The following is a 72,089-nucleotide window of genomic DNA, read 5'->3' as shown; positions in this document are numbered from 1 at the left end:
TAGGCATCCCTGATGGCTAGACAGAACACCGGGGCCGGCCTCCTAGGTCCGTGACCCCCGGCGCTCCCGCCGGCGCAAGCTTTCACCTCACTGGCTCCTCTCCATGGACAAGCATTCGACACCAACCCACCGCTGATTCCCGGCTATGGCGGCGCTCCACCTTGGGACTGCACCGCGCTGATGGCCGCCCTCAACAACGCCGCCACCCCCTCGACTGTTCGCGAGTGGGTCATGGATTCCGGAGCCACCGCACACATGGCCTCCGACCCCAGTATGCTCCACCACCTAGCTCCTTCTAATTCTTCTTCTATTGTTACCGTGGGCAATGGCTCCACCTTGCCCATATCACACATTGGTCACACGTCCATACCCACTTCGGCTCGCACACTCTTGCTTAGCAATGTCCTACTTGTTCCTCACATTGTTAAAAAATTACTCTTTGTTCATCGTTTCACTATTGAAAATCTTTGTTCCATTGAATTTGACCCATTCGGATTTTCTGTGAAGGATCTTCGCACCAGGGTCGTGATCCTTCGCTGCAATAGCCAAGGAGATCTCTACATCTTCCCATCATCCGTCGTCCATCACCACGCCCATGGACTCCTCGCCACCACCTCCACCGAGCTTTGGCATCGCCGCTTAGGACATCCAGGACGTGACGCCATGTCCCAACTTCATCAACAGTCTTTTATTTCTTGTAATAAGGCAGCTTCATGTGTTTGTCATGCTTGTCAACTCGGCAAGCACGTGCGCTTGCCCTTCACTAGGTCATCTTCAATAAGCGTCGAACCTTTCACATTGATACATTGTGATCTATGGACCTCTCCAGTTTTGAGTAATTCGGGCTTTAAATATTATCTCATTATTGTTGAAGATTTTTCACATTTTATGTGGACTTTCCCTCTACGTCAAAAGTCTGAAACCGCTGAAATTCTCCTGAACTTTGTCGCGTATGTTCGGACACAATTTTCTCGTCCCCTCGTTGCCATGCAGGCCGGCACTGAGTTTATCAACTCAACAGTTACCACCTTCTTCTCCTCTAATGGCATTCGCCTTCGCCTCTCGTGCCCCTACACTTCTGCCCAAAACGGCAAGTCCGAACGCGCCATTCGTACAATCAATGACGTCGTCTGGAGCCTTATGTTTCAGTCATCCATGCCGCCGTCCTATTGGGCGGAGGCCCTTGCAACCGCTACCCATCTCGTCAACATACGTCCTTCCCAAGCCATAGACTTTGCCATACCCTATATTCGCTTATACGACTCTCCACCTGATTATGCAACTCTTCATGTTTTGGTTGTCTATGCTATCCCAATCAATCCGCCACCGCCAAGAACAAACTCTCTCCTCGATCTGTCGCGTGTGTGTTTCTCGGCTATCCTAGTCAACACAAAGGCTATCGCGGTCTCAATCTTGCCACCTGGCGAGTTATTATTTCTCGCCACGTCACTTTCGACGAACATGTTTTTTCCTTTCAGTCATATCCATGATCACGCACCCACTCAACTAGCCGATCTAGATTTCCTACTCCATCTAGCGGCTACACACCATGCACCAACCCAGACCCAACCCGTTATGCATGCATATCCGTCACCCGCCATGCATGTTGCTCCACCCGGCCCTACGTCGGCCTGTGCCAACTCTCCTCCATCCACCACACATGCAACCCCATCTCCAGCTACCCCGCATGCAGCCCCGTCTCCAGCCATGCACAATGGCTCTCTGCCTCCCATGGCGTCACCACCTCCCATCAGCCCGCCTTTGCACTCGCCCAGCCCTCCACCTGGCTGGACGGCCTCCTCTCCTTCCTCCGTGTCTCCTGACTTGTCGCCGCCCGTCATCATTCACCGGCCGCCGTTGCCGAGTAACATGCACACGATGCTCACACGTGCTAAACGTGGGCTCTTCCAACCCACCGATTGTCTAAACCTCACGGCATCACACTCCACTCCCTCTCCCACTCCATCTCCCATTCCAAAACATACCGGGGTGCTCTCCATGACCCTCACTGGCGTCGTGCCATGCTCAAGGAATTTGGTGCTCTTGTTGCTAACGGAACTTGGTCACTTGTTCCTCGACCTTCTCGTGCTCATGTTGTTTCAGGAAAATGGATCTTCAAGCATAAGTTTCATTCTGACGGAAGCCTTGCTCGTTACAAGGCTCGGTGGATGGTCCGTGGCTACTCTCAACAGCCGGGCATCGATTTTGATGAGACATTCAGCCCCATGGTCAAGCCGTCCACGATACGCATCGTCCTAGCCTTGCCGTTTCACGGGCGTGGCCGGTTCACCAGCTCGACGTCAAGAACGCCTTTCTTCATGGCAATCTTGACGAGGAGGTTTACTATCAGCAACCTCCCGGCTTCGTCCATGCTCGCTGCCCGAACTATGTATGTCGTCTCCACAAATCGCTCTACGGTCTCAAGCAAGCTCCGCGTGCTTGGTACCAAAGCTTTGCTCATTTTGCACACCGGTTGGGATTTGTCGCATCCAAGTTGGATGTCTCTCTGTTCATCTACAAGAGTGGTCATGACCTCGCCTACATTCTTCTATATGTAGATGACATTGTGATCACCGCCTCCACAGATCAGCTACTTCGTCGCCTTACTCAGCAGCTCCACTCCGAGTTTGCCATGACGGATCTTGGCGCCTTATCATTCTTCCTCGGCATTGCTGTCACTCGAACAGCGTCTGGTATGGTGCTCTCACAGCGACAGTATGCATTGGATCTCCTCCAGCGTGCCGGCATGGTAGATTGTAATCCGTCGGCTACTCCCATTGACGCCAAGTGCAAGCTCTCGGCGCAAGATGGTCCTCTTCTCACTGATCCCACCGAGTACCGTAGCTATGCTGGAGCTCTACAGTACTTGACACTCACGCGACCCGACGTCGCGCACGCTGTTCAACAGGCTTGTCTCTATATGCATGCACCTCGCGAGCCGCATCTGCACCTGGTCAAGCGTATACTCCGGTATATCAAGGGCACCCTTGACCTCAGCTTACACATCTCCCGCTCTTCGACGACCTCTCTCACAGCTTACTCTGACGCTGACTGGGCAGGCTGCCCCGACACCAGACGTTCGACCTCTGGATATTGTGTCTATCTAGGTGATACTTTGGTCTCTTGGTCGTCCAAACGCCAGACCACGGTATCTCGTTCCAGTGCTGAGGTAGAGTACCGTGTTGTTGCTCATGTCATAGCCGAGTGTTGTTGGATCCGGCAGCTTCTCGGTGAGCTTCATCATCCCCTATCGACTGCCACCATTAATTGTCTTCTGTGATAATGTTAGCACCATCTACATGGCATCCAACCCAGTCCAGCAACGTTGTACCAAACACATCGAGATCGACATTCATTTTGTTCGTGAGAAGGTGTCCCTTGGCGAGGTGCGGGTTCTACATGTGCCATCTTCACATCAGTACACCGACATTATGATAAAAGGGCTCTTGTCGCAGCTCTTCTCTGAGTTTCGGTCCAGTTTGTGCCTCTTGCCATACGACGCACAAATTGAGGGGGGATGTTAACACATTCCTTTTGTATACATAGTTTTGTATAGGCATATGATCACCTACCAGATATGTACTGGTTCGGTCAGGGATCTTCTTGATCTTCCTTGATGATCAAGCATTGTAATCTATATAAGTGGATATACAGCCGCCCCATGAGAGGTGTGCATAACACAAACATACAAGTTTACTGTAAGGAACTGCCATCCAGTTCTGCTTTAGATTCACCCTCTGTTATGAGTAAACTTGCAACACCACCACATGCTATCAATTCTAATATGTCGCAAGTTATTGATGATGCTACTTCTGATATGAATGATGCTTATGATGATGCTAGTACCTTGCTTGATGATGATGCTAGTACCTTGCTTGATGATGATGATGTGCCACTTGGTGAATTTCTTGATGAACAAATTGCTAGAGTAATACAACATGATGTTGTTGAATCTGATGATGAGCTTGAAACTGAAACACCTGCTAGAACTAGCCTTCCTAGATATGAATTTCCTAAGGTACCGGAAGGTTATGTTATGAATGAAGAGACAACTAGAGATATTCTTGCTTGTAAGGATAGAGATGATCTAGAGAAATTACTATGCAAGTATAAGGAAAAATCTCTGAATTCTAGAATGAAATGTGATCCTAAATTTGCTACTTCACCTATCTTTATTGATGATAAGGATTATGAATTCTCTGTCGACCCAGAGTTAATTACTTTGGTTGAATCTGATCCTTTCCATGGTTATGAAACTGAAACTGTTGTGGCACATCTTACTAAGTTGAATGATATAGCCACCCTTTTTATTCATGATGAGAAAACTCGCTATTACTTTATTCTCAAATTATTTCCTTTCTCATTAAAGGGTGATGCTAAAGCTTGGTACAATACTCTTGCTCCTGGTTGTGTGCGTAGTCCCCAGGATATGATTTATTACTTCTCTGAAAAATATTTTCCTGCTCATAAGAAACAAGCCGCCTTATAGGAAATATTTAACTTTGTTCAAACTAAAGAAGAGAGTCTCCCACAAGTTTGGGGGAGGCTTTGCCAATTACTTAATGCTTTGCCTGATCATCCTCTTAAGAAAAATGAAATACTTGATATCTTCTATAATGGACTAATCGATGCTTCTAGGGACTTCCTAGATAGTTGTGTTGGTTGTGTTTTCAGGGAAATGGACTATTGCTCAAGTTGAAGAATTATTGAATAACATATTGAAAAATTATGATGATTGGACTCTTCCTGAACCACTGCCTAAACCCACTCCGAAGAAGAGGGGTATATTATATCTCAGTCCTGAAGATATGCAAGAGGCAAAGAAATCTATGAATGAAAAAGGTATTAAAGCTGGGGATGTTAAAAACTTACCTCCTATTGAAGAAATACATGGGCTTAATACACCACCACTGCCTAAGGTGGTAGAGGTAAATTCTCTTATGAAGTTCAATGAAATGACAATCCTCACAATATGCATCCTAGCCAATGCCTTTATGAGTTTGAAAACTACATTAGAAAACAAGACCACTTCAATGCAAATGTTATGAAACAATTAAAATATAATTCTGATATGATTGCTCGCTTGAGTGACTTGTTATTTAGAATTTCAAATGATGTTAGAGGTGTTGGAAAACATGCTTCTATGGTTCAAACCCTGCTAGAACAAGTTGCTAAATCTCAAAGAGAATTACTTGATGAAATGAATAATAATATGCATGATTTTGCTGTTATAGTTGCAACTACAGGAGGTAAAATGACCCAGGAACCACTTTATCCTGAGGGACACCCAAAAAGAATTGAACAAGACTCACAAAGAAACAACACTAATGCACCTAGTCCTCCTAAAAAGAATAAGAAGAAGAAAAATGATAGGACTTTGCACACTTCTAGTGAACCTGAAATAGAAAAACCTCTTGATAATGAAAATGAAACTTCTATCTCAGATGTTGAAACTCAATCTGGCAATGAACATCCATCTAGTGATAATGAAAAGGATAATGATGAGGTTCATGAAGACACTCAACCAAATGAAAAGGAACCAGATAATGATGTTGAAATAGAACCACCTGTTGATCTTGATAACCCACAACCTAAGAATAAAAGATATGATAAAAGAGACTTCATTGCTAGAAAACACGGTAAAGAAAGAGAACCGTGGGTTCAAAAACCTATGCCTTTTCCACCCAAGTCAACTAAAAAGAATGATGATGAAGAATTTGAACGCTTTGCTGAAATGCTGAGGCCAGTCTTTTTGCGTACTCGCTTGACTGATATCTTGAAAATGCCTCCTTATGCAAAGTATATGAAAGACATCATCACAAATAAGAGAAAAATACTGGAAGCTGAAATCTCGACTATGCTTGCTAATTATACTTTCAAAGATGGAATACCTAAAAAACTTGGAGATCTGGGAATACCAACTATACCTTGCTCTATCAAAAAGAATTATGTGAAAACTGCTTTGTGTGATTTAGGAGCTGGTGTTAGTGTTATGCCTTTCTCTTTATATAAAAGACTTGACTTGAATAAACTCACTCCTACTGAAATATCTTTGCAAATGGCTGACAAGTCCACTGCCATACCTATCGGTATCTGTGAGGATGTGCCCGTTGTTGTTGCTAATGTTACTATTCTGACTGACTTTGTTATACTTGAGATGCTCGAGGACGACAACATGTCGATTATCCTTGGTAGACCCTTCTTGAACACTGCAGGGCTGTTATTGATTGCAATAAAAGCAAGGTCACTTTTCATATTAATGGTAATGAGCATACGGTGCACTTTCCGAAGAAACAATTCCAAGTGAATAGTATTAATGTTATTGAAAAATCTCCGACAATCACTATTGGACGTTTTCAAATACCTCTACCTACTATCAAAAATAAATATGAAATGCTTATTGTTGGGGAGATGCAAATACCCATTGAGGTAACTTAGTGATTTACGAAAGTTCTTCAGCTTCATGCTAATCGAAAGTGGTTGTTAATAAGACCTGATCAACCTTATTAATGTATCATTTTTGAGCTGTATGAAGTTGATGAATTTAGTAATCACTACCTTCTGTCCCTACCTTTTGTTTTCTATTTTTATTAGTTAAATAAAATAAAATGCCATGATTTGTCTGTTTTCTGAATTTCCCGTGCAATAAAAAAATAACCCAAAAATAAAAGTTCTTAGAATGCCCTGAAAATTTTATACGATTTTTTCCTGAATATTTCTGAATTTTTGGTGCAAATAATACCAAAGGGAGGTGCACTAGGTGGGCACAACCCACCTGGGCGCGCAAGGACCCCTAGGCGTGCCCTGGTGGGTTGTGGTCCCCATGTGGGCCCCCTCACTTATCTCTTTAGCCCACATCATCACTTACCTCTAGAAAAAATCCCCATTGTTCTCTCTCCCGTGTTCTTGAGCTCAAACCTGTGGATTTCGATCTCTTTGCTCGAAGCTCCGTTTCTGAAACTGTTTCGGGGGATTGTTGCTTGGTATGTGACTCCACCATTTGTCCAATTAGTTTTTGCTTTAGTGGTTTATACTTTGAATAATTAGCTACTCTTGGTGCTATTGTAGATGAGCTTGCATGTTGAATTCTTAGTGTTCTAAGTAGTTTGAATGCTTGCTATGGCCTCTATGTATCCCTATGAGTAGTTGCTATCAATTTTATAAAGTTTTGTTGACAAATTTTTGTCACCCCAAAATTTTTATTTTCAGAAAATTGTACGCGGACGTGATGAGCCTATTTGGAAGGAGTTCTTCGAGGAGACGATCCTCGGGGGCATCTTCTAGTGACAGTTCTGCTCGCCGGTCTTATGTTGAACCAAGTGAAAGTTCCACGCGAGATGCCGCCACCAAAACATGCTTATGGCCTTGCGATGAATATATGGTGCGGATGGACATCAAGGAGGAATTTGAGCAATATGTTCACAATGCCGGTCTCGGTCCCTACCTTTCAGATAAGTGTGAACAACACCAACTTCTCACTGAATCTTTTGTTAAAGAATTTAAATGTTTTCCACGTGAGTCTAGGGTGTCGTTTAGGCTTTATGATAATCCATTTACTATTCCACTGGAGAACTTTTCTTACCATTGCAAACTTCCATTTTGGGGTTCGCTTGATGAGCCGCCAAAGGCTGAGTTCGAGTCTTTCTTGACTAGCGTTTGTTACGGTGAAAATAGAGGAGTGAGACAAGGAAGAATAGAGAGCATTCACTTTCCCGCAATTCAGTACTTTGCATTATTTAATGGGAAATGCATAGTAGGCAAGCAAGACTGTAGCATACTTTGTGCGCCGGACTTGAGCCTCATTCACACCGCTCTCACTGGTGAAAGGAATTATAACCTTGGAGCGATTGTTGCATGTAGACTTCAGCATAACGCCAAAAGTGGCTGGTTCTATGGTGGAATTTATGCCACACGTCTAGCACGAGGACTGGGTGTTTCACCTTTGCCCTTTGATCCTATCCTACCCACTCGGTATTTAGATTTTGATGCCTTAAAAGAGCATAAGATTCTCAAGGGAAGGGCTGATAACTTCACTTATAATTTGTTGTTTAACCAATCACATGTTGTGGACACATATTTGCCTACGCCTGCTCTCTTTGATTATCACAGCAAGGGAAGATATTTTGTTCTTAAGAGCGAGGCCCGAGCTCATAATGCAACAGTGATGGCGGCACGGCGTGCTGAGGCATCCGCACCAAGAGCCTCTGTGAGCTACCACGCCGACTACTACCCTCCAGGCTACTGATCGATTACCAAGTTAGGCCAAAAGCCTAAGCTTGGGGGAGTACGTGTTTCTCACCGACATTATATTCATGTTCACATACCATTCTATTTGTCGGTGTTCACACTTTTTCATTGTATCATCCATGCCTAGATTTATTTTCTTGCTTTCTTCTTGTGTGTTCGAAAAACTTTAGAAAAACCAAAATTGTAGTAATTTACTTTCTATGCATGCTTAGTAGTAGTACTAAAAAGAAAACCCAAAAAGATTTCCTTGTTCTTCTTTTGCTTGTTGGGAGCTTTCCCGTGTAAATAGTTTTTCTCGTTTTTGCTTTTCCCTTTTATTTACTTGTTCAAGAAAACCAAAAAATCCAAAAATATTTCGGTGTGTTTCTCTGAATTTCTTTTCTTTTTATTCGAGTCTTACCGAGGAGAAGACCACGATGAAAATGTTGAGTGGCTCTCTTATGAATAATTGTTGAACTAATAAAGAGCACATTTTACCTTGTCTTCTCCTATTGAATAAAATGTTTTGCAGATTCCAGCTTAGTCCATGGCATTCTTGCACTATTATTATTTCCATATCATTCGGTCGTGCAAATGAAAGGCAATAATGACGATATTCGATGAACTGGACGTGGCAAAGAGAAACTGGTATGAACTCGACTTGTTCTGTTTGTGTAAATATGTTTAACCTAGTATCCATGATGCAGCCCATTATGATTAAACATGTTTGCAATGACAATTAGAGATTATAGTTTCTCATGCCATGCATAAGTAGCTAGGAGTGGATAATGATTTATCTTGGATATCAACATAGCGTTAAAATGATTGTGATGTAGTATGATGATATGGTATCCTCCTCTGAATGTTCGAGTGGCTTGACTTGGTACATGTTCATGCATGTAGTTGAATCAAAACCAACATAACCTTTATGATATTTATGTTCATGGTGTTCGTATCCTACTCATGCTAGTGTCCAATGTTACTTATGCATAATGCCTGGTTATGATCGTTGTTGCTCTCTAGCTGGCCGCTTCTCAATCTTAATTGCTAGCCTTCGCCTGTACTAAGTGGGAATTCTGCTTGTACATCAAAAACCTTGAACTCAAAGTTATTCCAGATGAGTCCACCATACCTACCTATATGCGGTATTACCCTGCCGTCCTAAGTAAATTTGCATGTGCCACCTCTAAAAACTTCTAAAAATTTATCCTTTTTGTGTGCCTGGATCGTTCATGGAACGACAGGAGGTGGTCGATATCTTCCATGCTAAGCGGGTTATTCTCAGGTCGAGTGTTCATTCACTCGCCATCGCATGAGAAAATGGGCGGTAATAGGGATTCCCAGTCCCGAACTAAAAAATGCAAATAATTAAACAAAACTCCCCTGGGACTGATGTTGGTATGGACGGCACCCATTGTTTCGGACAAGCCGTGGAGTGTGATTGATGGTGGAGGGGGAGTAAAACTTTACTTTTATCGCTTGGGAACCACCACTAGCGTGCTTAGCATGGAAGATGTTGATAACTGATGGTCGTGAAGTGAATAAGAAGGGTGCATGTCTCAAAATATCATTTATCTCTGTTTTAAAAATTGAGCTCTGGCACCTCTGCAAATCACTGCTTCCCTCTGCGAAGGGACTTTCTATCTACTTTTATGTTGTGTCATCACCTTCTAAAACAAACGCTAGAAACTGAGAGAGCACAGCTGTCATGATTTATGCATTGTGTGTAGCTAATGTTGGGTGCATCATGACTGGATCTTTTCTACCATGAATTACAATGTTTAGTCGCTACTTGAACTTTGGAGGTGCTCTACATTTATGCTTTGCGGTCTCAGAAAGGGCTAGCGAGATATCACTATTGTCATATTATATCATGGTTGTTTTGACAATGTGTTGCTGTTTGAGATCTCTTATTATCGCTCGCTAGCTGATTATGTCATTGATATGAGTTAATATAATCTTTAAGTGTTATTGTCGACATGGTTAGTTATAATGTTGGATGAAAACCTGGGTGCTGTTTAAGCTTATTTATGCAAACAAGAGCAAAAGGGATCGTAAAAGTTTTTCTTTCTCACTTTTAGTTTATCAAATGAATTGCTTGAGGACAAGCAAAGGTTTAAGCTTGGGGGAGTTGATACGTCTCCAACGTATCTACTTTTTCTCACGCTTTTCCTCTTGTTTTGGACAATAATTTGCATGATTTGAATGAAACTAACCCCGGACTGACGCTGTTTTCAGTAGAACTACCATGGTGTTGTTTTTGTGCAGAAATAAAAGTTCTCGGAATGGAAAGAAACTTTGCGAGGTTTTTTTATATCAATAATAAGAATTTCTGGAGCCAAGACCTGCCGGAGAGGGGCACCTGGGTGGGCACAACCCACCAGGGCGCGCCCCTCTCCTGGCGCGCCCAGGTGGGTTGTACCCACCTGGTGGCCCCGCAGACGATCCCCCTGATACTATAAAATCACATTATTCCAGTAAAAAATTAGGGAGAAAGAATTATCGCGTTCCACGAGACGGAGCCGCCGCCAAGCCCTGTTCTTCCTCGGGAGGGAAGATCTGGAGTTCGTCCGGGGCTCCGGAGAGGGGGGTCTTTGTTCTTCGTCATCACCAACCTATCTCCATCGCCAATTCCATGATGCTCCCCACCGGGAGTGAGTAATTCCTTCGTAGGCTCGCTGGTCGGTGAGGAGTTGGATGAGATTCATCATGTAATCGAGTTAGTTTTGTTAGGTCCTGATCCCTAGTATCCACTATGTTCTTAGATTGATGTTGCTATGACTTTCTATGCTTAATGCTTGTCACTTTGGGCCCAGGTGCCATGAACTCAGATATGAACCGTTTGTGAATTCATAATTATATCCATGTTTTCGATCCGATCTTGCAAGTTATAGTCACCTACTACGTGTTATGACCCGGCAACCCCGGAGTGACAACAACCGGGCCCACTCCCGGTGATGACCGTAGTTTGAGGAGTTCATGCATTCACTATGTGTTAATGCTTTGTTCCGGTTCTCTATTAAAAGGAGGCCTTAATATCCCTTAGTTTCCAATATGGACCCCGCTGCCACGGGAGGGTAGGACAAAAGATGTCATGCAAGTTCTTTTAATAAAGCATGTATGACTATTTACGGAATACATGCCTACATTATATCGATGAACTGGAGCTAGTGCCGTATCGCCCTAGGTTATAACTGTCACATGATGAATATCATCCAACAAGTCACCGATCCGATGCCTACGAATTTATTTATATTGATTTTGTTGCGTTACTATTGCTATCATCACTATTACACTTGCTACAAAATTACTGCTATCACTGTTACTGTTGCCGTTGCTGCTATCACTACTATCAAAACTATCAAACTACTTTGCTACAGATAATTAATCTCCAGGTGTGGTTGAATTGACAACTCAGCTGCTAATACCTTCAAATATTCTTTGGCTCCCCTTGTGTCGAATCTATAAATTTGGGTTGAATACTCTACCCTCGAAAACTGTTGCGATCCCCTATACTTGTGGGTTATCACACGCCTCTCGGTCAGCCTGCGCACCGGACTGCGCTCGCACGCCTCCTGTTCAGTCGAGATCAAGCACTTGTCCGCACGACACCTCCTACAACCATTAAAACCAAGACACATGGCGTCACGTGAATGGTTAAGAGAACGCACACGGTTTAAATTGTACAAACATTTGAGATATTAACGTGGCAGCTATTCTTTCAAAATGCCTTTGTTGGCTGTCATTATTCGAGTGTGCCTTCTCTCAAAATGGACACGAAAAATACCACAGCATGTCAAGTGCCATTCCATTATAGCATGCCAAGTTTCATGAATTTCAGACGAGTTTTGGATTTACTAGAATTTGAAAATAAAGTATCTCAACGTTTTGCCAGCACTCAACACTGCCCTGGTGTTTGAAATTCATTCCCATTTCTTGCATGGGACCTAAGCATGCACCCAAGGACACAGATTTGATTTTTCAACCAATTTATATGCACTGGAGCATGTGCATGTAGTTCAAATTTGAATTATGCACATAAATGCATTGAAAACTCAGTTAATGCATAAAAATGTCCAAACGAACCCCGAAAAATCACAAAAATTGACACAACACTCCTGTTGTTCTATGTTGACACGAGAAATTTTTTGTGAGAAGCTCTGGTTTGTGAGAAGCATATCCCCAAACCTGCCCCAAATGGGACAAAAAATTTACCACGACATGTTGATGCCGCTCCATGACAGCATGCCAAGTTTCCTGAATTACAGACGAGCTTTGGATTTACTAGAATTTAAAAATAAAGTATCTCAACATTTTGCCAGCACTCAATAGTGCCCTGGTGTTTGAAATTCATTCCCATTTCTTGCATGGACCTAAGCATGCACCCAAGGACACATATTTGATTTTTTCAACCAGTTTATATGCACTGGAGCATGTGCATGTAGTTCAAATTTGAATTATGCACATAAATGCATTGAAAACTCTGTTAATGCATAAAAATGTCCAAACGAACCCCAAAAAATCACAACAATTGACACAACACTCCTGTTGTTCTATGTTGACACGAGAATTTTTTTGAAAGCAATGAGGCAATGGATATTGTTTCGTCCCCAAAGGTGGGACGTTCCCTACCGAAACCATCATGCTTGTTGTGAGAAGCTCTGGTTTGTGAGAAGCTTTGGTTTGTGAGAAGCATATGCCCAAACCTGCCCCAAATGGGACAAAAAATTTACCACGGCATGTTGATGCCGCTCCATGATAGCATGCCAAGTTTCATGAATTTCAGACGAGTTTTGGATTTACTAGAATTTAAAAACCAGCTATCTCAATGTTTGCGGCCTAGTGACGGTGGCAGGGTGTTTGACATTCATTCCCATTTCCTGCATGGGACCTAAGCATGCAACCAAGAACACATATTTGAATTTTTCAACCAATTTATATGCATTAGAGCATGTGCATGTAGTTCAAATTTGAATTATGCACATGAATGCATTGAAAACTCAGTTAACGCATAAAAATGTCCAAACGAACCCCGAAAATCAAAAAAATTGACACAACACTCCTGTTGTTCTATGTTGACACGAGAAATTTTTTGAAAGCAATAAGAGGCAATGGATATCGTTTCATCCCCAAATGTGGGGCGTTCCCTATCGAAACCATCATGCTTGTTGTGAGAAGCTCTGGTTTGTGAGAAGCATATACCCAAACCTGCCCCAAATGGCACAAAAAATTTACCACGGCATGTTGATGCCGCTCCATGATAGCATGCCAAGTTTCATGGATTTCAAACGAGTTTTGGATTTACTGTAATTTAAAAACCAGGTATCTCAATGTTTGCGGCCGAGTGACGGTGGCAGGGTGTTTGACATTCATTCCCATTTCTTGCATGGGACCTAAGCATGCAACCAAGGACACAGATTTAAATTTTCAACCAATTTATATGCATTAGAGCATGTGCATGTAGTTCAAATTTGAATTATGCACATAAATGCATTGAAAACTTAATTAATGCATAAAAATGTCCAGACAAACCCCGAAAAATCCCAAATATTGACACAACACTCCTGTTGTTCTATGTTGACACTAGGAAAAAAATTGAAATCGAGAAGAGGCAATGGATATCGTTTCGTCGAGAAAGGTGAAACATTCCCTACCGAAACCATCGGGCTTGTTGTGAGAAGCTCTGGTTTGTGAGAAGCATATCCCCAAACCTGCCCCAAATGGGACCAAAAATTTACCACGACATGTTGATGCCGCTCCATGACAGCATGCCAAGTTTCCTGAATTACAGACGAGCTTTGGATTTACTAGAATTTAAAAATAAAGTATCTCAACATTTTGCCGGTAATCAACGGTGCCCTGGTGTTTGAAATTCATTCCCATTTCTTGCATGGACCTAAGCATGCACCCAAGGACACAGATTTGATTTTTTTCAACCAGTTTATATGCACTGGAGCATGTGCATGTAGTTCAAATTTGAATTATGCACATAAATGCATTGAAAACTCTATTAATGCATAAAAATGTCCAAACGAACCCCAAAAAATCACAACAATTGACACAACACTCCTGTTGTTCTATGTTGACACGAGAATTTTTTTGAAAGCAATGAGGCAATGGATATTGTTTCGTCCCCAAAGGTGGGACGTTCCCTACCGAAACCATCATGCTTGTTGTGAGAAGCTCTGGTTTGTGAGAAGCTTTGGTTTGTGAGAAGCATATGCCCAAACCTGCCCCAAATGGGACAAAAAATTTACCACGGCATGTTGATGCCGCTCCATGATAGCATGCCAAGTTTCATGAATTTCAGACGAGTTTTGGATTTACTAGAATTTAAAAACCAGCTATCTCAATGTTTGCGGCCTAGTGACGGTGGCAGGGTGTTTGACATTCATTCCCATTTCCTGCATGGGACCTAAGCATGCAACCAAGAACACATATTTGAATTTTTCAACCAATTTATATGCATTAGAGCATGTGCATGTAGTTCAAATTTGAATTATGCACATGAATGCATTGAAAACTCAGTTAACGCATAAAAATGTCCAAACGAACCCCGAAAATCAAAAAAATTGACACAACACTCCTGTTGTTCTATGTTGACACGAGAAATTTTTTGAAAGCAATAAGAGGCAATGGATATCGTTTCATCCCCAAATGTGGGGCGTTCCCTATCGAAACCATCATGCTTGTTGTGAGAAGCTCTGGTTTGTGAGAAGCATATACCCAAACCTGCCCCAAATGGCACAAAAAATTTACCACGGCATGTTGATGCCGCTCCATGATAGCATGCCAAGTTTCATGGATTTCAAACGAGTTTTGGATTTACTGTAATTTAAAAACCAGGTATCTCAATGTTTGCGGCCGAGTGACGGTGGCAGGGTGTTTGACATTCATTCCCATTTCTTGCATGGGACCTAAGCATGCAACCAAGGACACAGATTTAAATTTTCAACCAATTTATATGCATTAGAGCATGTGCATGTAGTTCAAATTTGAATTATGCACATAAATGCATTGAAAACTTAATTAATGCATAAAAATGTCCAGACAAACCCCGAAAAATCCCAAATATTGACACAACACTCCTGTTGTTCTATGTTGACACTAGGAAAAAAATTGAAATCGAGAAGAGGCAATGGATATCGTTTCGTCGAGAAAGGTGAAACATTCCCTACCGAAACCATCGGGCTTGTTGTGAGAAGCTCTGGTTTGTGAGAAGCATATCCCCAAACCTGCCCCAAATGGGACCAAAAATTTACCACGACATGTTGATGCCGCTCCATGACAGCATGCCAAGTTTCCTGAATTACAGACGAGCTTTGGATTTACTAGAATTTAAAAATAAAGTATCTCAACATTTTGCCGGTAATCAACGGTGCCCTGGTGTTTGAAATTCATTCCCATTTCTTGCATGGACCTAAGCATGCACCCAAGGACACATATTTGATTTTTTCAACCAGTTTATATGCACTGGAGCATGTGCATGTAGTTCAAATTTGAATTATGCACATAAATGCATTGAAAACTCTATTAATGCATAAAAATGTCCAAACGAACCCCAAAAAATCACAACAATTGACACAACACTCCTGTTGTTCTATGTTGACACGAGAATTTTTTTGAAAGCAATAAGAGGCAATGGATATCGTTTCGTCCCCAAAGGTGGGACGTTCCCTACCGAAACCATCATGCTTGTTGTGAGAAGCTCTGGTTTGTGAGAAGCTTTGGTTTGTGAGAAGCTTTGGTTTGTGAGAAGCATATGCCCAAACCTGCCCCAAATGGGACAAAAAATTTACCACGGCATGTTGATGCCGCTCCATGATAGCATGCCAAGTTTCATGAATTTCAGACGAGTTTTGGATTTACTAGAATTTAAAAACCAGCTATCTCAATGTTTGCGGCCTAGTGACGGTGGCAGGGTGTTTGACATTCATTCCCATTTCTTGCATGGGACCTAAGCATGCAACCAAGAACACATATTTGAATTTTCAACCAATTTATATGCATTAGAGCATGTGCATGTAGTTCAAATTTGAATTATGCACATGAATGCATTGAAAACTCAGTTAACGCATAAAAATGTCCAAACGAACCCCGAAAATCACAAAAATTGACACAACACTCCTGTTGTTCTATGTTGACACGAGAAATTTTTTGAAAGCAATAAGAGGCAATGGATATCGTTTCATCCCCAAATGTGGGGCGTTCCCTATCGAAACCATCATGCTTGTTGTGAGAAGCTCTGGTTTGTGAGAAGCATATACCCAAACCTGCCCCAAATGGCACAAAAAATTTACCACGGCATGTTGATGCCGCTCCATGATAGCATGCCAAGTTTCATGGATTTCAAACGAGTTTTGGATTTACTGTAATTTAAAAACCAGGTATCTCAATGTTTGCGGCCGAGTGACGGTGGCAGGGTGTTTGACATTCATTCCCATTTCTTGCATGGGACCTAAGCATGCAACCAAGGACACAGATTTAAATTTTCAACCAATTTATATGCATTAGAGCATGTGCATGTAGTTCAAATTTGAATTATGCACATAAATGCATTGAAAACTTAATTAATGCATAAAAATGTCCAGACAAACCCCGAAAAATCCCAAATATTGACACAACACTCCTGTTGTTCTATGTTGACACTAGGAAAAAAATTGAAATCGAGAAGAGGCAATGGATATCGTTTCGTCGAGAAAGGTGAAACATTCCCTACCGAAACCATCGGGCTTGTTGTGAGAAGCTCTGGTTTGTGAGAAGCATATCCCCAAACCTGCCCCAAATGGGACCAAAAATTTACCACGACATGTTGATGCCGCTCCATGACAGCATGCCAAGTTTCCTGAATTACAGACGAGCTTTGGATTTACAAGAATTTAAAAATAAAGTATCTCAACATTTTGCCGGTAATCAACGGTGCCCTGGTGTTTGAAATTCATTCCCATTTCTTGCATGGACCTAAGCATGCACCCAAGGACACAGATTTGATTTTTTTCAACCAGTTTATATGCACTGGAGCATGTGCATGTAGTTCAAATTTGAATTATGCACATAAATGCATTGAAAACTCTATTAATGCATAAAAATGTCCAAACGAACCCCAAAAAATCACAACAATTGACACAACACTCCTGTTGTTCTATGTTGACACGAGAATTTTTTTTGAAGCAATAAGAGGCAATGGATATCGTTTCGTCCCCAAAGGTGGGACGTTCCCTACCGAAACCATCATGCTTGTTGTGAGAAGCTCTGGTTTGTGAGAAGCTTTGGTTTGTGAGAAGCATATGCCCAAACCTGCCCCAAATGGGACAAAAAATTTACCACGGCATGTTGATGCCGCTCCATGATAGCATGCCAAGTTTCATGAATTTCAGACGAGTTTTGGATTTACTAGAATTTAAAAACCAGGTACCTCAATGTTTGCGGCCTAGTGACGGTGGCAGGGTGTTTGACATTCATTCCCATTTCTTGCATGGGACCTAAGCATGCAACCAAGAACACATATTTGAATTTTCAACCAATTTATATGCATTAGAGCATGTGCATGTAGTTCAAATTTGAATTATGCACATGAATGCATTGAAAACTCAGTTAACGCATAAAAATGTCCAAACGAACCCCGAAAATCACAAAAATTGACACAACACTCCTGTTGTTCTATGTTGACACGAGAAATTTTTTGAAAGCAATAAGAGGCAATGGATATCGTTTCATCCCCAAATGTGGGACGTTCCCTATCAAAACCATCATGCTTGTTGTGAGAAGCCCTGGTTTGTGAGAAGCATATACCCAAACCTGCCCCAAATGGGACAAAAAATTTACCACGACATGTTGATGCCGCTCCATGATAGCATGCCAAGTTTCATGAATTTTGGACTTATTTTGGATTTACTAGAATTACAAAAGCAAGTACGTCGACGTTTGCCGGAGAGCCACGGTGCCGTGGTGTTCGAATTTCATCCCCATTTCTTGCATGGGACATAAGCATAAACCCATGGACACATATATGATTTTACAACCCATGTTGGTGCACCGGAGCATGTGCATGTAGTTTAATTTTGAATTGTGCACCTAAAATGGCTAGAAAACCAATTTAATGTATAAAATGTTTAAATGAACCCTGAATAATTCCAATTCTTTTACGACACACATATAGTTGCATGTTCATTGCAGATAAAAGGTCTAGCAATTCAAACACCGTCCATTGCCGTTGTGACCCCATTATGTAATTCAAATCAAGATGAAAAATCAAGTAGATCCCACACAGTTTATTATCACCAAACGTGTGAGATGCAACACAAAATATCCTGGAGCACAGTCGGTGTATAGTACGCCTATGGCTTACGCGAGAAGGTGCGTCGGCTACAGTCCACAGCCGGCGTCTCAAGCACACTAGCTCGCTCCCCAAATATCATTTCACTGTTCAATCATCGTCGGTGAAAGATGGGCACGTGGACCCGCGTCATGAGGGCAACTTCGGTGGCCCACTCGCGGCGGCAGCCGCCATGCACGTGCTAACAAGGTGCATGAGCGCGGCCGCAATCTGCGACAGGGCGGCCAAGGCAGCCCAAACGGCCGTTGTTGCTTCTCAGGTGGCGGCAGCAACATCTGCCTCGGGGATAGCAACTGGCGAGAGCGGCAGAGCAGCTGTACGTTCCGTAGCGGCGGCCTTAGCCCTGATGGAGGCCGCCCACGACCATGTCGAGGCCGCCCACGCCCAGCTCATGGCGGTCACTGCACAAATCAAATGAAGCTTCTCTGACAACAGTCGGCAACCTACGGCCGAAGAGTTGGCAATTGCCGAGAGCCTTCGAGCAGCCGTCCGTTCCTCCGCCACATACCTTGCAACGACGGAGCCCGTCCAAGCCCAGATCGCGGCCGCCCACCCCCAGCTCGTGGCGGCCTTTTCCAAAGAGATGGCGGACGCGGATGGTGCGATGGATGCCATGGAGCCCCTTCCCCAGGAGACCGTCGGGCGCGAGCTAGACATGGAGGCGGCGGCAGAGATCGATGAGCACCAGCCGTAGTAGTACTCTTTGTTTTGTTTAATTAAGAGCGCCGGTCTTTAATTTGTTAGAGTAATGTTTAGGTCAGCTAGCTCTGTTTAATTGCTGAACTTGCTCGATTAAGAAGTGTGGGTGTGCTGTAGTCTCCTTTGTGTACCCAAATTATGCAATGACGTGGATGACCACTGTAACCAGGGAAATTCGAACCAAAATTTTTGACGTTCAAACTCATCACACACGGGTTAAGCTATCTGAATCGTTTGTGATGTTCACATATCGTACACAGTTCTGAATAAGGGACCATGTCTGATGACACTTTGCATGCCAGTTTTTTCGCTGAAGCGATTCCAAATTTTCGGCTTCCTCGGAAATATCTACCTCCCCGCCCCTCCCCCTTACCAAAAGCCACATTTCCCCTGTTTCCGCCTTCCTTTCCAAGTTGAAACCTTCACTCCTTGTTTGCAACGCCGCCTCCTGGCCGGCAACCCTCCTTCACGCTGCTCGGCCTCGTCTATCCAAGCAGGTAATCCACACCTGACCCCCATCCTCCTCCTCCTTCCACATCCCACATGCCCCAACCGCCGGCGCGAGCGCGACACCTCCACCCAAATCACCAACCCCTCCACCAAATAAGCGCCGCCCTAAGCCATGGTGCACGCAGTATAGCCAGGATCTCAAGGAGCATTTGGCAGCGCGGATGAGGTCGCGATGGCTGCCATTCGTGCCGACCCCCAGATCTTGGATGAGCACCTCGCCATTTGCTAGCTACGCCGGTTAAGCATGCTCGGTTTACCCGTTGCGTGTGCTGCTCCTGCCTTTCCTTCACAAATTCTAGTGAATTGTGCTATCTAATTTTACCATGAAATCTATTGCTCTAGTGTATATGTTCTATATGTCATGCAGTGTGGTGCTCACTTATTAACTGTTTTGTTAATTAGTTGTCGTCTTCAATTAACTATTTGGTTCAATTCTGCAAATGCGATGTTCAATTCTTCAGGCTGCAATTTTGTATTGTCTTCCATGTGAGAAATAAATCGAATTTGTCTTTACAAAATACATGAGAAACAAATACAATTGCTATATTTCCAAGTTGTCAAGCATGCTTGGTTTGGTTATACATTGTGCACTGTAGTGCTAAGTTAACGTTTGGTTCATTTGTGTTGTGGTGTTTAGTTAACTGTTTGGTTCAATTCTGCAATGCGATGTTCAATAGTTGTGGGTGCATTCTGTTATTGTATACCATGTGAGGAATAAATTGAATTTGGTTGTAGTAAATACATGAGAAACAAATACAATTGCTATATTTCCAAGTTGTTAAGCATGCTTGGTTTGGTTAACTTTCTAATCTTCTATTAGGAGTATGTTATATTGTGCAATGTGGTGCTCAGTTAATGTTTGGTTCATTTGTTGTGGTGTATAGTTAACTGCTTGGTTCAATTATGCAATACGATGTCCAATTGTCGTGGGCAGAATTTTGTATTGTTGTGCATGTGAGGAATAAATCGAATTTGGCTGCACTTAATACATGAGAAACATATACAAGTGCTATATTTCCTAGTCTTAATCATGCTTGGTTTGGATAAATGGGTTTTCCATGTGGCTTGAATTAATCTGATGAATATGCAATGTGCTTTTTTTCATCAACATATTTTACTGATAACATGCGAGCCCTTACTTAACCTGATGACTAACTACCTTATATGTGTTGCAGGGAAACAATGGGAAGCACTGAGGTTTACAATCGAGGTTAGCACATGCATGGTCCGTTGTCTAATAGCACATTATTGTGCAATTGCAGGAACCATTCTAATATTTAGGTTCTTAACAATTTGGTCTTGCACATGTAGGTCCTACTGTCAGAGGTTTTGACCCACAGTTCGACCCTTTTTGCATATGGGGAAATGAGTTGTCCATGAATGTCAATCAAATCAAGAAACCCAGAAAGATTGTTAGGATAAAGAAATTAGCGACAAAAACAACAAGATCTTTGCCTGCACAATGAACAAGACATCAGTTCACTACAAGATGGTACTAACTATTATACCTTGCCTTTTTTTTATTCCTTTGCCCCATTTCCAATATAGAGAAGATATTTATGCACATCCTTGTTTTCAGGCCTTTCCAAAGCAGTTCATTGATGATTACCTCTCAAACCACCTCTATGGTCAGGAGGCGAGGAAGGTTTTCATACAACACCCACCGTTCAATATTGAAGTGTTCCTGAAGAGGATGAAGGACGGATGGTCAATCATCCACAGGCACTGGCCTAAAGTTGCAAAGACCTTCAACATGAATGAAGGCTCAATATTCACCTTCCGCTTCAGTAGTTTTCCAGATGAGATGCATCTGTCTATATACCTTCTATGGTGCTAATTTCGAAATGTTCTAGATGTTGCATGTGAAACTTGGTGCTGGTGCAGTTGTGTAATGGGGTAGCTGAGTGCTGAAGCTATATCATGTTGCACTCTGATGTATTTCGATTATGAAATTCTCCTTACTTAATATGGAAATGAAATATATTATGTACTCAATATGAATGTCAATTAGATTAATAAATGAATTATTAATAATAGGGCAATTAGCCTACTAATGATGAATTAGCCTGCTAATTGGGTTTTGCTATTGCAAACGGTTATTGAGAAAATACCGTGGGCGATGACCTCAGACAACGCACACAGTTTCTAGGAATAAACCGTGTTGGATCAATGAACAATCACACACGACTTTCTCTTGAAAACTGTTTGCGTTAGGCCACCTTGCGCAAACGTTTACCACATAAAAACTGTGTGTGATGGATAACCTTTTCCACACAGTTTCTTCTACGGACCGTGTGTGATGCATTCAATAACGCAAATGATAAAATTGTTAGTGTGCAATGGCAACGCTATCACAAACGATTTAACGGGAAAAATTGTGTGTGATGTACCTGTGAACGGAAAAGTTTTCCTTGGAGTGACTGTGTGGGATGTACATACGAACGGAAACGTTTAGCGGGGACTGACTGTGTGGGATGTACTTGCGACCGAAAACAATTTCGCCTGTATAATTGTATTTTTTAGCTCTACTGTACGTATTTCCGTATTTGAGCGCTCGCCGGTCGCACACGACCTCATTTTGCCGAGCGTGTGTGCCAGGAGGGCATATCCCCGACGGTTTCTGGGTCGTGTGGGAAGGACCCCCCTATCGCTGTCACTCACTAGGCGATGATTCCAAATGTCGTCGCGGAAAGGGGTTAAAAACCGTTTGTATAGCACCGACGCGTACTACTATACTCTGTTATGCTTGCATCTGAGTACTTATTGCGCTACTAAGTAGTTTGTTGCTTAGGAATTTCCTCACCCTGAAATTCCTCATTGACGAATTTGTAAAAATCGCATATTCACCCCCCCTCTAGTCGATATAACGCACTTTCATTACAAAAGGATATTCCATTTGTTTTTTATGATGATTGTGTAGAAGCCTTTGAAACACTTAAGAAAGCCTTAACTTCTCCACATATTGTCCAACCACCTGATTGAACTTGCCTTTTGAAATAATGTGTGATGGTAGTGATTATGTTGTTGGTGCTGTTCTAGGACAAAGAGTTGATAAAAAATTAAATGTTATCCATTATGCTAGCAAAACTCTAGACAGTGCCCAGAGAAATTATGCTACTACTGAAAACGAATTTTTAGCAGTTGTGTTTGCTTGTGATAAATTTAGATCTTACATTGTTGATTCCAAAGTAATTATTCACACTGATCATGCTGCTGCTACTTCTTGAGCTTGCATTGATTTTTCCCTTGAAGAGGAATGGGTGATGCAGCAAAGTAGAGATAAGTATTTCCCTCAGTTAAGAACCAAGGTATCAATCCAGTAGGAGGCACAAGCAAGTCCCCAATATATGCACCTGCACAAACTAACAAACACTTGCACACAACGCGAAAAACGGGTTGTCAATCCCTTCACGATCACGAACAAGAGTGAGATCTAATAGAGATAGGTATAAAAGATAAATAAAAGAACTAACTAAAGTAAATATAAATAAATTGCAGCAAGGTATTTTTGGATTTCTTTGGTTTATAGATCTAAAAATATATGATGGAAAATATACTCGGGGGCCATAGGTTTCACTAGAGGCTTCTCTCTTGAAAGAAAACACACGGGGGTAAACAAATTACTGTCGAGCAATTGATAGAAAAGCGCATAGTTATGATGATATCTAAGGCAATGATCATGAATATAGGCATCACGTCCATGACAAGTAGACCGACTCCTTCCTGCATCTACTACTATTACTCCACACATCGACTGCTATCCAGCATGCATCTAGAGTATTAAGTTCATAAGAACGGAGTAACGCTTTAAGTAAGATGACATGATGTAGAGGGATAAACTCAAGCAAAATGATATAAACCCCATCTTTTTATCCTTGATGGCAACAATTCAATACGTGCCTCGCTACCCCTTCTGTCACTGGGTGAGGACACCGCAAGATTGAACCCAAAACTAAGCACCTCTCCCATTGCAAGAAAAACCAATCTAGTTGGCCAAACCAAATCGATAGTTCGAAGAGAAATACAAAGATATCTGAATCATGAATAGAATAGTTCAGAGAATACTCAAATAATATTCATAGATAATCTGATCATAAATCCACAATTCATCGGATCTCGACAAACACACCGCAAAATAATATTACATCGGATAGATATCCAAGAACATCGAGGAGAACATTGTATTGAAGATCAAAGAGAGAGAAGAAGCCATCTAGGTACTAGCTATGGACCCGTAGGTCTGTGGTAAACTACTCACGCTTCATAGGAAGGGCAGCAAGGTTGATGTAGAGGCCCTCCGTGATCGAATCTGCCTCCGGCAGGGTGCCGGAAAAGGCCCCAAGATGGGATCTCACGGGAACAGAGGCTTGCGACGGCGAAAAAGTATTTTGGTGAACGCTTCTGATGTAAGGGGGATATTTTAGAATATATAGAGGTGGAATTAGGGTTGGAGGACTCCCGAGGGGCCCACAAGCCCTTAGGGCGCCCCCACCCTGGGGCGCGCCCTAGAGGCTTGTGGCCTCCTTGGGACTCTTCAGGCCCTCTTTCCAAGTCACGTAGGTGTCTTCTGGTCCAAGAAAAATCATCGTAAAGTTTTATTCCATTTGGACTCCGTTTGATATTCCTTTTCTGTAAAACTCAAAAACAAGGAAAAAACAGAAACTGGCACTGGGCTCTGGGTTAATAAGTGGTCCCAAAAAAATTTCCAACGTATCTATAAGTTTTTATTGTTCCATGCTATTATATTATCTATTTTGGATGTTTTATATGCTATTTTATATTATTTTTGGGACTAACTTATTAACCCAGAGCCCAGTGCCAGTTTTTTGTTTTTTTCCTTGTTTTTGAGTTTTACAGAAAAGGAATATCAAACGGTTTCCAAATGGAATGAAACTTTACGATGATTTTTCTTGGACCAGAAGACACCTACGTGATTGGAGAGAGGGCCAGAAGAGTCCCGAGGAGGCCACAAGCCTCTAGGGTGCGCCCCAGGGGGGCGTGCCCTAAGGGCTTGTGGGCCCCTCAGGAGTCCTTCAACCCTAATTCCACCTCTATATATTCTCAAATATTCCCCCAACATCAGAAGTGTCCACCAAAATACTTTTCCACCGCTGCAAGCCTCTGTTCCCGTGAGATCCCATCTTGGGGCCTTTTCCAGCACCCTGCCGGAGGGGGATTCGATCACGGAGGGCCTCTACATCAACCTTGTTGCCCTTCCGATGAAGCATGAGTAGTTTACCACAGACCTACGGTTCCCTAGTAGCTAGATGGCTTCTTCCCTCTCTTTGATCTTCAATACAATGTTCTCCTCGATGTTCTTGGAGTTCTATCCGAGGTAATATTCTTTTGCGGTGCGTTTGTTGAGATCCGATGAATTGTGGATTTATGATCAGAGTATCTATGAATATTATTTGAGTCTTCTCTGAACTCTTTTCTGCATGATTAAGATATCTTTGTATTTCTCTCCAAACTATCGGTTTGGTTTGGCAAACTAGATTGGTTTTTCTTGCAATGGAGAGGTGCTTAGTTTTTGGTCCAATCTTGCGGTGTCCTCACCCAGTGACAGAAGGGGCAGCGAGGCACACATTGTATTGTTACCATCAAGGATAAAAAGATGGGGTTTATATCATATTGCTTGAGTTTATCCCTCTACATCATGTCATCTTACTTAAAGCGTTACTCCATTCTTATGAACTTAATACTCTAGATGCATGCTGGATTGCGGTCAATGTGTGGAGTAATAGTAGTAGATGCAGGCAGGAGTCGGTCTACTTGTCAAGGACGTGATGCCTATATTCATGATCATTGCCTTAGATATCTTCATAACTATGCGCTTTTCTATCAATTGCTCAACAGTAATTTGTTTACCCACCGTATGTTTTCTTTCAAGACAGAAGCCTCTAGTGAAACCTATGGCCCCCGGGTCTATTTTCCATCATATATTTTTAGATATATAAACCAAAAAACCCAAAAATACCTTGTTGCAATTTATTTATATTTACTTTAGTTTGCTCTTTTATTTATCTTTTATACCTATCACTATTAGATCTCACTCTTGTTCTTGACCGAGAAGGGATTGACAATCCCTTTTTCGCGTTGTGTGCAAGTGTTTGTTAGTTTGTGCAGGTGCATATATTAGGGACTTGCTTGTGCCTCCTAATGGATTGATACCTTGGTTCTTAACTGAGGGAAATACTTATCTCTACTTTGCTGCATCACCCTTTCCTCTTTAAGGAAAAAATCAACGCAAGCTCAAGAAGTAGCATCAAGCCTCCCCAGCAAAACTAAAACCCAATCTATCCCTTCTTGTTTTCTGCAGGATAGCAAGGCAACATTATGCAAAAAGATATTAAGGCTTGATATAGAGAATGAGGATCTTAGGGAGGATAATTTCAGCCTCTGACGCAAGCCGGAGAAGAAGAACATGCCTATACCACCACCATCATCATCTTCACCACCAAAGGAGACTTAAAGTACATGGGTATGGGCACTCCCCTTGGCTTGTGCCAAGCTTGGGGGAGGTGCCCCGGTATCGTATCACCATCACTCTCATTACCTTAACCTATTTTTAGTTCGATCTTTGGTTATCTTTTGAATTAGTTGAATAAAAGTTTAACATGTTTTTTTTGAGTTTTAGTTCTCGTGATCCATCTATCTATGTAATCGAGTGAGAGTTATATAATAAAGCTTAGTTTGAGTTTTTGCTTCTCTACTTTTACATTTCAATCAAAATAAAAGAAAATAATGAAAAAGATCATATGCTAATCTTATGTTAAGTAATGACATCAGATAAGGAAAAGTATAAGTGGTAAAATTTATTAGAGGTTGACAAACATAGCATTGGTCAATGATGCAATTCATGAAAGAATTAATAAGGAAGAGAAGATTCACATGCAAATACACTATCTTGGACATCTTTTATGATTGTGAGCCCCCATCAAATATTATATTCCAAAATTGTTGATGTTGGACAAGGAAGACAACGTAATGATTCATGTTTGTTCATATTCACATAGAAGTTATATTGTCATAGATCCTTCAACATGTGGTGCTTGCTCAATATCTTTGGTAGCCAAAAATCCGTACTAAGTAGAGATACTACTTGTGCATCCAAAAACCTTAAACCCAAAATCTTGTTTTGAGAGTCCACCATACCTACCTATGGATTGAGTAAGATCCTTCAAGTAAGTTGTCATCGGTGCAAAAAGGCAATAAAAATTGCTTCTAAATGTGTTGGATAATTTAGTGCAAGAGAAAATTGAGTGTTGTACAAACTTGTGACGACAAAGTAATAAAAGCGACAGACTGCATAATAAAGGTTGCTATCATAAGGGGCAATATAACGTGACGTTCTTTTGCACTAAGAGATTGAGCATACAAACCAAAAAGCGCATGACAACCTCTGCTTCCCTCTGCGAAGGGCCTATCTTTTACTTTATGTATTTACTTTCATGCAAGAGTCAAAGTATTCTTCCCTCTTCCTTTTTATTTTCTCTTTTTGCAAGCATCATGTGGTGAGGAAAGATCTAGGCACATATATCCAGTTGGATGTGGGTGAGCATGAGTTATTATTGTTGACATCACCCTTGAGGTGAATACGTTGGAAGGCAAAACTTTAAGCCCCTATCTTTCTATGTGTCCGGTTGAAACTTTTTGCTCATGGGTATACGGTGAGTGTTAGCAATCATAGAAGATTGAATGATGGTTAAGTATGTGGACTTGCCAAAAGGCTCCGATACGAGACCCTTCCTGAAAATATGATGAATTGTAATTGCAAAAGTTGACGAGAAGATAGTTTGTTAGTTTTCAATAGAGTTTATGCTTTTACTTCGATGTTGTGATGAATTATTACTTGTTCATGAGAAGTTATATGATAAAGTTATGTGAATAAAGTTTTATGATAAAGTTTGTTATTGTTATAATAATAAGCATGATGCTACTATGTCCATATTTTGTTTTTATCGACACCTCTCTCTCTCTCTCTAAGCATGTGGGCATGTTTTTCGATATCTGTTTTTCGCTTGAGGACAAGCGAGGTCTAAGATTGGGGGAGTTGATACGTCCATTTTGCATCATGTTTTCCTACTGTTATTTATAATGTTTTTATGCATAATAATGCTTTATGGAGTAAATCTAATGCCTTTTCTCTCATAATATGCAAGGTTTACAAAAAGAGGGAGAATACCAGCAGCTGGAATTCTAGACCTGAAAAAGCTACGTCAGGGCACCTATTTTGCACATCTCCAAATGAGCTGAAAATTTACGGAGAATTATTTTGGAATATAAGAAAAATATTGGAGCAAATAATTACCGGAGGGGGCCACTTGGTGAGCACAAGACACCAGAGCGCGCTAGGCCCCCCAGGCGCGCCCTGGTGGGTTGTGCTCAGCCCAGCCCACCTCCGGTGCCCATCTTCTGGTATATAGGTCATTTTGACCTAGAAAAAAAATAAGGAGAGGGCTTTCGGGACGGAGCGCCGCCGTCTCGAGGCGGAACTTGGGCAGGAGCACTTTTTGCCCTCTAGCGGAGTGATTCCACCAAGGGAACTTCCCTTCCGGAGGGGGAAATCGAAGCCATCATCATCACCAACAACCCTCTCATATTTGGGAAGACAATCTCCATCAACATCTTCAACAACACCATCTCCTCTCAAACCCTAGTTCATCTCTTGTGTTCAATCTTTGTACCAAAACCTCATATTGGTACCTGTGGGTGACTAGTAGTGTTGATTACATCTTGTAGTTGATTACTATATGGTTTATTTGGTGAAAGATTATATGTTCAGATCCATATGCTATTTAATACCCCTATGATCTTGAGCATGATTATCATTTGTGAGTAGTTACTTTTGTTCTTGAGGTCACGGGAGAAGTCATGTTGCAAGGAATCATGTGAACTTGATATGTGTTCGATATTTTGATGGTACGTATGTTGTGATTCCTTAGTGGTGTCATGTGAACGTCGACTACATGGCACTTCACCATATTTGGGCCTAAGGGAATACATTGTGGAGTAGTTATTAGATGATGGGTTGCTAGAGTGACAGAAGCTTAAACCCTAGTTTATGCGCTACTTCGTAAGGGACCGATTTGGATCCAAATGTTTAATGCTATGGTTATATTTTATCTTAATACTTTTCTCGTAGTTGCAGATGCTTGCGAGGGGGTTAATCATAAGCGGGAGGTTTGTTCAAGTAAGAACATCACCCAAGCACTGGTCCACCCACATATCAAATTATTAAAGTAGCGAACATGAATCAAATCAACATGATGAAAGTAACTAGATGAAATTCCCGTGTGCCCTCAAGAACACTTTGCTTATTATAAGAGACCGTTTTGGCCTGTCCTTTGCCACAAAAGGATTGGGCTACCTTGTTGCACTTTATTTACCGTTACCGTTACTTGTTCGCTACAAATTATCTTGCTATCAAACTACTTGTTACCGATATTTCAGTGCTTGCAGAAAATACCTTGTTGAAAACCACTTGTCATTTCCTTCTGCTCCTCGTTGGGTTCGACGCTCTTACTTATCGAAAGGATTATGATTGATCCCCTATACTTGTGGGTCATCAGAACTTTGCCGAAGCTTTCAGGGGCCGGAACTTCTGGGCCACGCAGAAAATGTGTGATGACGATTGGATTTGGGGGCTGGCTATAATTCCAATCTTCTCCATTGTTCTAGCTTGAATTTCTTGAACATCTCCCTTCGCTTCCACTCAAACTTCTTAATATTTTGGGAAGTGAGAGAGAAGTGCCCGATCCACACTTCAACCTAAGAAAACATTGATTCCCCACGTTGTTTCCTTGGCGGATCTTGTTATTTTTTGAGGTTGGAGACTCTTAGGTAGTAGGAGTCCTCGGTGAGAAATCGATTTGTGATTTCCTCATCGTTTGTGAAGGTTTGGAGGCCGCCTCAAGGTTTACCGGGAGTGGTTCAAAATCGTCTTGGCGGTGATATCTCAAAGAGAACATGTTGATCTTTTGTGGTGTTGGTGTGACTTTGTGATAACATTCATCTCTACAAAGTGAACATCGAAATACATTCTCGTCACTTGTGTATTCATTTATCCCTAACCTTACTTATTTACTTGCGGTCTATTTTGATTCTTAATCTTGCAAGCACCATATAGCTTGTGTATCTCACCATATCAATTGATTTGTCTCATATTTATATTCTGCATGGGCTAAGCTTACTAATATTCAAAGTAAATTTTGCAGATAGCGAGCTGACGTGGGTACGTGCGTCGCAGTAGAATCTTGGCTGCACAGATTGATCCGGCGTATGCGAGATTCCAGCGAAAACATAATAATAATCTCACGTGGCCGCAGTGATTCGACCAGATAAGGCCATGATACGGCATAGTTCGCAGCGGACTCGGAGGCGACCAACAACAAAAGGAGAGTTTGGAGCAGCCGAGTACACACAGAGGACTAGGAATAGGGTTTCTAATGAACCACGTCGACAGAGTTGCACATCGGATTGAATGGCCTAGCTCTTGATATCAATGTTGGAAATTGTGGGACGTGCGCTCAAAATAAACTCAAAGGGTGCTATGCTAGCAAGGATTTTTCTTGTGTGTGTTTCTTTTGGCTGAAAAAAAAGACGTGGGAGGAGAACCGTGGGATGAAGATTGAGCGGGCGGGAGCACGGATGGGACATGGGAGCACGTCCAGGGGAGTCAAGCCGCGTCCGCGCAAGTCCTTTCTCCCTCACCTACTTGTCAGGCTGTTGCCCCCGATCTCCGCAATGGCGGATCCCGGCGACACCGCGACACCCGCCGCCGCCGTCTCATCCCCGTGGGACGACGTCCCCGATGACTTCTTCCTCTCCGCCTCCATCTCGCCCCCTACCCCTCCGCCAGCCCCTGCTCCCATCCCTTCCACCTCCCCTCCCGCTCCATCGGCTCTCCGCTCAGCATCCCTCCCGGTCACCTCCATCCCTCCTGCATCCGCCTCCGCCTCCTTCTCCGGTTCCCTCCACCGCGCTATTGCCCCTCAGCCCATCCACCCCAGCCACTCCCTCCCGGCCTTCTCGGCCGCTTCTCTCCCCGCGGTAGCCGACGTCTGCCCTCCGCCCCCGGGCCCCCACCATTCCAACTCGCTCTCGGAGTTCGCCGCTTCCGCATCCCAATCCCGCGTCCACCGCCCTCCCCCTCGCGCCGCCGTGCGCGCGGACCGCCCGCCCCCGCTGGAGCTGCGCCCGAGGCCACCGAGGGAGTCACAGTCTGGCATCGCCCTCTGTGCTCTCACCTGCTGTGCTGCTCCTGGTGCCGGGACCTCCACTCACCTCTGGGCGGCGGGCGAGGCTGGCGTCAGGGTTTGGGACGTCGCGGATGCCTTCCGATCACCCACATCTCCGCGGCGGTGGGGAGACGAGGCGAGCGCGCCCTTTCGGGAGTCGCGCAAGACACCGCCTGCAATCTGCCTCGTGGCTGATCCCGGCCGCGGTTTGGTGTGGAGCGGCCACACCAACGGGCGGATCATGGGTTGGCGTGCTGACCCAGGTTCGGAGGCCGGGGAGCGCATTGGGTGGGATGCACACCGTGGACCAGTATTTGCGATGGTCATCTCTCCCTATGGTAATTCCCCTTGGCTCAGTTTCATTTCAATCAGTATGATTTTCATGCAACTTTCTGACATTGTACATTGCAATTGATCACCGTGGTTAATGACATTCATGCTTACACTACCGCCATCTGTAAACAAGTGGCTGAAACATGTATATCTATTCTAGGAAGGCGAAATATCAGCAGGAACACACAATCTATTAATTTATCAACATAGAAGGGACGCTGAATAGCTTAGTTTATTGTAGAATATAGTAGTGTCTATGACGCCCATCACTGATGTAGTTTATTTTTGTACTTGAAATATTATAGTTAATTCTAGAAACGTTGAAGCAAACAGCTATCTGACTTAAAGCCCTGTCCGAGCAATGCAATGGATCCTGTAAAATCAGTTATCTACATCTAACTATCTAGTCACACCGACCACAGACCTGTCCATGTGGTCTAATGTAATAAAGTTATCCACCTTATTGGTTTAGAGAAGTGTTTCTATGCTCTCCCACTTAATATTTGCATGAATCAGGAAGTACACAGCATTACTAATCTGCGAGGGCAGACTACTAAGACTCATGGATCCAAGTCCAAACCCATGCTCTCCCTGTCTTGATGCCGTTATCCTCTGACCCACATCACAATCAACCGTCACTTCAACATGATCTGCCTCGAGCTCTGACTTCACAACATACTTTTATCACGAGCCCCATGGATTTGTGTGCTGCGCGCCACTGCAACCATCCTCCAACACATCACTTCTGTTAGGAATATGCAACTTCTATTCCCATGAGGTATCATGGCCTGATCACGAGATTCAACATGGAAGCAAGGCCGAGACAATAATATGCAGAGATGTAGCTACTTTGCTCCATTGTTAATTAAGATAAACTTAACAAGAGCAAATAGGGGCTGGACGTCGAACAGAGGCGGCTAGGGTTTAACACAAAGTGAACAAGATGGTGTCTAGGGTTTTCCTTCCTGGTTTATATAGTCTGGAAAGTAGGTAAAGTGAAAAGTAGAACAGGTAAATGCAAGGGATGGTAAAGCAGCTTGTCTGACAGCACGTTCATCCCAGAAGTAGTATTTCTGAAGGGAGACGTTGGATCAAAGACGAGGGCCCAATGTTGATCAAGATGGGCGCGAAACAGTAAGTGAGTTGCAGATAATGTAGCCAGCGTTAGATGAGGTATTCAAAGGGAACGCTTCGCGCATGACAATTCCCCCTACTGAAGTTCAGACTTGTCCCTTAAGTCTGAAACGCTTCCGGATAAATGTGGAGTGCTCCCAGGTTGCCATTTCCAGCAGTATGTTCCTCCATTTGACGCGCCACTGAATCACGGGAATAGTGATGTTGCCCTGGACATGCGGGATGAGCTTGTTCTCCAGTAGTTCTTCTGGTTCCACCAATATCGGGCCATCAACATTCAGTAAAGGTAAAGTTGGGTTTGGAATTGCTTTGGGACCTAGGTGTTTCTTCAGCTAGCTAACATGAAATGTTGGATGCAACTGGCAGCCCTCAGGAAGTACCAACTTGTAGGAAACAGAGTCCACTTTCGCCAGCACTGAAAATGGCCCATAGTATTTGGAATGCCTGTGGATGCGGCGGCCGGAACTCGAAGGGGAAGAATGCCTCTAGGCAGCAGCAACGCCGGTGGCAACTCCACCGACACGGACCATGACAATTGCCGCTACTGCGGCAAGGTGGGCTAGTGGGCCCATGACTGTTGAGAGAAGAAACGTGAAGAGGCTTACATCGTGCAGGTGGACGACAAAGATCTTGCGCTGCTGATGATCGAGGAGATGTCGCTTACGTTTACCACTGAGCCGTCCGAAATCCCTGCCATGGCAGGGGTTTTGGGCCAGATCGTTGCCATGGCAGCAGAAAACGCTGTCACGGCAGCCCGTTCCACGCCAGCGAAATACGCTGCCATGGCAACTGGGAGGAGGGCGTCTACCTTAGTGAGGAGCACGCGTGGGTGGTCCTGATGCAAACACCTGAGGATGCTGACGCCGCCTGGTACCTCGACACCGGGGCGTCGGACCACATGACCAGCGACATGGTGACGTGCGGAGCCGAACCAGACGGTGCCCGGCACTGTCAAGTTCGGTGATGGCTCGACCGTTGTGATCAAGGTCGTGGAGGGCAACTCAAGAGTCCAATAAGACATGCAAACAGAAAAGTTCAAGGTCGTGGAGGGCAACTCAAGAGTCCACGACCTTGAACTTTTCTTTGGGAGGGGGTAGGTTAATTCACGAAATTTGTTATGATTTGACTTACTTGGGATTATATTTTCACAACAACTGAAATATTACCTGTCAGTCTGATCCAAACGGACTTGTATTACGCTTGCTGTAAAATGGGATATTTCATTTCTCGCGAAGACATGCAAACAGCACACCTGCCAAAGACAGTTTCACACATTGTTCAGCGCACTAGTTTTTGCACTAGATTCACAAAATTGTTTTCACACAGTTGCAGCAAACTAGCTTGCTAACAGCTTAGGAGAAGTTTTTTTTTTGTTAAAAGGGACCTGGCAGTATATTGGCAGCAGTGGGCATGCAACTACTTATGCAAACCAACTCTAGTATCAGCATCCCCAGGACAATCTTGTAGAGAGATTTTAATTTTGGTCGACGAAGTACCAGTACTTGTCCTGACATGCTTCCATTCTTCTTTTTCCGAATTGCTAGAAGATTATTGTGCTATGCTAATAAAACTATGCCATCCATCTTAACACAACCAAATATTAATAGTGAAATCTACAAGGCAGATAAGGCATTCAACTATTAGATCCGCAGCATGAGCTGCTGAAATTTGTTGTTCAGGTAGCCTATATGTTTAAGATGGTGGCTTGCTGCTTGCAACTTTATGATTCTTCTTCATAGTTATACTATTTTCAGCAGTTAGAATTCATATTGTTGAACAAGCTAATTGCACTTGGACTAGTTCAATTCTGATCTTGTTTGCATCAATCATAGGTGATTTATGGTCTGGATCTGAAGGTGGAATAATTAAAGTATGGAATGGAGAAGCAATTGAGAAATCTCTTGCTTTAGAAAGAGAAGAAAAGTGTAAGGTCTCCCTTTTAGTTGAAAGATCATTCATTGACCTTTGGACCATGGTCAGTGACGGAGGGGCCTGCCCCTTGCCTTCCGTAGATGTAAAACTTCTATTATCTGACAATTCCAGATCGAAAGTATGGAGTGCTGGTTACCTCTCATTTGCACTCTGGTACACTTCATGTGTCCATTCACCTGTTGCTGTTGCATTTTGCTTACATTAGTCCAGCTGTTCGTATATTTGTGTTTATTCTTGTTCTCTATTTTGCCGTATAGGGATTCTCGCACTAAGGAGCTCCTGAAAGTGGTAAATGTGGATGGCCAAGTTGATACCCGTTTTGACGTCTTATCTGCTCAGGATCCATATGGCTATGAAACAAAACAAAACCTTTTCTCCTCTCCGAAGAAAGAGAAAGCTCGCAGTCCTGTTAATTTTTTCCAGAGATCACGGAATGCTTTGATGGGAGCAGCTGATGCAGTTCGGCGAGTTGCTGCTAAAGCAGGATTTGGAGATGATACTCGAAGAATAGAAGCATTAGTAATGTCAATGGATGGGATGATCTGGACAGGATCTGTAAATGGCTCAGTTGCTCAATGGGATGGTAGTGGTAATCGTTTGCAAGAGTTTCAGCATCATTCATCTTCTGTTCAAAGTATTCTCAACTTTGGCACAAGATTGTGGGTGGGGTACATGGATGGTAACATCCAGCTCTTGGACCTGGATGGCAACTTGCTGGGAGGATGGATTGCACATAGTAGTCCAATTCTGAGTATGGCTGTCGGAAGTTCATATATATTTACATTAGCTGGTCATGGGGGAGTCCGTGGATGGAATTTATCATCTCCAGGGCCTGCTGACAGCATTTTGCGTTCTGAATTGACGGAGAAAGAGATATCATACAAAAACATTGAATACATGAAGGTGTTAGTATGTTCTTGGAATGTTGGGCAAGAAAAAGCATCTTATGAGTCACTAAGAGCTTGGCTGAAATTCCCAACACAAGAGGTTGGGGTAGTAGTAGTTGGATTGCAAGAGGTGGAGATGGGCGCTGGTTTTCTTGCAATGTCGGCAGCTAAAGAAACGGTAAAAACTTACTTACTTACGAAGCCTTTTATCCCAAACAAGTTGGGGTAGGCTAGATATGAAACCCTTTCACGAGGACTTCCGAGGAGGTCACCCATCCTAGTACTACTCTCGCCCAAATGGGTTTCATACCCAAAAGGTGGCTTGTTTACTACTCCATCTGTTCCAAAATATAGCGCGTTTTTTGTGTGCCAAAAATTAACTTCCATCAAGTTTTACCAAGTTTATAGAGAAAAATATCAACGTCAATAATACCAAATAAACACAGTATACAAATATATTTCACAATGTATCTGATAATATTTGTTTGGTATTGTAGATGTAGATATTTTTCTCTATAAACTTTACAAAGCTTGACTTCTGAAAATCTATATGCCGTATATTTTGGAACGGAGGGAGTACCTGTTAAGAGTTAATTCTCATGTTAATTTTTTAGAATATTAATAAGCATAAATATAGAAAAAATATATGCTATTTTTTGCTAGCTGTAATCCTGATATAATTTCCACTGGCTTTAGGTAGGGCTAGAGGGAAGCCCAAACGGGGAGTGGTGGTTGGATGCAATTGGGCAAATCTTGAAAGGCCACTCTTTTGAGCGTGTTGGTTCAAGGCAGATGGCTGGGTTACTTACCGCTGTATGGTAATCTGTTTAGGACTATTTTTGGTGTTTATCCTTCTGTTTTTTTCTTCGTAATTGTGGAAGTTATTGAGTTTTTTCTTTCTTCAGGGTAAGAACAAATCTTAAGCATTTTGTCAGTGATATCGACAATGCTGCAGTAGCATGTGGATTAGGGCGCGCTATTGGCAACAAGGTACTTTTGTTGTCTTGTTAATGTATTCTTTCTGGCAACAAGGTACTTTTGTTGTCCTATTAATATATTATTTCTTATTCGTAGCAGGTAACTTAGACATGTTGTTTGTGACTTAATGTCAAATGTCAATATAGTTTTTATTTCAGCTCACCATTTTGCCATCATACTCATCAGCCATTTATTTTTAAGTAGTGTTTGATTTAAGTGAACGTTCTCTGCTGGTTGTTATATATGCCCAACTCCTTTCTTGTGTAAATACAACTTGATCTAGATATTAGGCGCGAATTGCCCAGCTTGGCAGCGGGTTGTTTTTCGATGACTATTGCTTACCAGACGGGAGCCCACTGCGGCAGGCTTGGCAATCAGGTTGACATGTACAGCAGCCTTATGACCATTTCTAAAGTTCTGGTGCTTGTACCTTGATATCTGTTCACAGCGGCTCCTGTGATCTGATGGTGAAGAGTTGGATCTGCTTGTTTTCTGTCAGAGGATCTGCCATGTAGGCAGTGTCAGAAATTGCTCCTGGAACTGACACAGCGAGCCACTTTGTCATAGAGAAACCAATTCCATGAGGGAATTGCTAGTAGGGATGCCTGAAACTGGTGTTGAAAAGGTAGGTGAAGTGCTTCCAGTTTGGACACTGTCATGTCAATCCATGTGGTGCTACCATGTTTATGCAGCCCCGTCACGTGATAGGACACTAGCCATACCTTCCTGTCCATCATCTCCTAAAGGTTGTTTGTAGCAGTTCAGCTAGGGTAACAATCTTCCTTGCCATCAAACGTTGAGAAGTACTTGTAGATGTGGTGCAGTCCAGTCTGCAGTGTGTTCTATGGAGGTGGCAGCAGTGGCTGTTAGCAGAGAGAAGCCATGCACAGCTTTTGGACCTGCCAGGATGCCCCCAGGGGAACAAGTCTTGAGTGAGAGGACACCACTATGGTGATCTCGGCATGTGCCTTCTATTCAGTTAATAGCAGCCGTGCGGACTGCTGCTGATCCACCCCGCTGATCTTGGTATTGATCTCGTTAGTCTGGTTCAGCCTCTCGGGTAGCAGCCATCTGGCTAGCGAGATTGTCGCTGCCATCCATACCTTGATCTGACCAGGAGCCGCCACAGCCGTATCAAGGGCTGCGCCTGTTACCAAATTGTCATGAGCATAGCTTTTCAGTGACGGAAGAAGGTCGAGGCTGAGGTCCTCTACTTGCAGGTGTAACAAGATCTGTGTAGAAGAGATGATAGGGGTATGGAGAGTACTTATAGGCACCTCATATATAGATGAGGCAGCCCTATTAGCACACTGATTCCATTTCTACTTCTAACAGACGCAATTAACTAAAACTAGGGATATAATCTTGCGATACCTGATCTAAACTTAACTGGAACCAAATCGAGTAATATATCCTCCTACTGTGATGTATTCTGCATTGCCGATGTATCCCTCCTGGACAGGACTGTGCACATTGCTCATGCTTCCTGGTTGGGCATGCTGCCTTTGGGCAGTTATTACGGGATGCTGAGTAGGCATGGCGCAATTCTGCTTAAATATTCGCGTAATTTAGTTTTGGGGGAGTATAGAAGCAGCATTATGGTTTCATTTTAGTTCAGCTTAGTTTACTACATTTTGTAATGTACTTCACTGTCTCAGGGAGCAGTCGGATTGAGGATGAGAATACATGATAGAAGCATTTGCTTTGTAAATTGTCATTTCGCTGCACATATGGAAGCTGTGAGCCGGCGAAATGAAGACTTTGACCATGTCTTTAGAACAATGACCTTTGCCACCCCTTCAAGTGGATTATTGACAGCATCAAGTAATTGTTCAATCTTCTTGTTAACTTTTCTGCATGATGATGTTCAAATTTGTAAATGTCTGGCCAACCATCCTAATCACAATGAAGAATCGTGCCAAGAATTCAGAACTTCTTAATCTTACACACTGTTACTCAACTTCTTTTCATGTTGCAGTTTCTGGTTCTGCCGGTCAGCTTCTTCAAGCAAATGTATGTTGTTGCTTCCCCTTCATTTTATTTTTGCAGTGGATAGAGTTGTTTCTAGATCCATTATCTGAGATTGTAAACATTACCAAAATGTTGCTATGATAGGGATCAAGAATGCCTGAGTTGTCAGATACGGACATGATTGTCTTTCTTGGTGACTTCAATTACCGGCTTTACGACATTTCGTATGAAGAGGCGATGGGGTTGGTTTCCCGGAGACGCTTTGACTGGCTGAGGAAGAATGACCAGCTGCGAGCAGAAATGAGATCCGGGAGAGTCTTCCAGGGATTACGTGAAGGAGATTTCCAGTTCCCACCTACTTACAAATTTGAGAAACACAAAGCTGGCTTATCAGGTATAGTTATTCTGATGATAGTTGTTTGAGGCCTGCTTCAGTAACCCCCACCCTGCCCTTTTCTAAAAAACTTTGAAAATGCCATTTTCGTTCAATAGAAGATTAAATGGTATCCTTATTTTTTGTGCATCCGGTCTTCACTGTTAGAGGTGCTGATTTGCATGGAGAGGATTTCCTTTTGCGAGGTTGGAGACGACTTTATGTACTAACGTTATATAACATGTATGTAGATGAATGAGAATGCTAAAGTAAAATTTCTAGAAGGGTATGAGACTGTAATCTGGTAACAACCGGAGGAAGTTGATGTAAAGATAAGAAGTGAGGCTAGCTCACTTGGTTAGGGAGTGGGTGTATAACCCAGCCACTGGTGTATCATCGATCTGCATCAAAAGTAGTACACTCTTTGGGGGGTGTTCCATGGCAAACCGCTAGTTATATTAGTGTGTGCTTATCACAGCAATAATGTTTCATACGGTACCAATTTGATCCTTATGAGTTGATAATACTTCTGAACTCCTGATTCCTGAACACTTCGTTTGAAGAAACTTCTCTCTTATTGTAGGGTATGATTGTAGTGAGAAGAAACGCATTCCTGCCTGGTGTGACCGAGTTCTATACCGTGACAGCCGAGCTAGTTCAGGAACTGAGTGTTCTTTGGATTGTCCTGTGGTTTGTTCAGTATCACTGTAAGTCATTTGTTGTTTGATTATCTCACTGGATAAAGAATATTAGTAGGGCACAAATAACGCAAGAACATGTGCTCGATTGTCCTAGAGCACGACGTTTCCTCCACCAGTCCATCTCTCATTTGCTATTTGCATGCATGTACTCGGAAGTTAAAACATTTTATCTTTTAAATATAGAGCCAATTTATGATCTGTTTTCACTGTTGGCTTTGTTTTGACGAGAGCTCAAAAACCAGACCCCATGTTGGTATGTTTCGATGACTTTTCTTTTTTGCCTTCAATGTTACCACCTGACAATTTATAAAGTTGCCATGTGGTGACATGTTACAAAATAGGGTGGCAACTAATGCGTTACTGCCTGGCAACAAAAGAGTTCAAATAGGTTTCTCGAAACATAGTCAACTGAGATCTTACTTTAAAGCACTTGTCGTTACGAAATCTGTGGTGAAAACAGATGTCCAATCAGACAGATGGTTTGAGCTGTACAAAGTTTTTTATTTCCGAAATCAGGTCTTATTTGTAGTTAGTCTTTTTGTCCTGTGTACCTAACATCCATTTTTCAGTTAGTACATAGAAACCTTATGGAACTGTATTATTCTATATTTCAAGGTACGACTCTTGCATGGAAGCAACAGACAGTGATCACAAACCTGTAAAATGCTTGTTCAATTTGGATGTTGCACGTGTTGAGAAACAGACGATGAGGCAGAAATATGGGGAGATAATGAGTTCAAATAAGAAAGTGTTGCACTTGCTCCAGGGGCTAAAAGCATTCCCTGAAGCAAATGTGAGCACCAATGACATCATTCTGCAAGACCAAACTCCCTATATTTTTAAACTACAAAACAGAAGTACAGAAGACAGAGCTTGTTTTGAGATAACTGGCCAAGCACCAAGTTCCTCTGGCACAGATTCTGCTGGTTTCCCTACTTGGCTTAAGGTGGGTTAATGCCTTGTCCTGACTCTCCTTATATTGGCTCACTTCATTTTAGAACAATCTAATTACTGTAAGATGGTTCTGCTTGTTGATGCTTGTCCAACACTGTGAGCTTTTAATGCTTGAGCACTGAGGGTGAAACATGTCTTCAACACAGGTTTCTCCAGCAACTGGTATAATCTGCCCTGGACAGACGGTAGAGGTCACTTTGCAGCATGGAGACCTGCGTGGAACATCGTGGAATAATTTGTCTGGGGCTAACCAAGAAAAGGCAGCACAATTATCGGTGAAAATAACTGGAGTGTGTTCTACCGTTGCCAAATGTTACGGAGTACGCGTGCAATGCCAGAAGGGCCGGAGCGCATTTCCTTTCAAGAGGTTCTAACTTTGTTGATCGTTTCTTTTATTGTGTGGTCGTGACATATGAGGTTAGCTTTTAGTTTGATTAAAGTGTGCATAGAAAATGTTGTTGTGGCAAATGTTCTTATTTCTTCTACCGAAGTACAAAACCGTGGCTTTTGTACTCTCGATATTCCATGACATTTTGTACAGGAAATTATTGAAGTTATGTAATACCACTGAGAGGAGATCTAATCTTTTACCCCAGGGTTGTGACGCAGTTACGAAGTTGTGCGTTTACTGTATCCATGATTTTGATTCCAAGTAGGGAGATGTGTGTGTATGTGTGTGACATATTCTTTGTTTCAAAGTGTATCTGATGTGATATACTCCCTCCGTCTCATAAAAGTTAGCGCATCCCATATACTCACATATTGGATGTAATAACGTTTTAGTTTTAAATAGTTAGCAGTTTGGCAGTTTCGAATATGATACTCACGTTTTTTTAAGTGTTTTAAGATCTCTGTAAACTGGACGTTAGGGTCACTGGCACAATTCCCGTGCATTGTCACGAAGCCAAGAGAAAGAAAAAAAGCAGTTAGAACAAGTACAATAAGAGCATGGTTAATATAACAACGCACTATATGGATTTACCATGTCTCTTATAGCCCACTCATATAATAGTTAATCATATTAATATACTACATCATTAATATATATTTTCTCCGTCCTTAAAAAAGTGTACTATCTGAAAGTTTGACGAGTTTCTGCAAACATATATCAATGTTTGCGAAACAAATAGGTATATGATAAAAATATATTTTAAGATTACTGTATAAATACAATCAAACATAATTTTTTTGGACTTTTCAACAAAGTTAGAAGTATATTTTTTAAAAGACGGAGGGAGTAATCCACATGTTTCTCTCACAATCATTAATATATAATCCACATGTTTCTCTCACAAAGGATGTTGGAGCTCATGCTACAGCAGTACAGCTGACTGTAAGTTTGTAGCCTCTTCTCTCTCATTTAACTCAGAAAAAAATATTACTTAAAGTCTTATAACCCGCCAACATACAGTATTGATTCTTTACTTAATTGATAACGGAATACAAGAAAACCAAAACTAAGAAAAGAAAGCCCAAACCAATCTCCTTGTCTTCTCAAAATAGACTGCAAAAATATTACATGTATGCTTTGTTCGTTGTTCCTGGCCATCCTACCGCCCGACTTATTTATCACCCACCATCAAACAGGCCAGGGACGCGCCAAAACTCCAATTCGGTGAGCGCGAGAGCCTCAGAGCAGCACCGGAACGAAGCAGGCCTTGACGTCGTCGCTCGCCCACTGCAGCCCGTTCCACCAGTGCTTGTCGCCCTCCACCCTCACCCTGCCCTGCCCGCCGGCCACCGGCCGCATGGGTATGCGCCTCAGCCGCGAGCACCCCCTGGTCTGCAGCCTCCGCAGCTCCGGGAACGCGCACTCCCCGCCGCCGCCGCGGATGTCCTCCAGCCTCGGCAGCCCCAGCAGCGCCAGCAGCCTCAGCCGCGGGAACGTCACCACCTCCTCCGCCTCGCTGCCCCCCTCCGCGACGCCGCCGACCAGCCTCGTCATGCCGTTGCAGCCGCTGAGGTTGAGCGACTCGAGGCAAGGGAGGTGCTGCACCCAGGTCATGTGCGTCAGCGCGTGGCACGCGCCGATGGCCACCTCCCGGAGGTTGGACGCCGCGCCGTGGGACCACTCCATGACGCGGAGCCTCGCGAGGAACCCGAACTTGACCACCTCCAGCCTCGGCGCGTGCGCGTCCGCCACGATCTCCTCGATGTCGGACGAGTACACCGCCAGCTCCCGCAGGCCCTCCTGCACGCCCCCGAGCTCCGCCGCGTGCTGCGCCGACAGCAGCTCCAGGGTCCGCGCCCCGTCCAGCTTGCGCAGGTGGATCGACCGGGCGCGCACGCCCGGCGCCAGGCGCGCCAACCTCCGCGCGTCGCGGGTGTTGTCCATCCAGATGCCGAGCCACGGCATGCGCGCGCCGCTGCTCTCGAGGTCGTCGATGACCGGCGCGACGTAGTCGTCCGCGACGGAGACGATGCTCGCGGTGAACAGGTCCAGCACCTGCAGCTTGGCGAGCCGCGAGATCAGGCCCGGAGGCACCGTGATCTGGATGTAGTAGTTGTCGCGCAGGTGGAGGTACTTGAGCTGGCTCAGGTTGCCCAGCTCCATGGGCAGCGACAGGATCCTGTTCCTGGACAGGTTGAGGAACTCCAGGTTGACAAGGCAGCAGACCTCCATCGGGAACGCGTCCAGTATGCCGGTGTCCTCCAGGTCCAGGTACGTCAGCCTGGTGAAGTGCTGGATCGCCTGCAGCATCCTCCGCGGCAGGGCGCGGTTGCACTGCAGCATCAGCGACGCCGGCTGCGCGTCCGAGAGCGCGCCGCCGGCCTTGGCGGGGGCCTCCTCGATGGCGTTGTGCATCAGCGACACGAGCTCCACGTCGCGCCACAGCGCCTCGTCGCGGGGCGGCTCCCGGAGCCCGACGCCCGCGCGGACCAGCCACTTGCCGGGCGCGAGCTGGAGCGCAGCGTCGCGGACGACGTCGTGGAGCCGGACGTGCGTGTCGGACGGGCACATGTTGTGCCGGTGGTTGTCGCCCTGCTCCAGGAGGCGCGCCGACTCCAGGATGGCGACCACCGTGTGCCCGAACCGGAGCGACTCGTCGACGTCGTCGTACTTGGGGAGGAGGCCGAGGCCGATCCAGCACTGCACGAGCTCGTCCTTGGAGATGTTGTGGTCCTCCGGCCAGAGCGCGCAGGTCAGGAGGCACTCCCTCACCGTGTCGCTCTCAAGGCTGTCGAAGCAGAACTTCACGAGAGCGTGCGCACCCTTGTCCTGGCCGGGCGCAGTGCTCGTGAGCTGCGGCTTCTTGAGCTTGTCGAATGCATCGCCCCACTCCTCTGCTGTACGTTTGTTGGACATGGCACGGCCGACGGTGGCGAGGAAGAGAGGCAGGCCATTGCATTCTGCAGCCACCTGTTTAGCAATAGAGCAAAATTATTAGAGATGTTCGTAGAAATGTTTATGAAGCCGTAAAGAAAACTTGTTTGTCGTAAAGAAAACTTGCAGGAAATCCGAAACCTCAGCCCATGCCGTTCCTTCATAACCTCGTAGCTAGAGGTGCAATCGACATTCTTGATGCACTGCCGCCCTAACCATCCAACCACAAGTTGGTTTTCCGCTACCGATAGGTTGGAGATACGTTTGGATAACAACCAATTTTGTGTTGCCTTGTCAGATTTTTATGTTAGCGTGCTGATGACCCCTTGGTGGCAGAGGAAGTTCCTCTGCCACTAATGCGCTCCCATGTTTGGTAGGGCCGGTGTAGGCGCAATCTAAACAACCTCCATAACTCCAGCTAGTTCCCCTCCGCCTCCACCGCAACTTACACACAAGGTTTGGGTGCCGAACTCCTTTGTTCCTGGGAGTTCTTGCCTTTTGGATGTGTTATTCTTTTTTGGAGTTTTTTCGTTGCAAAGACTTTGCAATGAAGATGGCTACGTGCATCAATGTAAGTGTTTTGGAGCATTATCACTTTGTTGGAAAATAAAATGTGTGCACGCGCCCTTATCAAGCTTCTACATATTTTCAGGTTGATTGTTGGGAAATTTGTATACTAATCCTTGCATAATCCCTACGGGGAATAAGCTCGTTCACCACCTAGTAATTCTCAAGGTATTATCAAAATGGATTCATATAACTAATATTTCAAAGTTAACAACACTGAAATCCGTTGGATAAGGTCTGTTCATGTTATTCCTTTTGGGGTGAATTTCTAACTTTTGAACCAGCATCACTATTGGTTTCTAAGTGGGGGGAAAGCATGGACGCACATTGATAAATTGGTGTATAAAGTGTGGATCTATACATTTTGGTCCAAAAGTATGTCAAATTGGTCATACTAATTGTAAACAGATTGTATGAACTTATAACTGTTTCTACCACAATTTTTGTATCTTTTGCATAGCACAAAATTCACAACTGACGCTTCATCTGACAATTTTCATCAAAATTTACTTTGGAAGTCTAAGACATTTTTAATCGGCATTTTGAATTTCTCAAATCAAACTATTGTGCGTGCCCCATTTCCATGTGCACAAAAGCTAGTACACTTGCCCCACGTCTATGCCCACAAAATCTGCACTCCTGTTTCAGGAGAAAGCAGCTAACAGACAGAAAAAAAAGGAGCAAATCCGCGTTTTCCAAAGTAAGCAAAGATAGATCGAGTGATTGATTACCTGTCTTGCAAGTGTGGAAATTTGGGCGTCGCCGCGGATGGCCTCCTCGCCGGCGTTCGCTTCAAACAGGCTCCACGCATCGTCTTCGCTCATGCACTCCATCTTGATCTTCTTGCGGCAGCCCATGTCCGCGCACACCGCCTCGCTCCTGGACGCCACGACCACCTTCCTCACCCGACCGGCCACCACCCCCAAGGGCTGCGGGATGCCCACCCTCTCCAGGTCCAGGCGCTCCCACACGCCGTCCAGCAGGAGCAGGAAGCTCTTGTCCCTGAGGAAGCTCAGGATCCCGGCGGCCTGCGCCTGCTCGGTCGGCGCGTCGCGGAGGCCGAGCACGGCCACGACCTCCTTCTGGAGTTTCGCCACCGTGCAGTCCCTGGAGGCCGCCAGGAGGAGGACGTGGTCGAAGAATGGCGCCACGCGGCCGCACACGTCGCGCACCCGCTTCAGCACCGTCGTCTTGCCCACGCCGCCGGCGCCCCAGACGCCGAGCGCGGCGTCGCAGTCGCCGAGGAAGCCGAGCGCCTCGTTGAGGTAGGGCCTGGCGGACCCCGTCTCGGGCGGGAGCTCCAGCTCCTCGGGCTGGAGGAGGAGCGGCGGCGGCACCTGCGGCGCGGCCAGCGCGGCCTCGAGCAGCGCCACGCCCTGCTCCTGGATGGCGCGCACGATCTTGAGCTGCTTCTCGGCCAGCCCGGCGACGGGGCCCGTGGTGAGGAAGTACTGCAGGAGGCGGACGACGTAGAGCTGCCCCGCGTCGTGCCGCGCCTTGACGGACGCCACCTCGTCCTGCGCGTCCTGCACGCGCCGCATCCACGCGCGCGGCTGCTCCGGCTCCGGCGCGCCGTCCAGCTGCTTGAGCACGTCGGCCCGCAGCTGCAGCAGGGCCTCGACGGCGTCGTCGAGCTCCTTGACGCGCTTGTCGCCGTCAGCCAGCGGCTGCCACCACTTGCCGAAGAAGAGCACGACGAGCGCGCCGCCGAGGGCGAGCGTGGCGAGCACGGCCGCGAGCTGCATCTCCATCGCCGATCAGCAAAGGTCAAGCGCGAGCGCGGTTCGGTCGATCTTCTCCGGCACGTTGCGTGGCTCGGCGCGGCGGCGGATCTAGGTAAGAAGGTCGTGGAAGGCTGCTGGCTAGGCTGGCAATGGCAGCGGTGCGCAGTGGGAGGGACGGGAATGAGCTGAGGCCGGAGGGGGGGTTTAAGTGGAGGAGCGGGGAGTGAGTGAGTGAGTAGTTGAGGTGGTGAGGCGGAGTTAATGGCGCAATGAAGGCGTGAGAGAAATCGGTTGGAAGAGAGCTTGCTCCGCTGTGCTGCAGCTTCGCCGGTGGGACTCGGTCACGGAAAAGGTCTCCACGCTGGCCATGCAGCCGCGTTGCACCCTCCACATGACATTCACGGCGCCATGGCCGCATATCCGCTGCCTGCTCAGCTGCTCTCATCAGTGAGGGAAGACAAACGGGGGGCGCGCCCATTGATTTTGCTGTCTCTTGTAGGGAGGGGTGGCCTGGCTAGGGGGTTGGGTTAGGGACAGGGAGCATACAAATGGCGTGCAATAACCACTCGTCGTGTTCACACATTTTTCTCTTCGCTCGATTGCTGGCGTCGACTGTATCAACTCCGTGTTGGGCACCGGTGAAAACAGGGCCACCGTGGGGTAAGAAGAAGAAGAAGAAGAAGAGTGGAGTATGACTAAAGGGTTGAGAAACTGATGGTTCGTTGGTTGGGAAATTGACGAGCCTACGATCATGTTTTCCAAACCCATTTTCTCTTGTGCTAAATTAATATATGACCCTTGTATTAGTAGGGGCGTCCACCGACGTGCAGATCTAAATACGAAAACAGATCCTCTAAGAAAACAACGAGTCAAAATATGTGCTCAATGCATCCACGGTGCAGGGATACCGACAGGAAGATGATCCAGCTGCCGACTGAAATGAAAATTTATGTAGGGCAAGTAGCACTCCTTCTGATTTCATCTAGAAGCACATGTATCCCGGTGAAATCATAGATGACTTTGTTTAGTTTCTAAGGAACGACAACCAGCAAATTTCCTCCCGTCCGCGAACACAGATACAGAGGCCGCCATTCAACCCGCATACATTTCAAACACTTAGTCAATAAACCGGACGAAATTCATACAAACACGGCGGATTTCATGCATACCGGACGACATTCATGCAAACACGGCATATTTTCGTTAGATTTTGAGCATTTAGAACAAAAAAAAACCCGACCCGACCCTAAACCTATCCTATGACGGTGTCCGGCCGGCGTCCAGCCCCTTGTCGTCCTCCATCTGCCGTCTCCATGACCACCGATGATAAGACCGATGAAGTGAAGCATCGGTCTCCGACGAGGAAGAGTAAAATATGGGAGACGGATCGGCCCACATGATTGACCGACTTTGTTGCATGGATAAGAGGACCAATGTGTATCACTACTACTGACCTTTTTGACTACTAAGTGTGCGCCCATCTTTTCGATTCAATCTGTTCAGGAATAAGCCCAAATCCTTAACCCTGTTTCAAAAGGTAGGGGCACATTTCTGGTACCTACACAAGGTCCATTATATTTCCTGAGATCAATTTTTTATGTGCGTTTTAAATCATATTCGTATGGATTGCTATGGGTTTGGACATAAGGTGCCTATCGCTTGCTCTTCTTAATCTGGGCAACTGTAAGTGCATCTAGTGCCTCTTAGTGATTTTGGTGTATTGAAGTCTTATAGGTTAAGGGACTATTGTGTTTGTGAGTGTACACAGGTCTATAAGTCTACGAGGAGTTCGATATTTACAGAGAAAGTCGACCCCTAAAAATGAATGTCTTCAACTGAAGACTTTGGCTTTCTGGAGACTTTGAAAGTGAAGAAATTGGTGTGACCCTGAAGACTTAATATTCATGCGAGGAATATGAAGCGTGAAGATTTTTGTTTTCGTAGTTTCGTTTTTCTCTTTCTTGAGTCATAGGAAACACCGTACTGTTAAAGGGGGTCGAGGTAAAACTAAGGAAAAGTTTCCAAGTGATGCTCATCTCAAAATCCTACACCTACCAATCCTTTCGAGTGAAGCCATTGGAAATCTCATATAGTTCAATCAATTTCTTCAGTGACAAAGACGAAGATCTTCTGGTCTCTGAGGAATTTGTTCTGACTAAGGAGTTAGGAATTCGCCAGTGCGGATTGCCTACAGGTGAGGAACATGATAGCCCTGAGGAATTTGATACTCAAATATCCGACCGTTGTTGTGCTACGTGCCAGCTGTCCCAAAATATCTACCCACCTAACGGTCATATCATTAAAGGGCATTTATGTCTTATCATGTCGGGCTGCCCCTAGGCTATAAATAGCCGCCCCTACAACCACTAGTTGGTTGGCTGCTCCGAGAGAAACCGACATTTGTCATTGAGAGCATCCCATCCTCCGAGGACTTTGAGCGAAAATTATCAAGTGAGGAAAACCCAAACCCAAACACCTACAAATCCAAAGTGATTGAGCATCACTGAAGATATTGTTCTTGTGTGGAACCGACGCTTGTTATCTTTGAGGACTGTGCATCCTCCAGACGGTTAGGCGTCATGGTCTAGAGCATCCAAGAGGAAATTGTTATCGCCGAGTGACTGAGTCTGTAAAGGTTTGGAAGTCACCTGAAGACTTACCACGAGTGATTGGGCGAGGTCTGTGTGACCTTAGCTCAAAGAGAATACGGTGAGGACTGTGTGTCCGGGACTGTGTGTCCTCAGGTTTAAATACCTAGCCGCTCCAACCAGACGTACGACTGTCACAGCAGTTGAAACTGGTCTACCAAATCACTGTCTTCACCGAGCTACTGGTTTTATTTCCTCAACCCTTCCATTTCCTCATTCATATACTGGTGTACTTGATCGTTACCGTTTGAAGACTTTGACTGAAGACTTTCTCAATTTCCTCAATCCTATTTCTTCAGTCAGTTTGTCTTCAACCTGCTTATCCCGTGTTTACGCTACTTGTACTCTGTGCTTGTTTTCATTTCATCATGATGACTGTGCTACTGCTCTGTTATGCTTGCATCTGAGTACTTATTCCGCTGCTAGTCGTTCGTGACTTAGGAATTTCCTCACCTTGAAATTCCTCAGTGACGAATTTGTAAAATCGCCTATTCACCCCCTCTAGTCAATATAACGCACTATCAGCAACACTTCATGGATTTATATGTTGTGTATTTGGACCAAGAACTACGACTTATAACATTCATTACATCTCCTATTTCTTATGTAAACTAACTACTGGATGAACTTGCAGGTTCACAATGGAAGACTCTGCAATTTACGGGAGCAATGTTGCAAGGGAACGTCAGTACAAGCATAGAGTGGAATTCCTTCTACCTGAAGACTTGAAGAAGGCAGGCATGAATTTCATGGCATTGCAGAACTGGTGCCTCAAGTGCACTTTGAGCATCAATTTGGAAAAAGTCAAGGTTCCTTCCTTGTATTTTACAAAAAATGTTCTTACTCTTCAATTTCAAACCTCTTGAAGCAAGTCTTATGAGATGCTTTGTCATGTAAGTATAGTCCTCATCATTTTTTGTCGAAATGCCTCTAAATGATATAAATGATGATTCCTTTGTTCCCTCATGCTAATGGTGACTCCGGCGAGAGTAAAGACATAGAAGGTTGGTTTCTTAGACCCTTTAATGACCTCGAGAGAATTAATTTACATCCAGGGGAACGTTGCCTTCGAACATGTCATCATTACCAACAATTTGCAGATTTCTTGCTACTTCCATCCGTCGAACAGTAAGTTCATCACACATCTACATTACTTATCTCCATTAAACATATGTTTTTGATAAAGTTTTTTTCTTCTTGTAGTTGTCACTGGATCTTGATTGTGATTATACCGAAGCTTAGCAGAGCAGACTACTCCCTCCATCCATATATATAGGGCCTAATCCATTTTTCGAGATTGTCTTTGACTATCAACAAGATTAACAATATATGAGATGTATAATGTCAAAACTATATCATTGGAGGCTCCTCTCACGTACGAATTTGAGGGTATGCTTCGTGTAACATGCATGCCATATATTATTGCTCTAACATGTGGTCAAAATTAGCCTTGAAAAACGCATTAGGCCCTATATAAATGGATAGAGGGAGTACCTTGATTCTCACAAGAACTTCCTAAATCCTATGGATTTGACATTCACTAAAGAATTCTTAGGAAGGTATTGGCGATTTTGTTCCATAACCCGTACCCTCCCATTTTATAATTGATTACACAACTGTCCATCTTGTTTTATAGAGCATTTGTCGAGTACAACCAGCGTTTAGGAGCTAGCTTGTGGGCCATCTATAATAAGAAAGAGTTACAACACATAGCCGATATTAAGGTATGTGATATACCGACACCTAATTTGTAGTTGATTATACACTCTATTTCAGAGAAAACATCTTTATAATGTATTGATGTGTTGATGTTGCCTCACAAACACATTTTTAATTACATGATTATGCTAAGTGCCAAATTTGATTATATGTTCTTGTTAGCCATATGGCATAATTCAATTGTGAACATATTTCAGTATCCCCAGGGGCCAGCTGAGAGCAGCCTTTCTGGCTACTATATTTGCAAACACATGGCTAGACTCTACAGTGCGAAGGCTACAGACAACTTAATCTCGGTACTTGACTACTTAAATCATGCACGACAAATCTTAACATAACAACACAAATCCTAACATCGATGGACGAGCAACTGATGCCTGGTGATGACATGAGGGAGATAAGGACAAAGATTGCTTCATTCCACAACAAATATGACATCCATCGGAAGAAAGGATATAGGATATCAAACTCTTCCTAGTTAATTATGTGGTTCAATGTCTGCGATACTGCCTTTGCTACGTGTGTTGTCCTTCGTACATGGCAATGTACGATCAAATTTGACTCTATGTTAATGTGGCTGTAAAAACAACCACATGATGATGGTGTACTTCACATTATTTGGCTCTCTCTCTATATGTTCATTATTTGACTATATGTTCATGTCTGATATGGTGTACTACACACGCGTTCCACAAAACTGCCTACTTGGTCAAATGTGTGGGCCTGATAATTTGAAATGTTGAAATGATTTCAAGCAGTCACACACTGTTTGAAATAACCAAGCGTACGGCTAGTCAATTGTGTGTGATGTCAAAAACAAACCACACGGGTATGGGGTAACAAACCTATGAACTTGCAGACGTATATCATGTCGGGGTTCTGGCACCGGGGGTACCCATACCCATCTGTCTACGGTCCAGCGCGTGGCTCCACTAACGACCCTTATGTCTGCTAGAACTACGTCGGTATTTCCCCAAAGTGGAAGGGATGATGCAGCACAACAACGGTAGGTATTTGCCTCAGTGATGAGACCAAGGTTATCGAACCAGTAGGAGAACCAAGCAACACTACGTAAACAGCACCTGCACACAAATAACAAATACTTGCAACCCGACGTGTTAAAGGGGTTGTCAATCCCTTTCGGCTAACGGCACCAGAAATTGGCACAAGGACGGGAGGAAGTTGTAATAGATTGATAGATCGAACGCCAAATAAAATAAAGTGCAGCAAAGTATTTTTGTATTTTTGGTTTAATAGATCCAAAAATAAAGGCAAATAAAATAGATTGCGAAGGCAAATATAATAAAGAAGAGACCCGGGGGCGTAGATTTCACTAGTGGTTTCTCTCGAAAAAATAGCAAACGGTGGGTAAACGAATTACTGTTGGGCAATTGATAAAAATTCAAAAAATCATGACAATATCCAGGCAATGATCATTATATATGCATCACGTCCAAGATTAGTAGACCGACTCATGCCTGCATCTACTACTATTACTCCATACATCGACCGCTATCCAGCATGCATCTAGTGTATTAAGTTCATGGAAAAACGGAGCAATGCAATAAGAACGATGACATGATGTAGACAAGATCTATTTATGTAGAAATAGACCCCATCTTGTTATCCTTAATAGCAACGATACATATGTGTCGGTTCCCCTTCTGTCACTGGGATGAAGCACCGTAAGATCGAACCCACCACAAAGCACCTCTTCCCATTGCAAGATAAATAGATCAAGTTGGCCAAACAAAACCAAAATATCGGAGAAGAAATACGAGGCTATAAGAAATCATGCATATAAGAGATCAAAGAAGACACAAATAACTTTCATGGATAAAAACATAGATCTGATCATAAACTCAAAGTTCATCGGATCCCAACAAACACACCGCAAAAAGAGTTACATCATATGGATCTCCAAGAGACCATTGTATTGAGAATCAAAAGAGAGAGAGGAAGCCATCTAGCTACTAACTACGGACCCGTAGGTCTACAAAAGACTACTCACACATCATCGGAGAGGCACCAATGGAAATGATGAACCCCTCCGTGATGGTGTCTAGATTGGATCTGGTGGTTCTGGAACTTGCAGCGGCTAGAATTGATTTTTGTCGACTCCCCTAGGGTTTCTGGAATATTGGGGTATTTATAGAGTAAGAGGCGGTTCGGGAGGCACCCAAGGTGGGCAAAACCCACCAGGGCACACCTGGGCCTCCAGGCGTGCCCTGGTGGGTTGTGCTCCCCTCGGAGCACCCCCCAGGCGCTTCTCCGGCCCACTGGATGTCTTCTGGTCCAAAAAAAATCCACAAAAAGTTTCGCTGCGTTTGGAATCCGTTTGGTATTGATTTCCTGCGATGTAAAAAACATGCAGAAAACATCAACTGGCACTTGGCACTATATCGATAGGTTAGTACCAAAAAATGATATAAAATGATTGTAAAACATCCAAGAATGACAATATAACAGCATGGAACAATAAAAAATTATAGATACGTTGGAGACGTATCAGCATCCCCAAGCTTAATTCCTGCTCGTCCTCGAGTAGGTAAATGATAAAAACAGAATTTTTGATGTGGAATGCTGCCTAACATATTCATCTCATATTCTTTTCTTTGTAGCATGGACATTTGGACTTTTATATGGTTCAAAGAAATAGTCTAGTTTTGACATGAGACTTAAATACTCAAGCATATCAACAAGCAACCATGTCTTTCAAAATATCAACGCTAAAATAAGCTATCCCTAGCCCATTATGCTCAATCATTGATCCATTCATGAAACACACTCGCATATTAGCTACACCCAATGCTCAAGTACGATCATAGTGCCCCTTAGTTGGTGCTTTATAAGAGAAGATGGAGACTCAAATTAAAAATAAAAATTGCATAAAGTAAAAAGAAAGGCCCTTCGCGGAGGGAAGTAGGGATTTGTAGAGGTGCCATAGCTCAAAGCAAAAATTGAGAGATAAAAACATTTTGGGAGGCATGCTTTTCCCACCAATGAAAATGACTGAAAGTTCCCAACACTTTCCATGATAGATATATCATAGGCGGTTCCCACACAGAAAATAAAGTTTATTCCTTTTTCCACCATACTTTCACTTTCCATGGCTAACCGTATCCACGGGTACCTTCCATACCAACACTTTCCAAGGAATTTATTATTTGACAACATAAAGTAAATTCATTTTTCATTTCGGGACTGGGCATCCCTAATACCTTTGCCTTACTCTCGTGCAATGACAAGTGAATAAACACTCATCGTGAGAATAACACATCTAGCATGGAAAATATCGGCCATCCCTCACCGCCTCGCGAGCGATACGAACACACAAAAGAGAAGTTTATTTGAAAATTAGAGATGGCACATAGAAATTTGCTTATAACGGCAAAAGAATACCACATATAGGTAGGTATAGTGGACTCATGTGGCAAAACTGGTTTAAAGGATTTTGGATGCACAAGTAGTGATCATACTTAGTGCAAAATGAAGGCTAGCAAAAGATTGAGAAGCGACCAACCAAGAAACGAATAATCTCATAAGCGAGCATTGAGCATAATTAACACCGAGTAATGCACCAGAAGTAGGATGTAATTTCATTGCATAACTATTGACTTTCGTGCGTGCATAGGGAATCACAAACCTTAACACCAATATTCTTACTAAAGCATAATTACTCATCAACATGACTCACATATCACATCATCATATCTCAAAACTATTACAAGGAATCAAGTTTATTTTATCCAATGATCTTCATGAAAGTTTTTATTATATCCTTCTTGGATATCTATCACTTTGGAACTAATTTTCATGTGTTGCTTTGATACGTCTCCGTCGTATCTATAATTTTTGATTGTTCCATGCCAATATTATTCAACTTTCATATACTTTTTGGCAACTTTTTATACTATTTTTGGGACTAACATATTGATCGAGTGCCCAGTGCCAGTTCCTGTTTGTTGCATGTTTTATGTTTCGCAGAATATCCATATCAAACGGAATCCAAACGGGATAAAAACGGACGGAGCTTATTTTTGGAATATTTGGAAAATTCCGGAAGAAAAATCCACGCGAGACGGTGCCTGAGGTGTCCACGAGGCAGGGGGCGCCCCTGCCCCCTGGGCGCGCCCCTGACCCTCGTGGGCCACCCGTAAGGCGGTTGATGCCCTTCTTCGGCCGCAAGAAAGCTATTTTTTGGTAAAAAATCACGGCGAAGGTTTCAGTCCAATCGGAGTTACGGATCTCCATATATATACGAAACGGTGAAAGGGCAGCAGGACAGAACGCAGAAACAGAGAGAGACAGAGAGACAGATCCAACCTCAGAGGGGATCTCGCCCCTCCCACGCCATGGAGGCCAAGGACCAGAGGGGAAACCCTTCTCCCATCTAGGGAGGAGGTCAAGGAAGAAGAAGAAGGAGGGGGGCTCTCTCCCCCTTGCTTCCGGTGGCACCGGAGTGCCACCGGGGGCCATCATCATCACCACAATCTTCACCAACAACTTCACCGCCATCATCACCAACTCTTCCCCCCTCTATGCAGCGGTGTAACCTCTCTCTTACCCGCTGTAATCTCTACTTAAACATGGTGCTCAACGCTATATATTATTTCCCAATGATGTATGGCTATCCTATGATGTTTGAGTAGATCCGTTTTGTCCTATGGGCTATTTGATGATCAAGATTGGTTTGAGTTGCATGTTTTATTATTGGTGTTGTCCTATGGTGCTCTCCGTGTCGCGCAAGCGTGAGGGATCCCCGTTGTAGGGTTTGCAATATGTTCATGATTTGCTTATGGTGGGTGGCGTGAGTGACAGAAGCACAGACCCGAGTAAGTAGGTTGTTTGCGTATGGGATAAAGAGGACTTGATGCTTTAATGCTATGGTTGGGTTTTACCTTAATGATCTTTAGTAGTTGCGGATGCTTGCCAGAGTTCCAATCATAAGTGCATATGATCCAAGTAGAGAAAGTATGTTAGCTTATGCCTCTCCCTCAATTAAAATTGCAATAATGATTACCGGTCTTGTTATCGATTGCCTAGGGACAAATAACCTTCTCGTGACAACAAGCTCTTTACTAAAACTAATTTAGTTGTGTCTTCATCTAAACAGCCCCTAGTCTTTATTTTTGTGCTCTTTACTTTCTTGCAAACCTATCCAAAAACACCTACGAAGTACTTCTAGTTTCATACTTGTTTCCGATAAAGCGAATGTTAAGCGTGCGTAGAGTTGTATCGGTGGTCGATAGAACTTGAGGGAATATTTGTTCTACCTTTAGCTCCTCGTTGGGTTCGACACTCTTACTTATCGAAAGAGGCTATAATTGATCCCCTATACTTGTGGGTTATCATGCTTTTGATAAGCTCAAACAAATATAAGTGAAGATCATGAGCATAATATTTCTTTCTCTCAAATTAATTTGAGTGAAGAAAGAGAGAATTTCTCAAATATTTTACTAGAACTCAAATAAATCTAAGAGAAGCAAGAGAGTATTTCTTCAAAAATAACAAAGCACACCGTGCTCAAAAAGATATAAGTGAAGCACTAGAGCAATTCCATAGCTCATAAAGATTTAAGCGAAGCATAGAGAGCAATTCTAACAAGTCATGGCATAATTTTGGCTCTCTCGAATAAGTGTGTCCATCAAGGATTCAAGACTTAAAACAAAAAGCAAAATAAGCAAAGACTCATATCATACAAGACACTCCAAGCAAAACTCATAGGATGTGACGAATAAAAATATAGTTCCGAGTAAAATACCGATGGTCGTTAGAAGAAAGAGGGGATGCCACTCGGGCATCCCCAAGCTTAGTTGCTTGGTTCTCTTTGGAAAATAGATTGGGATGCCATGGGCATCCCCAAGCTTAGGCTCTTCTTACTCCTTATTCCTTCATCCATCGTAACATCACCCAAAACTTGAAAACTTCAATCACACAAAATTCAACAAAATCTTCGTGAGATTCCTTAGTATAAGAAAACAAATCACTACTATAAGTATTGTAGCAAACCAATTCATATTTTATTATTGCATTATATCTACTATATTCCAACTGTTCTATTGCAAAAACTCTTCAAATAAAACTATAGAATCATCAAAACAAGCACACAACGCAAAGAAAACAGAATCTGTCAAAAACAGAACAGTCTGTAGCAATCTGGATATTTCAAATACTTCTGTAACTCCAAAAATTCTGAAAAATTAGTACCACGTGAAAAATTTGCATATTAATCTTCTGCAAAAATAAGCAAATCAAAAGCACACTTCTGTTAAAAATGAGAATTATTTTCGTGAGCACATAAGTTTCTGTTTTTCAGCAAGATCAAAGCAACTATCACCCAACAAGATCCTAAAGGATTTGCTTGGCACAAACACTAATTAAAACACAAAAAACACAATCATAACAATATCATAATTGTGCAAACACTCAAGAATAGAAAGAAAAAAGCAAAAAATACATTTTATTCATTGGGTTGCCTCCCAACAAGCGCTATCGTTTTACGCCCCTAGCTAAAGCAAAGGATCTAAGTATTGTCATCCTTCTCCTTAACTTCCTTAGAGGTGTTTTTGTCATGAGGTTTTGTAAAGACAACATAAAACATATTATCCATAGAAACCTTAGCACTATTAAGTTGCCCATCATCATAACCCCTTTGATTTCCGACAACAATCCAAGAGTAATGTTGATTACCATTATTGAAAACTTGTTGGATTACATCTAAAATGGGGACTTCCTTTTTAAGATTCACATCAAACATTTGATTATCCCCAAGCAAATATCTTAATGCATAATCACTATTGTAAAGAATTTCATCTATCATGGGCTTTTCACGATTCATACCATAAAAATCAAAGATTTCCCTAGCTTCCCGTATTATGTAGTCAAATTCATTCATAAGAACGAGAGTGGCCAACTTTTTAGCTTTAGGATTCTTTATAACGGGAAGCTCAAAAAACAATCTTTGCAAAGTAGGATGGGTACGGATAAATTTACTTTCAAGTTTCAGAACTAGTGCTGAAATAGCTTCCAAATAAAATCTAGTCCTTCTAAGTATAGCAGCATCATCAAGACTCAAATTTCCAACACAATAAAAAAATTCTTGGATACGTTCTTTACCCATAACATTCCCTTGCCCCAAGATAAAATTTTTAGCATCCAGATTGCCCATACGTCTAATCTTAGGAGGTAGGCCATCATCTGTTGCTGCCATACCAAAATCAGTCATGATTGCAAGCAAAAGATAGATCTGACTAGAAAACGGCGAACGAAAAAGAGGGCGAATAAAACGGCAAATTTTTGTGAAGTGGGGGAGAGGAAAACGAGAGGCAAATGGCAAATAAGGTAAATTGTGAGGAGATGAGATTTCTGATTAGGAACCTGGTAGATGTTGATGATGTCTCCCCGGCAACGGCGCCAGAAATTGGCACGTGGCCGGGAGACTATCTTGACTTGATCCTCCCTGGCAACGGTGCTAGAAATTCCTTTTGATGTCTGCTAGAACTACGTCAGTATTTCCCAAAAGAGGAAGGGATGATGCAGCACAGCAACGGTAGGTATTTCCCTCAGTGACGAGACCAAGGTTATCGAACCAGTAGGAGAACCAAGAAACACTACGTAAATAGCACCTACACACAAATAACAAATACTCGCAACCCGACGTGTTAAAGGGGTTGTCAATCCCTTTCGCCTAACGGCGCCAGAAATTGGCACAAGGACGGGAGAAAGTTGTAATAGATTGATAGATCGAACGCCAAATAAAATAAAGTTCAACAAAGTATTTTTGTATTTTTGGTTTAATAGATCTGAAAATAAAGGCAAATAAAAAGACCGCGAAGGCAAATATAATAAAGAAGAGACCCGGGGGCCGTAGATTTCACTAGTGGCTTCTCACGAAAAAAATAGCAAACGGTGGGTGAACGAATTAATGTTGGGAAATTGGTAAAACTTCAAATAATCATGACGATATCCAGGCAATGATCATTATATAGGCATCACGTCCAAGATTAGTAGACCGACTCCTGCCTGCATCTACTACTATTACTCCACACATCGGCCGCTATCCAGCATGCATCTAGTGTATTAAGTTCATGGAAAAACGGAGTAATGCAATAAGAACGATGACATGATGTAGACAAGATCTATTTATGTAGAAATAGACCCCATCTTGTTATCCTTAATAGCAATGATACATACGTGTCGGTTCCCCTTCCGTCACTGGGATCAAGCACCGTAAGATCGAACCCATCACAAAGCACCACTTTCCATTGCAAGATAAATAGATCAAGTTGGCCAAACAAAACCAAAATATCGGAGAAGAAATACGAGGCTATAAGAAATCATGCATATAAGAGATCAAAGAAGACTCAAATAACATTCATGGATAAAAACATAGATCTGATCATAAACTCAAAGTTCATCGGATCCCAACAAACACACCGCAAAAGAGTTACATCATATGGATCTCCAAGAGACCATTGTATTGAGAATCAAAGGAGAGAGAGGAAGCCATCTAGCTACTAACTACGGACCCGTAGGTCTACAAAAGACTACTCACGCATCATCGGAGAGGCACCAATGGAAATGATGAACCCCTCCGTGATGGTGTCTAGATTGGATCTGGTGGTTCTGGAACTTGCGGCGGCTAGAATTGATTTTTGTCGACTCCCGTAGGGTTTCTGGAATATTGGGGTATTTATAGAGTAAAGAGGCGGTTCAGGAGGCACCCAAGGTGGGCACAACACACCAGGGCGCCCCTGGGCCTCCAGGCGCGCCCTGGTGGGTCGTGCTCCCCTTGGAGCACCCCCAGGCGCTTCTCCGGCCCATTGGATGTCTTCTAGTCCAAAAAAGCCACAAAAAGTTTCGCTGTGTTTGGACTCTGTTTGGTATTGATTTCGTGCGATGTAAAAAACATGTAGAAAACATCAACTGGCACTTGGCACTATGTCGATAGGTTAGTACCAAAAAATGATATAAAATGATTGTAAAACATCCAAGAATGATAATATAACAGCATGGAACAATAAAAAATTATAGATACGTTGGAGACGTATCAGCATCCCCAAGCTTAATTCCTGCTCATCCTCGAGTGGGTAAATGATAAAAACAAAATTTTTGATGTGGAATGCTGCCTAACATATTCATCTCATATTCTTTTCTTTGTAGCATGGAAATTTGGACTTTTATATGGTTCAAAGAAATAGTCTAGTTTTGACATGAGACTTAAATACTCAAGCATATCGACAAGCAACCATGTCTTTCAAAATATCAACGCTAAAATAAGCTATCCCTAGCCCATTATGCTCAATCATTGATCCATTCATGAAACACACTCGCATATTAGCTACACCCAATGCTCAAGTATGATCATAGTGCCCCTTAGTTGGTGCTTTATAAGAGAAGATGGAGACTCAAATTTAAAATAAAACTTGCATAAAGTAAAAGAAAGGCCCTTCGCGGAGGGAAGTACGGATTTGTAGAGGTGCCATAGCTCAAAGCAAAAATTGAGAGATAAAAACATTTTGGGAGGCATGCTTTTCCCACCAATGAAAATGACTGAAAGTTCCCAACACTTTCCATGCTAGATATATCATAGGCGGTTCCCACACAGAAAATAAAGTTTATTCAGTTTTCCACCATACTTTCACTTTCCATGGCTAACCGTATCCACGGGTGCCTTCCATACCAACACTTTCCAAGGAATTTATTATTTGACAACATAAAGTAAATTCATTTTTTATTTCAGGACTGGGCATCCCTAATACCTTTGCCTTACTCTCGTGCAATGACAAGTGAATAAACACTCATCGTGAGAATAACACATCTAGCATGGAAAATATCGACCACCCCTCACCGGCTCGCGAGCGGTACGAGCACACAAAAGAGAAGTTTATTTTGAAAATTAGAGAGGGCACATACAAATTTGCTTATAACGGCAAAAGAATACCGCATATAGGTAGGTATAGTGGACTCATGTGGCAAAACTATTTTGAAGGATTTTGGATGCACAAGTAGTGATCATACTTAGTGCAAAATGAAGGCTAGCAAAAGATTGAGAAGCGACCAACCAAGAAACGAATAATCTCATAAGCAAGCATTGAGCATAATTAACATGGAATAATGCACCACAAGTAGGATGTAATTTCATTGCATAACTATTGACTTTCGTGTGTGCATAGGGAATCACAAACCTTAACACCAGTATTCTTACTAAAGCATAATTACTCATCAACATGACTCACATATCACATCATCATATCTCAAAACTATTACAAGGAATCAAGTTTATTTTGTCCAATGATCTTCATGAAAGTTTTTATTATATCCTTCTTGGATATCTAACACTTTGGAACTAATTTCCATGTGTTTCTTTTGATAAGCTCAAACAAATATAAGTGAAGATCATGAGCATAATATTTCTTTCTCTCAAATTAATTTGAGTGAAGCAAGAGAGAATTTCTTAAATATTTTACTAACTCTCAAATAAATCTAAGTGACGCAAGAGAGTATTTCTTCAAAAATAATAAAGCACACCGTGCTCAAAAAGATATAAGTGAAGCACTAGAGCAATTCCATAGCTCATAAAGATTTAAGCGAAGCATAGAGAGCAATTCTAACAAGTCATGGCATAATTTTGGCTCTCTCAAATAAGTGTGTCCATCACGGATTCGAGACTTAAAACAAAAGCAAAACAAGCAAAGACTCATATCATACAAGACACTCCAAGCAAAACTCCTAGGATGTGACGAATAAAAATATAGTTCCGAGTAAAATACCGATGGTCGTAAGAAGAAAGAGGGGATGCCACTCGGGCATCCCCAAGCTTAGTTGCTTGGTTCTCTTTGGATAATAGATTGGGATGCCATGGGCATCCCCAAGCTTAGGCTCTTCTTACCCCTTATTCCTTCATCCATCGTAACATCACCCAAAACTTGAAAACTTCAATCACACAAAACTCAACAAAATCTTTGTGAGATTCGTTAGTTTAAGAAAACAAATCACTACTATAAGTATTGTAGCAAACCAATTCATATTTTATTCTTGCATTATATCTACTATATTCCAACTTTTCTATTGCAAAAACTCTTCAAAGAAAACTATAGAATAATCAAAACAAGCACACAACGCAAAGAAAACAGAATCTGTCAAAAACAGAACAGTCTGTAGCAATCTGGATATTTCAAATACTTCTGTAACTTCAAAAATTCTGAAAAATTAGTACCACGTGAAAAATTTGTATATTAATCTTCTGCAAAAATAATCAAATCAAAAGCACTCTTCTGTTAAAAATGAGAATTATTTTCGTGAGCACATAAGTTTATGTTTTTCAGCAAGATCAAAGCAACTATCACCCAACAAGATCCTAAAGGCTTTGCTCGGCACAAACACTAATTAAAACACACAAAACACAATCATAACAATATCATAATTGTGCAAACACTCAAGAACAGAAAGCAAAAAGCAAAAAATAAATTTTATTCATTGGGTTGCCTCCCAACAAGCGCTATCATTTTACGTGTAACAACCTGATTTTTGGCCCTTTCTTTTTATTTTGTTTTTCTGAGGTTTTTGCCTGAGATTTCCTTTTTCCGTGGCTATATGGTCTGGAAACTGAAGAAGATGCCCTCTTCTTTGTTTCCAGAGTGGCTTGTCATTCCCAAATCCTTCCCTAGACCCTATCATTTTCATCCTAGCCCAAATCCCTGTTGGGGAACGTAGCAGAAATTCAAAATTTTCTGCGCATCACCAAGATCAATCTATGGAGTTTACTAGCAACGAGAGGGAAGGAGTGCATCTACATACCCTTGTAGATCGCGAGCGGAAGCGTTCAAGTGAACGGGGTTGATGGAGTCATACTCGTCGTGATCCAAATCACCGATGATCCTAGCGCCGAACAGACGGCACCTCCGGATTCAACACACGTACGGAGCAGCGACGTCTCCTCCTTCTTGATCCAGCAAGGGGGGAGAAGAGGTTGATGGAGATCCAGCAGCACGACGGCATGGTGGTGGAAGTAGCGGGATTCCAACAGGGCTTCGCCAAGCGCTGCGGGAGGAGGGAGATGTGTCACGGGAGGGAGAGGGAGGCGCCAGGGCTTAGGTATTGCTGCCCTCCCTCTCACCCACTATATATAGGGCCAAGGGAGAGGGGGGGGGGGCGCAGCCTTGGCGCTTCCTCCAAGGAAGGGTGCGGCCAGGGAGGAGTCCTTCCTCCCCAAGGCACCTCGGAGGTGCCTTCCCCCTTTAGGACTCTCCCTTTTTTCTTATCTCTTGGCGCATGGGCCTCTTGGGGCTGGTGCCCTTGGCCCATATAGGCCAAGGCGCACCCCCTACAGCCCATGTGCCCCCCCGGGGGCTGGTGGACCCCCTTGGTGGACCCCCGGACCCCTTTCGGCACTCCCGGTACAATACCGATAAAGTGCGAAACTTTTCCGGCGACCAAACTAAGACTTCCCATATATAAATCTTTACCTCCGGACCATTCCGGAACTCCTCGTGACGTCCGGGATCTCATCCGGGACTCCGAACAACTTTCGGGTTACCGCATACTAATATCTCTATAACCCTAGCGTCACCGAACCTTAAGTGTGTAGACCCTACGGGTTCGGGAGACATGCAGACATGACCGAGACGACTCTCCGGTCAATAACCAACAGTGGGATCTGGATACCCATGTTGGCTCCCACATGCTCCTCGATGATCTCATCGGATGAACCACGATGTCGAGGATTCAATCAATCCCGTACCCAATTCCCTTTGTCTACCGGTATGGTACTTGCCCGAGATTCGATCGTCGGTATTCCGATACCTTGTTCAATCTCGTTACCGGCAAGTCTCTTTACTTGTTCCGTAACACATCATCCCGTGATCAACTCCTTGGTCACATTGTGCACATTATGATGATGTCCTACCGAGTGGGCCCAGAGATACCTCTCCGTTTACACGGAGTGACAAATCCCAGTCTCGATTCGTGCCAACCCAACAGACACTTTCGGAGATACCTGTAGTGCACCTTTATAGCCACCCAGTTACGTTGTGACATTTGGTACACCCAAAGCATTCCTACGGTATCCGGGAGTTGCACAATCTCATGGTCTAAGGAAATGATACTTGACATTAGAAAAGCTCTGAGCAAACGAACTACACGATCTTGTGCTAGGCTTAGGATTGGGTCTCGTCCATCACATCATTCTCCTAATGATGTGATCCCGTTATCAACGACATCCAATGTCCATGGTCAGGAAACCGTAACCATCTATTGATCAACGAGCTAGTCAACTAGAGGCTTACTAGGGACATGGTGTTGTCTATGTATCCACACATGTATCTGAGTTTCCTATCAATACAATTTTAGCATGGATAATAAACGATTATCATGAACAAGGAAATATAATAATAACCAATTTATTATAGCCTCTAGGGCATATTTCCAACAGTCTCCCACTTGCACTAGAGTCAATAATCTAGTTCACATCACCATGTGATTAACACTCACAGGTCACATCACCATGTGACTAACATCCAAAGAGTTCACTAGAGTCAACAATCTAGTTCACATCACTATGTGATTAACACTCAATGAGTTCTGGTTTGATCATGTTATGCTTGTGAGAGAGGTTGTAGTCAACGGGTCTGAACCTTTCAGATCCGTGTGTGCTTTACGAATATCTATGTCATCTTGTGGATGCTACCACGCGCTATTTGGAGCCATTTCAAATAACTGCTCTACTATACGAATCCGGTCTACTACTCAGAGTCATCCGGATTAGTGTCAAAGTTCGCATCGACGTAACCCTTTACGACGAACTCCTTTTCACCTCCATAATCGAGAAAATTCCTTAGTCCACTAGATACTAAGGATAAGTTCGACCGCTGTCATGTGATCCATTCCCGGATCACTATTGTACCCCTTGACCAACTCATGGCAAGGAACACTTCATGTGCGATACACAGCATAGCATACTGTAGAGCCTACGTCTAAAGCATAGGGGACGACCTTCGTCCTTTCTCTCTCTTCTGCTGTGGTCAGGTCTTGAGTCTTACTCAATACTCACACCTTGTAACACAGCCAAGAACTCCTTCTTTGCTGATCTATTTTGAACTCTTTCAAAAACATGTCAAGGTGTGCGTTCTTTGAAAGTATCATCAGGTGTCTTGATCTATCTCTATAGATCTTGATGCCCAATATGTAAGCAGCTTTATCCAGGTCTTCCTTTGAAAAACTCCTTTCAAACAACCCTTTATGCTTTCCAGAAATTTTACATCATTTCGGATCTACAATATGTCATTCACATATACTTATCAGAAATGTTGTAGCGCTCCCACTCACTTTATTGTAAACACAAGTTTCTAACAAACTTTGTATAAACCCAAAAACTTTGATCACTCCATCAAAGCGTATATTCTGACTCCGAGATGCTTGCTCTAGTCCATGGAAGGATCGCTGGAGCTAGCATACCTTTTAGCATCCTTAGGATCGACAAAACCTTTCTGATTGTATCACATACAACCTTTCCTTACGAAAACTAGTAAGGAAACTTGTTTTGACATCCATCTGCCAGATTTCATAAATGCAGCTAATGCTAACATGATTCCGACGGACTTAAGCATCGCTACGGATGAGAAAATCTCATCGTAGTCAACTCCTTGAACTTGTGGAAATACTCTTTGCCACAAGTCGAGCTTCATAGACGGTAACATTACCGTCCACGTCCGTCTCCTTCTCAAAGATCCATTTATCTCGGATTTCATGGCTTCTAACCATTTGTCGGAATATGGGCCCACCATCGCTTCTCCATAGCTCGTAGGTTCATTGTTGTCTAGCAACATGACTTCCAAGACAGGATTAGGAAACCACTCTGAAGTAGTACGCATCCTTATCGACCTACGAGGTTTGGTAGTGACTTGATCCGAAGTTTCATGATCACTATCATAAGCTTCCACTTCAATTGGTGTAGGTGCCACAGGAACAACTTCCTGTGCCCTGCTACACCCTAGTTGAAGTGACGGTTCAATAACCTTATCAAGTCTCCACCATCCTCCCACTCAATTCTTTCGAGAGAAACTTTTCCTCGAGAAAGGACTCGTTTCTAGAAGCAATTACTTTTGCTTCCAGATCTGAAATAGGAGGTATACCCAACTGTTTTGGGTTTTCTATGAAGATGCATTTATCCGCTTTGGGTTCGAGCTTATCAGCCTGAAACTTTTTCACATAAGCATCGCAACCCCAAACTTTTAAGAAACGACAACTTAGGTTTCTCTAAACAGTGTCGTCTCAACGGAATTGCGTGGTGCCCCTTTTAAAGTGAATGCGGTTGTCTCTAATGCCTAACCCATAAACGATAGTGGTAATTCGATAAGAAACATCATGGTATGCACCATATCCAATAGGGTGCTGCTATGATGTCCGGACACACCATCATACTATGGTGTTCCAGGCGGTATTAATTGTGAAACACTTTACACAATGTCTCAATTGTGTGCCAAACTCGTAACTTAGATACTCATCTCTATGATCATATCACAGACATTTTATCCTCTTGTCACGACGATCTTCAACTTCACTCTGAAATTACTTGAACCTTTCAATAATTCAGACTTGTGTTTCATCAAGTAAATACACTCAGCATCTACTCAAATCATCTGTGAAGTAAGAACATAACGATATCTACTGCATGCCTCAGCACTCATTGGACTGCATACATCAAAACGTATTACCTCCAATAAGTTGCTCTCTTGTTCCATCTTACTAAAAACGAGGCCTTTCAGTCATCTTGCCCATGTGGTATGATTTGCATGCCTCAAGTGATTCAAAATCAAGTGAGTCCAAACGATCCATCTGCATGGAGTTTCTTCATGCACATATACCAATAGACATGGTTCGCATGTCTCAATCTTTTCAAAAACGAGTGAGTCCAAAGATCCATCTACATGGAGCTTCTTCATGCGTTTAATCCCAATATGACTCAAATAGCAGTGACACAAGTATGTGGTACTATCATTACTTTTGGCATGAACATGTGTATCACTACGATCGAGATTCATTTTAGGTGCAAGACCATTGAAGATATTATTCAAATAAACAGAGTAACCATTATTCTCCTTAAATGAATAACCGTATTGCGATAAACAATCATGCTCAACGCAAACACCAAATCTCGATGGTAGAGGGAGCATGCGATGCTTGATCACATCAACCTTGGAAACACTTCCAACACATATCGTCATCTCACCTTTAGCTAGTCTCCGTTTATTCCGCAGCTTTTATTTCGAGTTACTAACACTTAGCAACCGAACCGGTATCTAATACCCTGGTGCCGCTAGGAGTACTAGTAAAGTACACATTCATATAATGTATATCCAATATACTTCTGTCGACCTTGCCTGCCTTCTCATTTACCAAGTATCTAGGGTAGTACTGCTTCAGTGACCGTTCCTCTCATTACAGAAGCACTTAGTCTCGGGTTTGGGTTCAACCTTGGGATTCTTCACTAGAGCAGCAAACGATTTGTTGTTTCATGAAGTGTCCCTTTTGCCCTTGCCCTTCTAGAAACTAGTGGTTTTACTAACCATCAACAATTGATGCTCCTTCTTGATTTCTACTTTCGCGGTGTCAAACATCGCGAGTTGCTCAAGGATCATCATCTATCCTTGATATTTATAGTTCATCACGAAGCTCTAATAGCTTGGTGGCAGTGATTATGGAGAACCATCACTATCTCATCTGGAAGATTAACTCCCACTCGATTCAAGCGATTGTAGTACTCAGACAATCTGAGCACATGCTCAACGATTAAGCTTTTCTCCCTTAGTTTGCAGGCTTAAGAAACTTGTCAGAGGTCTCATACCTCTTGACGTGGGCACTAGTCTGAAATCCCAATTTCAGTCTTCGGAACATCTCACATGTTCTGCGACGTTTCAAAAACGTCTCTGGTGCCACAATTCTAAACCGTTAGCATTATGCACTGAACTATCACGTAGTCATCAAAACGTGTATGTCAGATGTTTCGTAACATCTACAGACGACGCTGAGGTTCAGCACACCGAGCGGTGCATTAAGGACATAAGCCTTCTGTGCAGCAATGAGGACAATCCTCAGTTTACGGACCTAGTCCGCATAATTGCTACTACCAACTTTCAACTAAATTTTCTCTAGGAACATATCTTAAACAGTAGAACTAAAGCGCAATGACATAATTTGTAAAGACCTTTTGACTATGTTCATGATAATGAAGTTCATCTGATTATTGAACTCCCACTCAGATAGACATCCCTCTAGTCATCTAAGTGATACATGATCCGAGTCAAACTAGGCCGTGTCCGATCATCACGTGAGACGGACTAGTCATCATCGGTGAACATCTCCATGTTGATCGTATCTGCTATACGACTCATGTTCGACCTTTCGGTCTCTTGTGTTCCGAGGCCATGTCTGTACATGCTAGGCTCGTCAAGTCAACCTAAGTGTTTTTCATGTGTTCCGAGGCCATGTCTGTACATGCTAGGCTCGTCAACACCCGTTGTATTCGAACGTTAGAATCTATCACACCCGATCATCACGTGGTGCTTCGAAACAACGAACCTTCGCAACGGTGCACAGTTAGGGGGAACACGTCTCTTGAATTTTTTTGGTGAGGGATCATCTTACTTACTACCGTCGTTCTAAGCAAATAAGATGCATAACATGATAAACATCACATGCAATCAAATAGTGACATGATATGGCCAATATCATTTTGCTCCTTTGATCTCCATCTTCGGGGCACCATGATCATCTTTATCACCGGCATGACACCATGATCTCCATCATTGTGTCTTCATGAAGTCGTCACGCCAACGATTACTTCTACTTCTATGGCTAACGCGCTTAGCAATAAAGTAAAGTAATTTACATGGCGTTATTCAATGACACGCAGGTCATACAAAAATAAAGACAACTCCTATGGCTCCTGCCGGTTGTCGTACTCATCGACATGCAAGTCGTGATTCCTATTACAAGAATATGATCAATCTCATACATCACATATATCATTCATCACATCTTCTGGCCATATCACATCACATAGCACATGCTGCAAAAACAAGTTAGACGTCCTCTAATTGTTGTTGCAAGTTAGGTGGCTTGTATAGGTTTCTAGCAAGAACGTTTCTTACCTACGTAAAACCACAACGTGATATGCCAATTTCTATTTACCCTTCATAAGGACCCTTTTCATCGAATCCGTTCCGACTAAAGTGGGAGAGACAGACACCCGCTAGCCACCTTATGCAACTAGTGCATGTCAGTCGGTGGAACCTGTCTCACGTAAGCGTACGTGTAAGGTCGGTCCGGGCCGCTTCATCCCACAATGCCGCCGAAACAAGATAAGACTAGTAACGGCAAGAAGAATTGGCAACATCTACGCCCACAACTACTTTGTGTTCTACTCGTGCATAGAAACTACGCATAGACCTAGCTCATGATGCCACTGTTGGGGAACGTAGCAGAAATTCAAAATTTTCTACGCATCACCAAGATCAATCTATGGAGTTTACTAGCAACGAGAGGGAAGGAGTGCATCTACATACCCTTGTAGATCGCGAGCGGAAGCGTTCAAGTGAACGGGGTTGATGGAGTCGTACTCGTCGTGATCCAAATCACCGATGATCCTAGCGCCGAACAGACGGCACCTCCGCGTTCAACACACGTACGGAGCAGCGATGTCTCCTCCTTCTTGATCCAGCAAGGGGGGAGAAGAGGTTGATGGAGATCCAGCAGCACGACGGCGTGGTGGTGGAAGTAGCGGGATTCCAACAGGGCTTCGCCAAGCGCTGCGGGAGGAGGGAGATGTGTCACGGGAGGGAGAGGGAGGCGCCAGGTCTTAGGTATTGCTGCCCTCCCTCTCCCCCACTATATATAGGGCCAAGGGAGAGGGGGGGGGCGCAGCCTTGGCCCTTCCTTCAAGGAAGGGTGCGGCCAGGGAGGAGTCCTTCCTCCCCAAGGCACCTCGGAGGTGCCTTCCCCCTTTAGGACTCTCCCTTTTTTCTTATCTCTTGGCGCATGGGCCTCTTGGGGCTGGTGCCCTTGGCCCATATAGGCCAAGGCGCACCCCCTACAGCCCATGTGCGGGTACCACTCTGGTGCGGATCTTACTCTAGTTGACCTACGAGGTTCAGTAACAACTTGATCTGAAGTTCCATGATCATCATCATTAACTTCCTCACTAATTGGTGTAGGTGTCACATGAACCGGTTTCTGTGATGAACTATTTTCCAATAAGGGAGCAGGTACAGTTACCTCATCAAGTTCTACTTTCCTCCCACTCACTTCTTTCCAGAGAAACTCCTTCTCTAGAAAAGATCCATTCTTAGCAACGAATGTCTTGCCTTCGGATCTGTGATAGAAGGTGTACCCAACAGTCTCCTTTGGGTATCCTATGAAGACACATTTCTCCGATTTAGGTTCAAGCTTATCAGTTTGAAGCTTCTTCACATAAGCATCGCAACCCCAAACTTTAAGAAATGACAACTTTGGTTTCTTGCCAAACCACAGTTCATAAGGCGTCGTCTCAACGGATTTCGATGGTGCCCTATTTAACGTGAATGCGACCGTCTCTAAAGCATAACCCCAAAATGATAGCGGTAAATCAGTAAGAGACATCATAGATCGCACCATATCTAGTAGAGTACGATTACGACGTTCGGACACACCATTACGTTGTGGTGTTCCGGGTGGCGTGAATTTGTGAAACTATTCCACATTGTTTTAATTGAAGACCAAACTCGTAACTCAAATATTCGTCTCCGCGATCAGATCATAGAAACTGTATTTTCTTGTCACGATGATTTTCCACTTCACTCTGAAATTCTTTGAACTTTTCAAATGTTTCAGACTTATGTTTCATTAAGTAGATATACCCATATCTGCTTAAATCATCTGTGAAGGTGAGAAAATAACGATATCCGTCACGAGCCTCAACATTCATCGGACCACATACATCTGTATGTATGATTTCCAACAAATCTGTTGCTTGCTCCATTGTTCCGGAGAACGGCGTTTTAGTCATCTTGCCCAAGAGGCATGGTTCGCAAGCATCAAGCGATTCATAATCAAGTGATTCCAAAATCCCATCTGCATGGAGTTTCTTCACGCGCTTTACACCCATATGACCTAAACGGCAGTGCCACAAATAAGTTGCACTATCATTATTAACTTTGCATCTTTTGGCTTCAATATTATGAATATGTGTATCACTACGATCGAGATCTAACAAATCATTTTGTTGGGTGTATGACCATAGAAGGTTTTATTCATGTAAACAAAACAACAATTATTCTCTAATTTAAATGAATAACCGTATTGCAACAAACATGATCAAATCATATTCATGCTCAACACCAAATAACACTTATTTAGTTTCAACACTAATCCCGAAAGTATAGGGAGTGTGCGATGATGATCATATCAACCTTGGAACTACTTCCAACACACATCGTCACCTCGCCCTTTACTAGTTTCTGTTTATTCCGCAACTCCCGTTTTGAGTTACTACTCTTAGCAACTGAATCAGTATCAAATGCCGAGGGGTTGCTATAAACACTAGTAAATTACACATCAATAACATGTATATCCAATATACCTTTGTTCACTTTGCCATCCTTCTTATCCGCCAAATACTTGGGGCAGTTCCGCTTCCAGTGACCAGTCACTTTGCAGTATAAGCACTTAGTCTCAGGCTTAGGACCAGACTTGGGCTTCTTCACTTGAGCAGCAACTTGCTTGCCGTTCTTCTTTAAGTTCCCCTTCTATCCCTTTGCCCTTTTCTTATTACTAGTGGTCTTGTTAACCATCAACACTTGATGCTCTTTCTTGATTTCTACCTTCGTCAATTTCAGCATTGCGAAGAGCTCGGGAATTACTTTCGTCATCCCTTGCATACTATAGTTCATCACGAAGTTCTACTAACTTGGTGATGGTGACTAGAGAATTCTGTCAATCACTATTTTATCTGGAAGATTAACTCCCACTTGATTCAAGCGATTGTAGTACCCAGACAATCTGAGCACATGCTCACTGCTTGAGCTATTCTCCTCCATCTTTTATCTATAGAACTTGTTAGAGACTTCATATCTCTCAACTCGGGTATTTGCTTGAAATATTAACTTCAACTCCTGGAACATCTCATATGGTCCATGACGTTCAAAACGTCTTTGAAGTCCCGATTCTAAGCCATTAAGCATGGTTCACTAAACTATCAAGTAGTCATCATATTGAGCTAGCCAAACGTTCATAACATCTGCATCTGCTCCTGCAATAGGTCTGTCACCTAGCGGTGCATTAAGGACATAATTCTTCTGTGCAACAATGAGGATAATCCTCAGATCACGGATTCAATCCGCATCATTGCTACTAACATCTTTCAACATAATTTTTCTCTAGGAACATATCAAAATAAACATAGGGAAGCAACAACGCGAGCTATTGATCTACAACATAATTTGCAAAATACTATCAGGACTAAGTTCATGATAAATTAAAGTTCAATTAATCATATTACTTAAGAACTCCCACTTAGATAGACATCCCTCTAATCCTCTAAGTGATCACGTGATCCATATCAACTAAACCATGTCCGATCATCACGTGAGATGGATTAGTTTCAACGGTGAACATCACTATGTTGATCATATCTACTATATGATTCACGCTCGACCTTTCGGTCTCAGTGTTCCGAGGCCATATCTGCATATGCTAGGCTCGTCAAGTTTAACCTGAGTATTCTGCGTGTGCAAAACTGGCTTGCACCCGTTGTAGATGGACGTAGAGCTTATCACACCCGATCATCATGTATTGT

The 72,089-nt window shown here is 43.3% G+C and overlaps 2 protein-coding genes across 3 annotated transcripts; one reads left to right on the top strand and one right to left on the bottom strand.

Moving 5' to 3' along the window:
* The first annotated feature begins 30,445 nt into the window (after window positions 1-30,445).
* Window positions 30,446-40,864, top strand: LOC123098029 (type II inositol polyphosphate 5-phosphatase 15). 2 transcript variants are annotated; one of them, XM_044519900.1, is made up of 11 exons: window positions 30,453-31,349; window positions 34,311-34,563; window positions 34,668-35,475; window positions 35,994-36,115; window positions 36,203-36,287; window positions 37,934-38,099; window positions 38,254-38,288; window positions 38,391-38,640; window positions 39,203-39,326; window positions 39,936-40,266; window positions 40,421-40,864. In XM_044519900.1, exons 1-11 carry the CDS (start codon window positions 30,518-30,520, stop codon window positions 40,646-40,648), a joined length of 3,234 nt encoding a protein of 1,077 aa, XP_044375835.1. In that variant the 5' UTR covers window positions 30,453-30,517; the 3' UTR covers window positions 40,649-40,864. The 2 variants fall into 2 exon arrangements, with proteins under 2 accessions (XP_044375836.1, XP_044375835.1); XM_044519901.1 differs by lacking the exons at window positions 39,203-39,326; window positions 40,421-40,864 and having other exon boundaries at window positions 30,446-31,349; window positions 39,936-40,179.
* A 657-nt stretch (window positions 40,865-41,521) lies between these two features.
* On the bottom strand, window positions 41,522-46,350 carry LOC123098028 (probable disease resistance protein At1g61300). The gene is made up of 2 exons (XM_044519899.1): window positions 44,898-46,350; window positions 41,522-43,635 (listed from the first exon to the last, which is right to left on the bottom strand). Exons 1-2 carry the CDS (start codon window positions 45,915-45,917, stop codon window positions 41,905-41,907), a joined length of 2,751 nt encoding a protein of 916 aa, XP_044375834.1. The 5' UTR covers window positions 45,918-46,350; the 3' UTR covers window positions 41,522-41,904.
* Window positions 46,351-72,089: the final 25,739 nt, after the last annotated feature.

The sequence above is a fragment of the Triticum aestivum genome, chromosome 4D (assembly GCF_018294505.1).
Source record: "Triticum aestivum cultivar Chinese Spring chromosome 4D, IWGSC CS RefSeq v2.1, whole genome shotgun sequence".
In the NCBI taxonomy this organism is placed as follows: domain Eukaryota; kingdom Viridiplantae; phylum Streptophyta; class Magnoliopsida; order Poales; family Poaceae; genus Triticum; species Triticum aestivum.
This window is presented reverse-complemented; position numbering and strand designations above follow the sequence as displayed.

Coding starts and splice junctions, on each gene's coding strand:
- LOC123098029 (XM_044519900.1), top strand. CDS start 30,518: ATGGCGGATCCCGGCGACACCGCGACACCCGCCGCCGCCGTCTCATCC. Junction 38,289..38,390: donor GTCAGCTTCTTCAAGCAAAT/GTATGTTGTTGC, acceptor TTGCTATGATAG/GGATCAAGAATGCCTGAGTT. Junction 38,641..39,202: donor ACACAAAGCTGGCTTATCAG/GTATAGTTATTC, acceptor CTCTTATTGTAG/GGTATGATTGTAGTGAGAAG.
- LOC123098028 (XM_044519899.1), bottom strand. CDS start 45,917: ATGGAGATGCAGCTCGCGGCCGTGCTCGCCACGCTCGCCCTCGGCGGC. Junction 43,636..44,897: donor TTTCCACACTTGCAAGACAG/GTAATCAATCAC, acceptor ATTGCTAAACAG/GTGGCTGCAGAATGCAATGG.